General features: G+C 34.3%; 4 protein-coding genes and 1 pseudogene across 6 annotated transcripts; 2 read left to right on the forward strand and 3 right to left on the reverse strand.

Moving 5' to 3' along the window:
• The first annotated feature begins 3109 nt into the window (after window positions 1-3109).
• Window positions 3110-4600, forward strand: LOC18025595 (aquaporin TIP4-1). Its single transcript, XM_006408738.2, has 3 exons — window positions 3110-3298; window positions 3477-3715; window positions 4109-4600. Exons 1-3 carry the CDS (start codon window positions 3172-3174, stop codon window positions 4490-4492), a joined length of 750 nt encoding a protein of 249 aa, XP_006408801.1. The 5' UTR covers window positions 3110-3171; the 3' UTR covers window positions 4493-4600.
• A 33-nt stretch (window positions 4601-4633) lies between these two features.
• Window positions 4634-7011, reverse strand: LOC18025596 (putative pentatricopeptide repeat-containing protein At5g40405). Of its 3 annotated transcripts, none has more exons than XM_024160303.1 (3): window positions 6892-7011; window positions 6643-6752; window positions 4634-6536 (listed from the first exon to the last, which is right to left on the reverse strand). In XM_024160303.1, exon 3 carries the CDS (start codon window positions 6510-6512, stop codon window positions 4674-4676), a length of 1839 nt encoding a protein of 612 aa, XP_024016071.1. In that variant the 5' UTR covers window positions 6513-6536; window positions 6643-6752; window positions 6892-7011; the 3' UTR covers window positions 4634-4673. The 3 variants fall into 3 exon arrangements, with proteins under 3 accessions (XP_024016071.1, XP_024016072.1, XP_006408800.1); XM_024160304.1 differs by having other exon boundaries at window positions 6643-6676; window positions 6892-6987; XM_006408737.2 differs by lacking the exon at window positions 6643-6752 and having other exon boundaries at window positions 6892-7001.
• Window positions 7012-20253: 13242 nt separating this feature from the next.
• Window positions 20254-27234, reverse strand: LOC112089166 (annotated as a pseudogene).
• A 111-nt stretch (window positions 27235-27345) lies between these two features.
• LOC18025598 (replication factor A protein 1) lies at window positions 27346-29450 on the reverse strand. The gene is made up of 9 exons (XM_006408739.2): window positions 29316-29450; window positions 28920-29187; window positions 28735-28831; window positions 28425-28634; window positions 28211-28346; window positions 27936-28138; window positions 27733-27853; window positions 27477-27653; window positions 27346-27390 (listed from the first exon to the last, which is right to left on the reverse strand). Exons 1-9 carry the CDS (start codon window positions 29448-29450, stop codon window positions 27346-27348), a joined length of 1392 nt encoding a protein of 463 aa, XP_006408802.2.
• Window positions 29451-33054: 3604 nt separating this feature from the next.
• LOC18025597 (ubiquitin-conjugating enzyme E2 28) lies at window positions 33055-33555 on the forward strand. Its single transcript, XM_006408740.2, has one exon. It carries the CDS (start codon window positions 33055-33057, stop codon window positions 33553-33555), a length of 501 nt encoding a protein of 166 aa, XP_006408803.2.
• Window positions 33556-72089: the final 38534 nt, after the last annotated feature.

A 72089-nucleotide genomic window follows, 5' to 3' on the forward strand; every position in this document is an offset into this window, starting at 1 on the left:
TGTGTGTAAAATCCAACATCAAAAGTCCAATCATAATACCATATTTTGATTGATAAAATTTCTTCATGCTAATTCTCCGAACTTAAAATTTACTAGATTACCGTGGTTGAATAACTATGGACGACAAATTATAACTTAGCTAAATCTATTAGTTAGACAGGTCTATGATTTCCGAACAAAGCACAACTACTTAATTTAGATAAATGAAGTGATTATCATGAGATACTGCACAAAAGATGCATCATTCACTCACTTTGGAGTTTTGACTAATATCTAGTTAGATTTAGATGTCTTCCTTTCAGCAAAATATGACCATCCAATTAAACGAGTGTTGATAATTGTAGGCGACTATTTGAAGAATGCATAAAGCAGTGTACGTAGCATTCTCAAACTATTACCTAATCTAAAATGATAGGTTTTTTGTTTTTTGGTAAAAAAACTTATTATAAATAATACATCTCATATCCCATTAAAGAACGTGGAATCAGAAATTTTTTTATCCAAAAAAAATATTTAATGGAGATAGATATATTATTTAATGTGGAGGCAATTATTACTATTATTTTTAACAATTTACACTAATCATATTTTTTATTAGAGGAAACTAATCAGATTTGTTTATTGGGGGCAGCTGCCCCCATCACACATCGTTCACAATCTTTTAGTACTCTTTCTTAGTAGTTCTATTTATTATTATCGCTACAAACATAGCCAATATTCAGGAATAATACAATTAGGTAGAGAAAATCATTTTTTTTTAATTATCATTTTCATTCCATTCCATTAAAAGGTAGAGAAAACCGTTAAATAAGATGTGTTACAGACTTACAGCTCATTCTCTTCCCATAAAAACGAAATCTAGACAATCAACTCTCTCCAACTGACTGACACATCAGTATTTGAGAATTGATATGGGAATGATATGTGTCATTTTAAAGAAAATTAATTAATAAACTTTAAATGTTAAACCACTCAAAGAAAATGAAAAGTTTTTTAATTAATTCTTAAATAACATTTATGTAAATATTAAACAAGAATTTATGTTATAATTAATTTAAAATTGATGTTTTTAATAACTTCTTGATTTTTAATGATATTATATTTTTAATTAATTTATTTATAATAAAATATTAACAAATGATGATCATATTTTTTTAAAAAAAATACAAAAATATATAAATTTAAAATACTTGAAGAAAAAATCTATTTAAAATTACAGTTTTAAAAAAGAAAATTAATTAATAAATTTTAATTTTAAATTTTAAACTACTCAAAAAAATATCTATTAATTGATTTTTAAATAAAATTTATGTAAATATTAAACAAGTATGTTATAATTAATTAAATATATTGATAGATAATTAAACAAGAATTTATGTAAATATTAACTCTTGATTTTTAATGATATTGTATTTCAAATTGATTGATTTATAATAATATACTAACACATAACAAATAATGTTTATATTTTTTAAGAAAATACAAAAATATATAAATTTAAAATAGTTGAAGAAAAAAACCCGCACGTTACATGCGGGTATTCACCTAATTCAAATGTAATAAGTTTTTAATAAATCGCTGACTTTATCGATAACTCTCTATTCATAGATGATATAAACGTTAGTAACTAACGCATTGAAAATTCCTCAAATAATGAGACAAAAAATCATTATAAAAATAAATTACAATGACGAAGGCGAAAAATGAAATGCTTACGGCAATGGTCACGGAGGAGGAGATCCATAATGCTTTATTTATGATGAATCCAGAGAAGTCTCCAGGACCAGACGGAATGACAGCACTCTTTTACCAACGATCATGGCCAATTATTAAGGAGGATATTCTAAACTTAGTTAAAGGTTTTTTGAATACGGGGGTTTTTGATGAAAGGCTGAATATGACTAATATTTGTCTAATCCCCAAAACAGAAAGACCCACGAGGATGACGAAACTACGGCCTATCAGCCTATGCAATGTCGGCTATAAGATTATCTCTAAAGTACTATGCTAGAGATTGAAACGTTTGCTTCCCGACCTAATCTCGGAAACACAGTCCGCCTTTGTGGCGGGCCGATTGATCTAAGATAATATTCTGATAGCACAGGAAATGTTTCATGGACTACGGACAAATCAATCTTGCCAGAATAAATATATGGCAATCAAGACGGACATGAGTAAAGCTTATGACAGGGTCGAGTGGTCTTTTATCGAAAAATTACTACGACGATTTGGGTTTGCAGAGATATGGATAACATGGATGATGCGGTGTATTACTTCAGTAAAGTACAAAGTCCTACTAAACGGACAGCCACGAGGACAAATAAATCCCGCAAGGGGACTTCGTCAAGGAGACCCCTTGCCACCATATTTATTTATACTGTGTACGGAGGTTCTTATAGCGAATATAAAGAAAGCAGAAAGAGATAAACTATTGACAGGCTTGAGGGTCGCAACAGCAAGTCCACCAGTCTCGCACTTACTTTTTGCGGATGACAGTTTGTTCTTTTGCAAAGCAAACAAAGAGGAATGCCAGAAGATCTTGAGCATACTAAGACAGTATGAAGGCGTTTCGGGCCAGCGCATCAATTTTGTATTACCTAATCTCCAAAACGATATGTATTTTTTTTGTAACAAAACTTTTTTATAAATGATATGTTAAAGAAAATAATACATCTCATATCCCACTAAAGAACATGATACAAGTCAACTTTCATGGTCAAATCAATCATCTATCATAATATAATTTTATTCCATATGCAGCCTTACCATTTTCTTGTCATTTTTTCTTTAGTTTTTGTTTGACCAAAAAAAAAAAATTATTATAAGTAGCTTCGTTGTACTACGCGTAGCATCAACTAGAACCATCCAAAACGATATGTATTTTTTTTTAACAAAACTTTTTTATAAATGATATGTTAAAGAAAATAATACATCTCATATCCCACTAAAGAACATGATACAAGTCAACTTTCGTGGTCAAATCAATCATCTATCATAATATAATTTTATTCCATATGCAGCCTTACCATTTTCTTGTCATTTCTTTCTTTAGTTTTTGTTTGACCAAAAAAAAAATTATTATAAGTAGCTTCGTTGTACTACGCGTAGCATCAACTAGAACCATCCAAATTTATGTTTTTGGTTTAGCTTTAAAAAAAATATTCTACAGACATGAGGAAGATCAACTTAGGAAACCACGGCGAAGCGGCTCAGCCAGACTGCATCAAAGCCCTCATTGTCGAATTCATCACCACCTTTTTCTTTGTCTTCGCAGGCGTCGGATCTGCCATGGCCACCGGTAAAGTTTTTTCTTTTATTTTTATCGCATTCATTGTCTTTGTCACAGTTTGGTCCTACCAAGTTAGTTTTCGTTTCTGTACAACCAAACCATAACTAAGTCATTTCAAATTCAAATTAGTACCTGAAACCATGCTGCATTTGTTACACATGTTAAATATAATTTAGTCATAATATAGACAGTTTAGTCGGAAACACATTGGTGGGACTTTTTGCGGTGGCTGTGGCACATGCATTTGTGGTGGCAGTAATGATATCAGCCGGCCATATCTCTGGTGGCCACCTAAACCCCGCTGTTACTATCGGCCTACTTTTCGGCGGCCACATCACTGTCTTCCGCGCATTCCTCTATTGGATTGATCAGTTGTTAGCCTCATCCGCAGCCTGTTTCCTCCTCAGCTACCTCACCGGAGGAATGGTACATAATCTAATATAATATTACCAAATATGATTAATCGCTGATTAGTGTATTTTAACACTACTAAAAGACATGTTAGGATGGAAAAAATCATATAAAAATATGTTCCAGTAATTTATATTTTCACATGATTCTATAGTTTCCGTAATTTAGTAACTTTCTATTGACACTTAGAAACCGAAATAATTTAAAACTATTCTCTAAGTTTTTTGGAATATACTTTTACCTTTATCTCCATTCTAATTAAATTTATAAGATACTGAAAAACACAAGTTTACAAGAAAAATGTCATCATACTTCAAATTTGTTTAACTTTTATAGAAAAATTATGTATTTCCTACATGTTCGATTAATGACCTAGTTTGACATTATACAATTACGCTTTCTGATTAGGGAACTCCGGTTCACACGTTGGCAAGTGGAATAAGTTACACTCAAGGAATCATATGGGAGATCATCTTGACATTCTCACTTCTCTTCACTGTCTACGCTACTATTGTGGATCCAAAGAAAGGTTCTCTTGATGGGTTAGGCCCACTTCTTACCGGATTTGTCGTTGGCGCCAACATCCTTGCAGGTGGCGCCTTCTCCGGAGCCTCAATGAACCCGGCCCGGTCATTTGGACCCGCTTTGGTCTCCGGAAACTGGACTGACCATTGGGTATATTGGGTTGGACCATTGATCGGCGGTGGACTCGCCGGATTCATCTATGAGAACTTCCTCATCGATCGTCCACAAGTCCCAGTCACCGACGACGAGCAACCACTCTTAAATTAAATGGTTGAATCTGGCACGGTCACAAACCTATCAGCTCATCGTTAAATTATTGTTTGGTCTCATAAATCTTCTTTTTGGTACTTCAAGATGTATCTCCTGTCAGTTTAATCTACTAGTCCCAATTATCAAGAGTATCAAACATTTCAACTAATCTTGTAAATATATAAGATCAAAACTAGATTCACCAAAAGCCATTGCAAGAACAGTGACCGTCCTTGAAATGGTGGAACCGATTTCTGTCTCTCACAATGATCTCTCTATCAAAAATCTTGGAGATCATCATAGAAACCTGATGACAATCCCCACAAACCCGAAGGTTCTTCACGATCCTAACCGGGACATCTTCTTTCAAACTCATTATACCAAACGCAATTGCAGCCTTTTCGCTATGTAGACACAACGCATCCTCTTTCTCTTCTTCATCAATGTCGAACATAACCGGGCTTGTGTCCGCTTTATAACCAGCAAGTCTCAGCCTCATCGATATATCTTTCCACACTGCTTCAATTTCTGTATATCTTGGGTGAGATTTATCACCTACAAAGAATTCGTGGACTTCTCCATTAACCTCCATTACGCTGCACCCTGGTTCCTTTTTGACTCCTTTAGATTTCATCGACTGTCTAACATGACTAACATTGTCCCAGTCGTCTGAATCTGCATATATGTTTGATAAGAGGACATAAGCCCCGTGATTTCTGGTCTCTAGCTCGAGCATTTTTTTAGATGCAAGCACGCCAAGTTCAAGGTTCTTGTACATTCTAGATGCATGGAGCAAAGAACTCCAAACAGCAGCATGAGGCTTCATCGGCATTCGCTGGATGATACCCAATGCGTCTTTTAAGTGGCCTGCACGAGCATACAAATCAACTAAGCAGCCGTAGTGATCTAATTGAGGCTCTATCCCGAACTCATTCCTCATCGAATCAAAATGTCTTTGGCCTTCATCTACCAAACCAACCACACTGCAACCTCTGAGAACAGAAACAAATGTGACAGCATTTGGAGTAACACCATCTTGTTTCATACGAGAGAAAAGCTCGAGACATTTCTCACCTAACCCATTCATGGCAAACCCATTCAGGGCGCTACTCCATGTGTATACGTTCTTCTCTTCCAAACCCCAGAAAACTTCCATAGCTTTGTTCATGTCACCGCATTTTGCATACAAGTCGACCAACGTAGTACCAAGCCTCACAGTGATTTTGATTTTGTTTCTCTCTATGTAAGCATGAGCCCATCTCCCTTGGTCTAAAGCTCCCAATTGAGCGCAAGCCGATAAAACCGAAATCATAGAAACCGCATTGACTTTCACACCTTCTAACTGCATCAAATGAAACAGGTCTAGAGCTTTCCTTGATTCTCCAACTTGAGCATAGCCAGATATCATCGCGTTCCAAGCAATAGGATCTTTTTCCGGCATCTCCTCAAACAACTTCCTCGCAAAACCAACATCTCCGCATCTCGCACAGGCTGTGACCATCGCTGTCCGACACACAAAGTCCGGGGAAGAAACAGAATCAAACACCTTATGACAAGAATCAGGACACCCCAGCTCAGCATACAAGGAAATCAACCCGGTCTGGACATGCGGGTCGTTGTCAAAACCACGTCTTATGGTCGTACCATGAACTTGAAGCCCTGTCTCACGCATACCTATCCCAGTGCACGCCTGAACCAAGAAGTTGACAGTGTAATTATCCGGTTTAAAGTCGTTTCTCGAACAGAGTATCCTTCTATAAAAATCGAAGCTTTTTTCTGGAACAGGGCTCTTGCAATGTGCTCGGATCATAGAGTTGAGAGCAAACAATGTAGGCTTATCAGACCGATCCAGGATCTGTTCCGCATAATCTAAGTATTTCTGGTCGCTCAAAGCCACAGCCTTTACGAACTGACCCACGAAATGGTCATCGTTGAGTGTCCCGTCGATGACGAACTTGGCATGGATTTGTCGGACTTCTTTAAACGTGGTGCCGGCATCCAAAAGAGCGATCACCGGATGTTTCACGATTCTGCTCATGGCTATAACAACATCCTATCTAATCTGCAGCCAAACACATTTCTTATTTCACACCCAAAAAGAACACAATCAAGCAATTCGTAGAAGAGATTGTGTTTATCAAGGCTCTGTTGGGCATTATAGCAAACACCTGGTGTGCGTCACTTGGGCAGTATAGAAAAACTCTGAATCAAGATGAAATCGAAAACCCAATAGTTGGAGAAGTATGATTCAGTAACCATCTTCACTGGTAAATTTATTCTAAAGAATCCAAAAATTAATGCATAATCATTGAGCCGATAGATTCAATCAATACCCAATTGCAAATAAACATCACTATAATATGAATAAACATCAACAAAACGGCGGAAAAATCGAGTAAAAAAAATTGAAACTTTACCTGGAGCAATCTGCAGTTTGATCACCGAGATACAACTTCTGATTAATAACTCGACGAAGAAAGCGATAGTGAAAGATCAAAGAAGAAGAAGGTAGTGTGAACGCACAGTGAGGAAAAAAAAAGAGAGAGAAAAAAAAGAGAGAGAAAAAAAAATACTTGGGTGACTTCGGAACGACGTCGGTCCTTACTCAAGCAGTAGTAAACCTCCTTATAGGAACATTAGATTAAAGAAATAACTAGATAAGGAACATTAGATTAAAGAAATAACTAGATTTAGACCCGTGATGTGCACGAAAAGTTTTTTTTTTCTAAAATTTTAAGTTTAGAGAGTATATACAATTAAATTTTTTATTTGTGTGTATGTTAATAGTTAGGTTATAAAAACAATTTTATATATCTGTCGTATTACTTGAATGTATATTAACTTAGTATGGTTTTGGTTATTTATAATTCAAGATGATATTATTTAAATTTTCAATGTTGTCTACATAATATAAACATATATAGTATTAGACGAATATATATACATATATCTATCGTAATGAACAAACAGCTATAGAGAATAATGAAAGCAATCTATCTTATTAATAAATCCTGAATTTGACATAAGTTCATAGAATTCAAACGTTGACTACTTCACTTGGTCACCTTTGTAGCTAAACGACGTGAATAGTTGAACCTCCAACCATAATTAAGTACTATATCCTCAGTCTTTAACCTCAATGTCATTGTTCTCCGTCTTATTAGATTTGAAGTACCTAAATAGTTATATACAGATATGTTATATTAACAGACATTTAGTAAAATATCAAATATTTATATAGTACTTACTTATCTTTGAACTTGTGAACTTCAACAATATGGGGATCAAAAAGAAACCTTGACATCCCTCTTGCATCAGAAACAGTCAATGTCCCTAAAACATATATTTTAGGTATAGTTAATATTTGATCTAACCATAATAACTACTGTTATCATGATTAAATGTTAATAACTTAGTTAGAAACAAACCATTGTTGTAAGTTATACGCCAGTCTGTCAATACACATGTTTTATTAGAACCACAGGGAGACCACCATTGTGATTGGAAATCATCAGCCAAGTTACCATAAGCAACACAACTAATTTCAACATTCCTACAATTTATTAACAAAATATATTGTTATCTTAATAACATACAATTAAATGGGTAACGATTCAAATACTTACTTGAGATTTCTTAACGTAAATCGTAGTCGACTATAGTATCTACGAAAATCACAATCTAGTCAGTAATCCTTAATCCTTGTAAGTCGTCCAACGTGGACAACAACACCAAGTAGATCTAGTATCACATAAAGCATCAAAAGATGTTTAAAATATTTTAAATTGAAATTCAATGATAATTATTTAAGACAAATATGAAATACCAATAGGATACTTATGATCAATAGTCCCATCCAAAATATCCTCGAACTCTGAGAAAGACATAAATTGAGTATCAGTGGGGATTTCATATAGCCTTTTGACAGTAGTATTCTGAAGTAGAAAAATCCTCCATTTATGATGAGTTGTTTTCTGAAACCAAAATGAATCATTTACAACAAAATCATGTAGAGTATTCCACTGTCCTTCTTGCAAAGCTTGATCATAATACGAAACCAACACATGATTAGTCATCGAAGCTTGAATCTTGCATCCCTGTGATAATTTCAGTATCAATATATTAAGATGTTTATGAAAAATAATACTACTATGAAGTAAATAATAATAACTTACTTCTTCATCCACCAGAATAAATTCCACACCTTCAATTCCTTGTGGACCAAGAGTTTCCCATTTTTTTAAAACCAATATTTTGATTTTCCAGTCCGATCTCCATGAATGCAAATCAGAAACTCGGTGATAGAGTTCCATGATGAAAGGGTACGATGTGGTATCTAGGTTTTAGACAACTGCAAAATCCAATATATATAGGAGGCTTTAGGTTTATAGTAATACAGTAAGATTAATATGTCTAATAGAAACCGAATATCTCGCATGGATATTTTCTAAGATCAGGAAACTATATTTATAGTTTCAAATTTAGAAACTAAATATCCATTAATAAATTCATATATTATTTTTGATTATATCTAAGTGATTTTTTATTTATTGATGATACGATAATACTATTTATATAGAAGTACAATGATATATATAAACTGTGTAATATATCAGAAAAACTTGTTTAAGTTGGTTGCATGTTAAGGATTGTTAATACATGTCTATTTAAAATTTCTACTACTCATTAGCGAATAAAAAGACAAAATATATGACTAACAAATAATGCTAAAAATTAATAAACAAATAATACACTTTATTGAAATCAGATTAAATATGGTAGGAAGAGAAACAAATTGTTTATTAAAACAAACTTAAGAGAACACCACTCATAACAAAATTTAAAATAGAATATAAAATATAAGATAGCATAACATAAGTCCTAATCCTTTCTTCCTTGAGAACTTGAAGCACTCACGTACACTTCCGTTATCTTCTTTGCAAGCCTGAGAAGAATATTTTTCATGTAATTAGTCAGTAAAAAAAATCATAATCTAAAACTATTGAATGTTAATAACGTTTATTACTTGATCCCAAAGCTTTTGACTTCATCCAATGGCGGGGCAATAGCAAAACGTGAAAGCGATCCCTCCTTATAATTTTCAATTGTCATTTCATCTAATATATAAATAAGATAAGGTCATCAAGTTTTGAATGTGTATAAAGTTGTCTTATAAATATAAAAATCATATAAACGCACCAATGTTTTTCTTAACCAACCAATCAGTTAAGACACAAATAGCAAATGGACTCTTCCCTACAGGACCTTTGCATTTCCCTTCTATCTCGTAAGCCAAATCATCATGTGCAACACAGTTAAAATTACAATTCCTACACATTATAATTATTATGATTATATTATATCTCAAATAATGATATAAAAACATGAAACCATTATATTACTTACTCCAGATCTTTAATTCGGAATCTCAGTGTTGGAACACTTTTGTCATCGGGATAAACAACTGTTACCATATTTTCGACATGATCCAGAACACCAATCAAATCTGGATTAAAAAATATTGTTGTACAACAACTGATCAATATTACACAATCAATCATACAATACTATAATCGATAACACTAACATAGTTAAATACATAATTAATAAAGATAAATGTTAATACTTACCAACTGGGTAGAAGTGGCTGTAAGGCTTATTGTAAACACGGCTGAAATCAACAAAACGAAGGAAAGGATCTCGAGTCAAAGGTCGGATGGAACTGACCTTAGTTTCACCATCTAAAATTATTTGCTTAACGTGTCTTGTAGTCCGTTCTTCCCACTTAGAAGGAATTAGTTTAAATTTGGATAACTGCACCCAATTTCCTTCTTGCAAAACGTATTCGAAATATAATAGATTGAGGTTACCAACGTAGGCAGAAATTCTGCAACCCTATTAGGGTAATTGATATAAAACATTAGTAGCAAAACGATATGAAGTACAAATAATATAAAACATTGATAGAGATGAGTATCAAACTTACATTCTCATCAACCAATATGAAATTCATCACACGAAGACCGTCAGCATCAAAGGCCCCCCCCATCTCTTTAAAATCTTCACCTTAATTGTCCAACCATCCTCCCAAGATTGTAACTCATGCACCATTTGGTATTCAGGCATTTTGTTTGAGTTTCCGATTAAAGATGTATAAAATGGTTTGCAGCAAAGGTTTATATAGGAGTATGTTAGTAAATTAAGGATATGACGTCCCAAAATTATTTGCGTATATACGAAGCATTGTAAAAAATTTTGCAACAGTCAGTGATTTTAGGAATATGTATCTTGTTAGTTATATCTTAGATGGCATAAATAACGATTATCTATATTGTTTAAAAATATTTCCATAGTTTGGTTGAAGTTGTTACGATACATTTAACAGATTATAGAATTAAATATTAACGTATATTTTGTGCAACTTCAAATAAGTAATATGACAAATATATGGAAGTCGTATTCGTAATCTTTTTAAAAAATGATTTGTTACGTATATATTTATTATATGTGTTATCTCGCGTAACTAAGAAAAAATGATTATAGAATATGCAATCAAATATTAACAATGATTAATTTAATGAATGTTGAACCCTAAACTTAAAGTTTCTAATAATATTACTATCATATCTAAATTCTTCCGGAAATCTAGTCATTATATTTTCCAAATCCTGAAATATAAGGAGACAAAGAATTGGAGATATAGCAAGTAAGAACAAATAAGAACAAATATCTGCATTAATTATTTAGCAAAATAATTTAATATAAATCCATTATTAACTAACTTATTAATTATTTTTTTGTGGTTACATCGTTAGTACTAAAATTAAATTAAATTACCAAGTTGTTAATAAAGTAAATTTAAAAATGAACGATTGTATTCGATTTATAAGATCATTTAGTTCGCATAAATTGTAATCTTTTGCAAATTATAATAATCATGATAACATAAAATATATTTAATATAGTTAAACTAAAAAAGGTAATTGTTCAGAGTGTAACTTCAAAGAAATCCCAGAAATTAAACAGAAGTCTTAACATTCAACAAATAAGGAGGACATCACTCCTTTTGATTACTGACATGAAATTAAAGATAGTTAAAAAAGAGAAGTTCAGGATTTGATGAAATCAAATTACACATCTCTTGTTCCAGAAGATGAAGGACTGTGGGCTGAATCCCTTAGCTTTTGCCAAATTCTGAACAAATACATAAAATAAAAATAAGTAATAACTAAAATAAATTTAAAATTGAAAATGTGATTATTAAGGTAAGGAAAAATATTACTTGGCACGGAGATTGTTGACTTCATCAATTTCTGGATGAACCAAGAAACGTGAGAGATTTCCTTCTTCAAAATCAGTGATTATAATTTCATCTATATAAAAAAAGGAAATTATAAGGAATAAAACAATTTGATTAAAAAACAAATTATCAAAGCAAAAATAAATACATAATGGCTATTTACTCTCATTTTTCTTAACAACCCAATCAGTCAAAACACATATGGGATATGGTCCTTTAAGTAATTCGCAGTTTGATTTATCCTTGATATCATAAGCCAAATCACCATGTGCGACACAGTTCATTGTGTTACCCCTAGAGATAAAGAAAAATTCTTACTAAATAGAAATTTCTATAATTATAAAATCAAATAAAAAATAGTAGAAGGCATTACTCTATATCACTGATACGAAAATGTAGGGTTGGAACACTGTTCTCATCATTGAAATCGAATTCAACATTGCCAATCTCCTTATCAAAAATACCCATCAAATCTGAATAAAAACCCAATAATCAATGCATGTCTATATAACATAACTTTATTTTAATTTGTTGTGAATATATGATAAACAAAAAGAGACGTATGCATTTTATACAAAAACAGAATATTATTAAAAGGAAACATACCGATCGGGTAGTAGTGAGAAGGACGGTTGAAAACACTTGGAAAATCAACGATTTTGATGAAAAGATCCTGGCTTAAAGGTCTGATATAATTCACCTTTGAACTCTGATTGAGAATGATCTTGTAAGCATGATTTGTGGTTCTTTCAGTCCAACCGGAGTTAACCAAGCGAAACTGTGAAAGTCGAAGCCAAGAACCTTCTTGGATAACCCTCTTGTAGAAAGAGAGTTTGAAGTCGTTCACAATAGCAGCAACTCGAGATCCCTAGGAAATTTTAATATTTGGTTAAATAAGCAACAATTAACAACCACAAAATAATTGAATTCTGTGTACAATAACGAATCTTACCATTTCATCAACCAAGATGAAATACATTCCTTCATGGCCTTCTGAATCAACTGTATCCCATCTCTTGAGAACCTTCACTTTGATTGTCTGTTTGAACTCCTCCCATGGTGTGAGATCTTTAACCATTGAATAGTCGGCCATTTTTTATGCAGAGATATTGATGCTTTTTTTTTTAGGTTTTCTCTATGTTAAGGATGAAGTTATTATCCAACAGAGGTACGCTATATATATAGAAGATGTAGTAAATTTATTAAGTAAGGTCGCAATGGTTGGAATAATTTTAATTGCAATAAATACAAAAATGGAATATTTCTTTTGTTAAAAAAAGGAATAAGTTAACTGAATCTAGTTCAATCGGTGTAAGAGGTTGTCAGTAGATGTATCAGTTTATATTCAGAAAGAAGAAAAAGGAAGTTACATATGTAACGATACAAACATATTTTTATCAAATACAATTAATATTTATGCAAAGATACAGAGGCTATATTAATTCTCTTTATATAATTAAATTTCAATATTAATAAGTTGTGTAACATTTAATTTTCATAAAAATTTAGAAACTATATATACTTTCAAATCGAGATGAATATTTTATATATTACAAAATTAAATTGAGTATAAGTTGGTTTAGTAACCAAAATGTATATAAATCGAAGTGAATTTTATGGGACGTGAATCTATACATGCAAAAATATTTCCAACAAAAAAAGCAATAAATGAAAAGCTGAAATCAGATATCGATCAAATCAATTCAATATTGTCACCTTGCATGCAGATGTCCTAAAATTATGTATTCAACAATAATCCAACTACCAAACGATATGAAATTAATTGGTTACATTTACAATAAATTAAATACTTGACAAAAACATGCATTATTATATTATGAATACGATTTTGCCAAAGAACATAACCGTATTTTGACTTAAAACAAAATTTTATTATTGTTTAGAATGTTCTTTGGTGGAACATAACCTTAGCATTACAAAATTTTGTTATTGAGATTTGGTGGAACATAACCTTAGTATTTTTTTTTAAGTTCCTAATATGCCATAATTAAACGATTTTGGATAGTTTTTTAAAATTTAAAATTTTAAAAATTTTGTTTTTGATGCAAAAAATATATTATACAGATCACAGATTCCATATTATGAAAAAAAAATTTAAAAATCTAAAAGGTAATTTTTTAGGAAACAATAGATAATCAGATATTCAGGATGATGAATATAAGGAATTAGTTATCCAAATATCAATTTTTGCTATTAATATTATAATACTATCATATCCCAATTATATCGGCAAACTAATTATACTGTTTTCCAAAAATAGAATTATAAGAAGGCAAATGATTCGAAATGTAACACAACTTTCTGTATTTTTAAATAATCAAAAATTTAAACAAAATATCGAAAATAATTAAATTGATTAATATGTAACCAAATATTTACCTCATTATAGAATTAGGTATGTATACGAATTTTTAAAGATATATTCATTAGTACGAAATTTATTAATTTATTGTTTTAGTTAAATCGAAAGTATTCATATCAAAAATAAAATTCAAATTAGGTGATACTGATAAAATAACAATGTAAACATGATCCTAAGTTAATTAGTTTCATTTTTTTGGTATAATTTAAAATCTGATTAAACCATGCAACAATTATTTGAAAATAAAATAGATTTCAAAACATAAATTAAAAAGATAACAGCAAATATTTAAAATTAAACGAAATCCGAAATAAATTAAAGTCTTAACATGCAATAACATAGGAGGACATCACTCTTTTAGATTAAAGTCTTAAAAAAAAAGATAGATATTAAGATAAGATAGAGATGGGCCGAACTAAGCATTCCTTGATCCAGAAGATGAAGCATTGTGGGCCGAATCCCTCACCTTTACCCACATCCTAAAAAAAAAAGATAAATAAAACATAACTAAGTATAAGTATATGAATCAAACGTTTTATACATGTAATAAGTAAACAAATTAAATTATTACTTGGCCCGTAGAGTGTAAACTTCATCGAGTGGTGGATGAACCAAGAAACGTGATAGCTTTCCTCCTTCGTAATCATTAATAGTAATTTCATCTATATAAACAAAAATTCATCATATTACAATTATATCCAATCCATTATAATATATGGTACAAAAACAACGCTAACTATATGATATTACTTACTGAAGCTTTTCTTCACCATCCAATCAGTCAATGCACATATGGGAGTTGGTCCATTCAGTATCTCACCGTTAGATTTTTCCTTTATATAATAGGCCAAATCACCATGTGCAACACACTTAAGTGTATTACCCCTAAAAATGGGAAAAAATTAATATTAAAAGACATATAAATAATATAAAAAAAATTTAACTTAAGAATGTCATTAGTCGATATCAGTGATACGAAAATGCAGAGTTGAAACCGTTTTCCCATCGTTACCAATATCTTCTACAATATCTCCGATATTCTTGTCAAAAACACCAAGCAAATCTGTATTTTAAACAGATAAATTATTGCATATCCATTTTTACTTAACATAAACCTTTTTATGCATACATGCAAACCACTATGAAAATATTGTATTTTACAAAAATTACAAATAATAGTAAAAGAGAACTAACCGATCGGATAATAGTGAGAATAAGGACGGTTGTGAACACTCGCAAAATCAACGAAACTGATGAAAGGATCGTCCGTTAATGGTCTGATAGAATTCACTTTTGTTTTCTGAGAGAGGATGATTTTGTAAGCATGTTTAGTGGATCTATCATTCCACCCGGAATTAGCCAAGCCAAACTGGGAAATCTGAACCCAAACTTCTTCTTGAAAGACATGTTGAAAATATGAGAGTTGTGTTTCATCAACGGTAGCAGCAACTCGAGATCCCTACGGTAAACAAATAAAAATTAAAAAATACACAACAAAGAGACTTTACAAAAATAGATTACTTATTTTTGAAAACACAAAACTTACACTTTCATCAACCAGGATGAAATACATCCCATCCTTTCCGTTTGAACCAACAGTCTCCCAACGCTTGAGAACTTTCACTTTGATGGTTTGCTTGTATTCCTCCCATGGTGTTAAATCACTAACCATTTGATATTCGGCCATCTTTTTTTAGTCAGAGATATTGATGTTAATTTTCTAGGTTTTCTCTTTGTGAAGGATGAAGTTAGGGAAGAACAAAGTTCCTTTTATATATAGAAGACATAGACGGTTAACTACTCTAAAGTCGCGATTGTTTGTAAACATTTAAGTGTAGTAAATACAAAAATGGTTCATTTAATTTGTTAAAAAAGGAATAAGTTCACCGAATATATTTCAATCGGTGTAAGATGTCAGTAGATGTCTCTATTTATATTCCGGGTGCATAAAAAGGAAGTTACAGATGTAAATATATAAGTATACTTCTATCAAATCACATGAATATTTATGCAAACTTTCAACTACTATATTTATTCATGTTTGTACACTTCATAAACTATATGTTGCGAATCCAAGGGATATAACATTATAAATGTGGCAAATATTTTTATTTCCTACAATACTTATAATCCATATACTATAGTATTAGTAATTAAGATATTATATATTTTAAAGGAAGATGTCATTAGTGTATAAAATATACATAGATATGAACTTTGAAAAGTGATATTTATGTTTGTAAAGTTTCCTCAATCTAAATATATACATGCAAAAATATATATTTATGAAAATAACACTTAATAAAAGCTGCAATCAGATATCAATCAAATCAATTCAATATCTTCACTTTGCATGCACAGGTCATAAATTTAAGTATTCAGCAACAAACCAACTACCAAACGATATTAAAGTAGTTGTTACTAAATTTTTAACATAGAAACTTTGACTTAAAATTTTCTATGCGTGATTTTGCGTTCTTGATTTTTCCAAACTTAATTATAATACGAATGCATATGCAATTACGACTCTCTAGTTAGTTTAACTGAACGTTAAACCAGTTAAACCAGTATATTTAAGATTCAATATCATATTTGAAAACATGTAGTAATAAAAATTCACACATTTTAAACATAATAGATAAATTATGGTTACTACATATTTATTAGTAAATTCATAAAAAGTAAGAATCTCCAATATTTAAAACATCACATAATATTCATTGTAGATAATAACATAGAAACCAATACCATAATTCAAAAGTATAGAATTATACAATGATAATAAATTTTAAATTCAATCAGTCTCTACTCTTCACGGAAGATGGACTTGCCTCATCATCATTACTACCCAAATCAATGACATTGGTATGTTTATTTTGGTTATTCCAAAACCTGCAGATAAATAAATTCATGTAAGCAGTTATTCAAAAAGCTACATATTTTATTACATTAGAATGTGACTGTCTATAACAATTTACCTTCTAACCAAAGTTTTGGCTTTTGAACAGTCAGGATGAAACTCGATTTTAGAAATCCCTCCTCTAGACCGAAGATAGTATCCATCTAGGAAAATAATAGAATTGTTATTTTCATATACAAAGCTATACAACATTAAATAATTAATCAATATTATTGGTGTACAAAAACTAACTTTCTCCTTGTTTAACAGACCAGTCGGTTAACATAACATCAAATGGTAATTGTTCCTCACTGAAAATTTTGTCATTAAAATCAAGTGCAAGTGGTCCTAATGCAACACACGATAACAATAACCCCCTACATATAAATTTCAAATTTTAATATTAACAAATAAACAGAATATTTAATCATATAGAGAAAATGGTAAAAATGAAAAAAAAATAGAGCTTACTTGTAATCCTTCAATGTGAATGATATACTGGTAGTCTTCTTATCATGTCTCTCAGGGTAGGAATCATCATTAACAGTGACCAGAGGATCAATACTGATAACAAAACCGTGAATATCTGAAGAAGAAAATATTCAAAGTGCAAACAACACATTCCAATCAATTGAACTTTATAAATAAATGAAACTTTAGTCTAAAATAAGATTACTAAGTAAGGGCATAAATATAACGATAGGAAGACCAGGCTCTGTTTTATCACCATGCACATCAGAAAATGAAACAAAATCTTGTACAATTTCAAAATCGATAGGCTCTATGTCTTATACTTCTGTGTTATTTAGAAACCTGATACAACTACCAATAGGAGAATTTGGTTCGTCCGATGTATCATCAAAGACCACGAATTCAGAAAAACATTTCCATTCACCCTCTTCAATTGTCTTGTCGAATGATTTGATTAAATCGGTAATATAGAGATAAGCTTGAATAGTTTCACCCTGTATGTATTAGTAATTTATATAATACAAAAAACTGGTTAAATATAGTATAACAAAAAGTTTAAAAGATAAGAGAATAATAACAAACTAAATACCTCTTCATCCATCAACAGAAACTGTAACGATGGACGTTCTCTTGGATATTTTACATGCCATTTCTTCAAAACTTTGTATCTTATAGTCGAATTTGTTTGGTCACAATGAAGATCTGATATTAGGTCATAGTCTTCCATTGAAGGATATGCGAGAGAGCTTTTTTGGTTCTAGAAAATAGTAACTGAAAGTTTGAAAAAATGGGTAATGAGATCTCTCTTATCTAGGAAACAATAATGTCTTCAGATTGCTTTTCAAATTTATGATATATTATTTTATTCAAAATATCCAAATATGTCATCGATTTAAACAGTATATTTTATCATATCGAAAAAAGGAACTTACACAGCCACTCAATATATGTATTGAAAACATAAAAGGAAAACAGTTTTATGTCATTGTGTTTTCTAATCAATTATAAAGCAGAAGAGAATATTTGATATTGTTCAAATATGTACATAAGTGTTACAATGTTACGAAAGGAAAATGCATCACCGATTATATACAGAATATATATCACGCTTGAATGATGTAAATCTGATTATCGAAATGTCTCTATTTTGGTAATTGCATAGTTTGGAGATTATTATAAAAACATGCGTAACATTAAAAATAGAAAAGTTACTTATGTCAAACAAAAATTAATTTATTATCCTCCTCACAAATTGGAAATTTAATAAAGAACAATATAATAGTCTAAAAAATTTAAAACTGCTTATGGGAAATAATAGGTTGATTTGTGCTTGTGCTCGAATATAACCACTTGCAGTTATTCTAAATGCTGTCAAATGAAAAAAAAAATAGTGAGTAATCAAAAAATTATTGAGTTTGAAAAAATATAAAATTTCTATTCTAATAACTGAATACATACAATACCTACTATCATTACTAATGGTAGATACATCTAATTCCTTGGAGACTGGTTTTACAAACTGCATCAATAGAGTTCTGATATTTCATTAACATGCATGGTATGAAAAAATAGTATTAAATAAATATAATTTAAATACCTTCGACATATCTGATAGGAGTGATAGTTGTAGAAATTATGAACTGAATATTGAAAAGGGATGTTGTGTTAATGTATTCAGCATTAACGGGAATAAGAGTGAACTCTTCAATTACAAACCATGAGTTTTCTACAATACTATTCTCAAAGAATTGTATGTATTTTCTGTAAACTGTAGCACAAATTGTATGACCCTGTAAAATGAAGAAAAGTACAGGTTTTTGAAAGTATTCATTATGCAAAAACCTGAAAATGAATGTAATGAATTCTACACTTTACCTCTTCGTCATATAGTTTCATATTAAGAGTAGTTCCTCGATGTGGAGTATATTGTTTCCACTTCTTAGTAATTTTAACCCTAATTTTCCAATCAGTAGTAGACGGATTTAAATCAGATATAGAATCGTAAGTAGAAATCATGACGGTATTATATATCAAAGTTCTTGCAAATGGCTGACAAATTTTACACAACAGAATATTTATATAAGGGATAACTTCTTTGATATGGTATTCAAGTAAATAATATCTAATATGTATAAGGAAACTAACTAATAGAGATATATTCGAGATATACATAGTCGATATCTTCGTGCAATATATATTGAAATCTAAAATAACCATAAATATATTTCAAAAATGTTTTTAATAATTCATATTAATTAATTCACATAATATTAATCGTTTTAATTAATGTTTAAATAATGTACTTGACAAACTTTGATTAATTAATGTTTGTTTACATATGAGGCTGATATGAAGTGATCAGGATATTAGTCTGTCAAAAACTCAATTACATATAACGAAAATAAGTAAGCTACGACTATATAAACAAATTATACGTCGATATATATCAAAGTAACATATGAGCTGTGTGAAAAAAATCATATATCCAAATTGAGTAACCAATACAACGTAAGTGAATGTATTAGGGGGAATAATATATAAATATCAAATAATAGACCAAATTGCTGACAACAGAACATATCAGGATCATTTGCACCAACACGACATCAATAGCTTTCCTTGCAACTTCCTGAATACATTACAAATCCATCATACACATTAATTAAAAAATCATACTAAGCAAATGTAGATATTGTTCAAGTTATAACTTACCAGTAATGTTGAAACTATATCTTCAGGAACACTTCTTTGAATACAACGTTCACTGTTTGTTTCTGAGGTTTACCATCTTTGTCAATAATAAGCACCTTTAACCCATCCTTTGATTTTACTCTAGATAGAGCAACATATAACTGGCCATGAGAGAAAACAGGCTTTGGCAGATAGAGACCGACGCTTGAAAGTGTCTGACCCTGACTTTTATTTATGGTCATAGCAAAGGCAACAGCCAAAGGAAGTTGTCTTCTTCGCATTCTGAATGGAAATTTTCCTTCAGGAGGTGCGACATTCAACCTTGGAATGTAAACTTTCTGACCATGAGTGTCACCAGTTAAAACAGTAGCTTCGATGATATGATCAGCTAATTGGGTGATTTGTAGCCTTGTCCCATTGCACAAACCAGCCTTTGGATCTATATTCCTTAATAGCATAACTGGTGTTCCTACTCTTAATCTCAAAGAATGATTAGGAAGACCAGACAACTTTATATTATTCAAGAAATCAGGAGTATATACTCTGCTATCCTGGTTAGATGTATCAGATGGATCTATAGAATCAGAACTTAGATAAGTTTTCTCCTCACCTTGATAATAAAAAATTTATAGATATATCAGTATAGTATATCAATATGATAAAAAAACGTAAAAACTAAATGAATTAAACGATAAACAATGGTAATTGTGTTTACCTGTCAACATAGAAAGCATGTAATCGTTGATGAGGCAAACATCGTCATTAGTTGGACACAAAATAGCCCTTTCCTGGTAAAAGTGAGGATCGGATTGCTCTTCAAAACTTAAACCATAAACTTCCTGGACAATAGAATTAATGGGATCATCACATTCTTTTATTAGAAGCTCATCAGGAATGTCGATCATAACTTCTCCGGTGTTTGGTAGATTAATTTTACCATCGCCAACTTTAAGAATCCATTGTGAAAATGATTTGATTTCCTCTGCTACGCTTTCATCAAGATTAGCCAAAAGCCTCATGTTTTTTGTAAGCTTGAGCACCTTACAATCATCCCATAAATATGACGAATTAATAAAAGCCATAACAATATCTTCCCTTCCTCCACCACTGATACCTGGCAAAATTTGTCTAAAATCACCACCAAACACAACAACTTTTCCTCCAAATGGTTTATCCTTATGACGCTTAATAATGTCACGCATAGTATGATCCAAACTTTCAAAACAATATCTACTCATCATAGGTGCCTCGGCCCATATGATAAGAGATGACTCAGCAACCAAATTTCCTAAGTCTGTTCCAGGTTGAATATTGCAAGTAGTGTCATCATCTGGGTTTATTGGTATACCGAAACGGGAATGTGCGGTTCTACCACCAGGCAATAACAAAGATGCTATTCCACTACTTGCAACATTCAAAACGAGTTCACCTCTAGCACGAACAGCAGCAGATAGTAGTTTCCATAAATGAGTTTTTCCAGTACCACCAAACCCATATAAGAAAAATACTCTTCCTTTATCTTCTGTGACAGCTTCCATGATCTCTTTGTAGACATTCATCTGCTCGTCAGTTAAACCAGGAACCATTCTTTCTACGATAGCATTCATTTCTTCTCTATCATAGTTTCTTTCATCGTATATTAACCTATTGATACCAGCTGTGTTGTAATCACCCTCCGGCAAAGGCATTCTATCATAATTTGAAAGAGAACAACCATTGCTTCGCAGTATAGTCTCAATTGCATCCAATGTGTAATTTTTGAGCTAGTCATCAGAGAGGTCCAGTTCTGCGAAATGATCACATCATATGTATTGAAATCCAATACTTCATATTCACATAAAGTATTATGGTATACATAACATATATAGTTATAGACAGTTTTTTAATAATAAAAGAAATACCTGGATTGTTTTCAAATAATCTTCTTCTGTAAAGAATATCATCAGATAGCAAATTCCAAGTTTCTTCCCAAACTCCAAATGGATTAATTAGGCTATCAGTCAATAGCATAACGCAGAACAGCTTTCGAAGGAAGTCACCAGAACCCCACATGCTTGCTTCATTAATCCCATCTATATATTCTCTATCATCATCTAGTAAACCCAATGCATAACATGCATCTTTGTATGTAGGATGTAAAACACCATCAACTGTCTTCAAATCATCAAACCCCTTAGGACATTTGTGTCAGTTGAGTAGAACACGAAGATAGTACAATTGGCCACATTTCAGAGGTACATAGGTTATTCTACCAACAGCTAACCTATTTTTCTGTTGCCTTGGTTTCCATTCAATATTTGTACGATCATAAACAAACATTGTAGGAAACTCAGCATATGTTAGGTTTTCAGCTTCTGGATACTTATTGCAAGCTTAAAAAAAAGCTAATAACATTGAGCTCTGTACTAACCTGCGATTTAGAACAGTTTCAACTGGATCATCATCATCAAAAAGTACTGATTGCTCGTTTTCTAGATGAAAATAGAGTTTCTCCACTGGAGTTGTCCTAAAATGGATTAGAAATGCTAGCAAACGCCATGTAGCTTCGCATGCAGAAACATATCTACATAACAATAAATCAGTAGAGATTTAGTATGTAATCAAAACTAATGCAGCTTATAAAACATGCCTACAATCTCTATCCAATTAAATACTACCTGCAATCGAAGAACTCCTTAATTTCATCTGTAGTATCCTCGCCGTTTTCATCTACATTGGTGCATGCTACAGAATCTGCGCCTTGATTTAAATCATTTTCAATAGTAGCTAGAACACGATCAGGTCTTTTGTTGATATATTTGAAAAGGTATTTGATTGACCTTGCCTGAGTACACCATTCCACATTGATGTGAGCTCTATTTCGCAATGATAGCTCTATATTATAAGGCACAACAAAACTGTTGTCAATTTTTAGACCATTCTTCTCAACAAATGCGCCAGTCTTCCTTCTCATATAATGTGGAAAGCCTCTGTTGTCAATGGTAGTTCTTTCACATTATTTCTTTGGAAACTGCTTAGAACATTTCCCATTGAACATACATGGACTACTTTTGTTAATCACTCCGCAAGGTCCATGTATCATGTTTTGCTTCACTACTTCATACAAAGAAGGATCAGTATCTTTGTCAGGAATCTCAGCAGAAATAACCTTATCAATAGATTCAGCAGTAGACAATTTGCTTTTTTCAGCCATCCATAGTAGGATATGTGCATATGGAAGACCTCTTTTTTGGAATTCAATAGTATACATACCTGTTAATATAAAACAAACCTATCAGAATTACCATAACAATATGAATCAAAGTATAATTACAAAGATTAGAAATATAAATTTAACATACCACAAACACTTTTTCCGAAAATGTTCTTTTCAGTGAGATCACTCATGAGGCTGTCTAGCTTAATTTTGAATATCCTACAGAAGATATCTGGTCTATCTTCAAGATTCAACTTTCGCTTCTTTGTATATCTAATAATCTCCCGGAATCAATGCTGCAACTTCTGTGGAAGTTGGCATGTTATGTGTTCTAGCATCTTTATTCCTGTTAGCAATGAGAACTAACTTGACGTTGTCTTCTGGTTGTTGAATATTGTATCTGTCTTTGTAGGAACGAAAAGCTTTCACCATTGGATTACAAAAGTTTAACATCTTCATGAGACATTCAATTAATGCCGGCCTTAACTTGGTCGAGCTAGAGACATTCTTGCTGAAATAGTAGAAAATGCATAAATAAATGTAATGTATGATAAACATATTAACCATCAGTAAAAAATAATGTTAATGGATATTAAAATAGTACGTACATTGTATACCTGATTGATTTCTCTCTGTTGGTTATCTCATTAGCTGTATCATGGATATACAACTGACAGAACTTTGGTTTCTCTTTCCTCTTAGGAATCAAAGAACCAATTAAGTGATAATTTTCACCATGTAGTTGGAATACGGGTGGACCACGATCCTTGTTTATATCGTAATTTATCTTTCCACCAATAGATGTAAATGAAAACATCATGTTGTAAGCTCTGATATTCTCACGAAAATGGCGACAAATTTCATCATCACTCGAGAAGAGATATATCAAAAATGGAGGAGGTTGGTTAAGTAAGGGTAGCTTCACTTTCCCCTGCAAACAACATATAGTAATTTTATATGTTGCACTCTTCTTCTTTTTCTGAATTCGTTCATTAAACCACATCTTTGCTTTGCAGTGTATGCATTCATACATCGGATCTCCATCATCATAATATCGTGAGGTAGTACAACATTCAACATAATTAAACATTTAGTCCTGATAAGAATATAACTGAAAAAGTATTGATAGAAGTGTAATGTTAGAGACATAACCATTTTCCAATATAACAGGTTTACGTTCATGATCATAATCATCTGCTTTAGTATCAGTTCCATTAGGCCTTTCGTTAAACTTAATCCCTTTCATTAAATGTGTCCTGTTATGTCTAGCCTTCCGCTGTGTCTCGAACAAAGATTTAGATAGTTGATTATTTCTTTGTGTATCAATGATTTTATCAACAGAAGAGTTTCACCACATAATGACTTAGATTGAGAGTTAAGATAACACTAATATGAATTCAACGATAAGAAAAATTAAAACTAAGGGAAAAAACTTATAATTTGAATAGGATAAGGATACATGACTTCTCTATTCCTTCAACAGTGTGTGAGCTTGCTGCATTCCTGTTTGTATTTTCTGGTGAAAACATATAACAATAAATATTAAATTTAAAGAAATGTTATATTTTAATTAAGATACATAATTTAGATATTAATACAAATCAGAAATCTTACTGGGACCGATATGTACTGGTTTTGTAAGATCAGAATGAAGCGGTTGTGAAGCAGGATTTGTTCGAGATTTACTAACAACAGATGGTGGCGTCGCATACGTTTGATTCGAGGTTGTCAATTCAGATATATTACTAACAATTGATGTAAGGATCCTATCTGATAATACAATTCAAAAACAAACAATAAGTTAATAATTTAAATAGATTAAATGTTATAAATTCATTATACTATTAATAAATGAAATTATTCTTACTTGGCTGTAAAGGTACAGATTTAGGAATACCAGAATCTAGCCTCCGTGAATTAGGAATTCTTCGAGCTTTGCTAACAACAGATGGGGGTGTCGCATAGGTAATATTAGAGGTAGTGGTTTCTTGTCTATTAGTATCACTTGATGATTGGATACCAGTACCATGAATATCATTGCTTGCTAGGTTTATATCAGGAATTGTTGTATTACGTTTTGCAATTTTAGGCCGTGAAAATTGAGTTTCAGATAAAATTCTACCAAACCTAAGGCCTGAAAAACAAATATATATGTTAACATTTAATGTGTAAACAAATTTGCTTAATATATGTAAAAGCAAGAAATAAAAAATGGTAGTTGAGATATAGGTAACCCGTTTCTTCAGAAGATGGTGAGCATTGCAAAGGTCTCTTTACAGGTGGCCTGTTTTCTTTTTCTAAACTTGGTAATGCTACATGAAGGAAAAAATGAAGAACACACATAAAATATATAAGATAATTCATAAAACGATTTGTAAAATAAAACATAGTTCACATACACTGTTGATTTTTAGGTGTGTTTGACCGTATAGATAAACAACCAGGGTTGCTGACATCTCTAAGAATTTTATCTATGTAAATAAACAAATAAAACAACACAATTTTAAAATAATGTGAAGTATAAAAATTTTGATTAAAGCAAATAATAAATAAAAACTCACTTGAAGTAGATATGTGTGATGTAATCCGAGTTGAACTCCTCACAAAATCATTTGAATTGCTTAAATCTCTAAAAATCATATCAAATGCACCAGAAATAGGCTTTGTTGATTGTGTTTGGCTGGTAGATGCGGTCTTCTATTTTTTTTTTTAGTTTGGTTCTCATCATTTTCGTATCCATGCCGATTTTTCTTTGAACTGTGCATTGCATAAGAAAATGAACATACATGCAAATAGAGGTAAACATGAACACAAAGAACGTTATGAAGCGGAAAAGTTTATTTATATGAAATAATAGTTGTTTGTTATAAAATTCAAATTAAAGGTGATCCCTTATGAATAGGAAAACAAATATTCTACATTTAAATTCATATATCTAAATCCACAAATATAGATAATAAATATAGAGAAAGAATCAATTTATATGAATTAATAGTTGTTTGTTATAACATTCAAACTAAATGTGATCCCTTATGATTAGGAGAACAAATATTCTACATTTAAATTCATATATCTAAATCCACAAATATAGATAATAAATATAGAGAAAGAATCAATTTAGTTACAAATTGCCAAACTTAAAAGGATAAATATAGTTAAGTAAAGTAAGTAATACTGTTAAAAGATATAAGTTATAATACATTATCCATATACGTGATTATTGAGGACTTTGTTTTCGGTTAGTAGTTATACGTATTTTTGGATGTATAGATTCGTATAAGTATATATAATTTGTTACAAATTTAGGAAATTTCCATTTAGAAATAAATAATATAGAATACATAAAAATTTAATTATAATCTAATTATGTTTGTATACTATTTAATATATAAGTGATATCATTTGAATGATGATCATACGATGTTTAAAGAAAAATTATAAAATTACTAAAACGATTTCATACATAAACAAAATACTATCAGTAATGAACGAAATCAAAATATTAATAAATAATAACCATCCGATTACAAAATTTTAATCAAGAAGCAAAGTTAAATAAAAAATAACGATAAAAGAAACAATCATTCAGACGGATAAACGCATAACAAAGTAGTTCCAATAACTGATTTCGGTTCTTAAATCATGGCTTCTCTGTTTTCACGGTCTTAAGGGGTAGAGTACTTGGATTAGTCTGAACAGTTTTCTCATCCTTACACTTCTTCTTTGCAGCTGAATACTCATCAGTATCCTTAATCACTTCCAACTTTTCATTGCTTTTGCGTTTAGAAGTAGGTGTAATTTCAGCATCATCATCATCCATAATCATTAATTAGAGGAACCTATAACATATTAATTAATCTGTAAGAATGAAAGCATTATATAATAGTAAACATGAATGTAAGAAATCAGAATAAATAAATATATCTTTTCATCAAGAGCATTGTGAGCTTTTTCCTCTATCTTGATACTTGGAGTGCTTTACAAAAAGTGAAAGTAATGTATGGTAAGCAATTAAGAATTAGTTTATACAGAATAAATGATATCAAAATGATATAAATGTACCTGAGGAGTAGAGATTTCAGAAAACTCCTTAACCACATCACTTTGTGTAATTATACTGATGACCTTGTATGTGTCACTATTGAAAACAACATTTGAGCTTGCAATTGCAATCTTGAATAGAAACGTTTTACCACAAATATTGCTCAAAGCTAATGGCAAGACATCAGGATCCTGAATCTAAACAAAGAGGAATTTAATAAATTTTAAATAGATCAAATAAAATACTGTCATGGACAAATGCATTATAAATATGAACCTCATTAACAGACTGAGTTAACTGAGCAGCAGTTTGGTTTACAACTTCTTTTGCCTCTTGATCAAATAAGTGGAATTTAGTTTCACCAGTATTATCTATGACACGGAAAGTCAACATAAACCTATCATAATTTGAAATAGTATAAGTTAAAATTAATAAAAGGTCAAAACTTTACTATAACACAAATACAATAACAGACTTACGATGGATAAACATTCTCAACATCCTCATTGCATTTTTTGCACTGCCACAATTGTTTCTTAAATGTTTTCCCAGGATACAGTTCTTTTAAGTAATCCATATCATGAGGGAGAACCTTTTTAGAACAGGCTCCACATGACATGTAATACCAACCAAACTCAGTGTCAATAGACATAATTGTGGCCATGGTAACACATTTGACAACCTTTGAAAGTTAATAATGATATTAGAATCAAATATATGTTATAAAAATTGAACTGACATAATATATAATTACCTCAGAAGCAGCAATAATCTCGCTAATAGTCCTTCGAGGACTATGCAAGAAGAAATCGTCCCTTACCGATACAGAATTGACAATAGTTAACTGATTTGGATGGGTATAGGTCGGGGTTAAACCATCATTTGGCAATCTGTAGAGATTAGATTACATAGTTATTAGAATATTAAACTTGAAAAGTAAATAAAATTATGGATATAATTAGTTTTACCTCTCTTTAAAAGCCAAACTCTCTGGAAAGACTGGATCACTAATGACCATTGAACAGTTGTAGCAATTGCCAACACTCCAAACACCTTGATAAAGTTTTAACTTTCCAAACCGCAAAACAGCAACGATCACAGCATCATTTGCATGTTGAGCCACACTTTCAAGATTTTCAGCGAATTGACCCCAAAGAACACAATTAAGTCGAACATTTCTACATTGAAAATGATAAAGGAAATTGAGGAAAAAGGATACTATACACAAATAGTAAATATATAGAGCATTAGTGATAGATTAGTAATGTAAATGCTAACTCTGTATCACAGATCTCCATAGAAAGCCTCTTTGTCTGTCTCTTCCCAACATTCAAGATCTCCACATCCCCAATGCTCACAATTTGTCCAATAGCATCTAAGGTAAAAGAAATCATGTTAGTACTTTATAATTACGCAAACAAACTATATATCCAATAAATAATTTAGTAATTAAACAAACTTGCCTATTAAGAAATCTGGATTCATTTTTCCTTCATGAATATCACTAAACTTGACGAACTTGAAACCTAAGATTCTTGGATCCATTTCTTCTGCCGGTTTGACAGATGTAGTTGATGCGAAAAGGATTTTGTAAACGTTAGGGCTGGTCCTGAACTTACCACCTTTATGAGCCACTTGAAAATTTGTGATAATTCTAGAGGCACCTTCCTCTAACAGATTTTCATTTTTCTTGATGAACTCCTTCTTCAAAGTTACATGCATGGTTTGATTCTGTGTATATATAAAAGAATATGCATGCTTAAAAGATACATAGGTTTGAATGAAAATGAAAATAAATGAAGACAGTCGTGAAATATATAGATTAGTACAAAATCTTAAAAGTAACATAGATAGTATACCTTCTCATCAACAACAACCATTTCCAACGTCTCTACACCATTCAAATATTGTTTCCACACCTTCAATATCTTCACGTAAACTCTCCATTGAGTTTTGAAGGGCTTCACGGAATATAGATCGGTGAAAGAAGACATAATAGCAAGATGAAATTTGATATTTAGAAATGTATTGAAAGGTGAGGGAGGATGAACTATTGGAGAAACGTACACCTATATATATACGGTATTGAGAGAACATGGTAGAGCTAGGTTAAATATTTCAAATTTAGAACTTTCTTCTCGTTAATATAATCCAAGGATCTCGGTTATTTTCGTTTAGGAATAAATATATATCTTCCGCATTTTGAGTAACCAATATGGATGTTTATTAGTTGTTTTAAAAATTTCAAAAGGTTTAGTTTGAGGTTTAAAAATATAGAAATGCGTAAATATAGATACTTACTTAATCCGTTGGAAGTTTAAATTATTGTTAAAGGTAGTTTAGAAAAATGATGTAGGAAAATATATACGTTTCGAAAATATAGGAACCAAAAAATTCAATGTAGAATATGACAAAATATAGATACTTACTTAATCCGTTTGAAGTTTAAAGTATTGTTATTAGTTGTTTAGGAAATTCCTCTAAGAAAATATTCATCTTTCGAAATTATAGGAACGAAGAAATTTAATGTAGAATATGCGAAAATATTTGAAAAATTTATTGCAGTTAAACGTGTTTTATGAAATAACGGTCTGTTTGGCAATAGAGATAGTAGGAGAATTAAAATTAGACGAATTAATAATGTAGCTAAATACCAACTTTAATCCTAGAGCTGCCAAGTGTCCAAATAGTGCCTCCACTTTAATATATTGGAGATGTTTTTTTTTTTTTAAGTTTGGAAAGAACTTTGGTTATTTTTGGGGTTCCATTAGTGAATCCAGTAATCGTTCGAATGAAACCCTCATATACTAGTTGACCAAGCAATTTATTCTCATATACCAGCGCTATAAGAATTAATTTATTTTAAAATTATTTTTAAATTGGAAAAGCGAGAAAATACTCAGTCACCCTTAGAACATCATAATATCTACTGATCCAACCAGTCATGGATCAAATATCCACACCCAGTTAGCTATACCAGATCCAATTTCGGGTCTAAATTTGAATAACCCTAAATTCAAATGTAAATCATTTCTGGGAAATTCGTTCCATTAGATACAACTACGAGGATACTACGAAGAGTCTTCGATTTTCTAAACTGGTCACAATCATTCATCAAATTCACATCAGATTTGTTCTTCGTTCTTCTTCGTTTTTGCCGTTTTACTGTAGCTTATCTTAGGCAGAAGGCTTACGAATGAATCTGTAGTGTCTGATACCTGGGTTTAAGAACGAGGAACTGAAATTAGTATTACCTGCAAAATTTGAGTTCAGTTCACTTTGATTGATGTGTGGATCCCGGTGATAATTAGATGTGTCTTAACTTCGTAAAAAATACTGAAATGACATCATTCGGAGGAGATAGTGAGTCGCTTCAATTACGGTGTGGGAGCCATTACGCTTTCGTAGTGAGGTTGAGGAGCAAACACGTAATGAGCAAACGCGTAATGATGAGGAAAACCAGCCGCCAATGCAACCGCTGAGTATGTATTTTAGTGCAAATCAGTACAACAAGGCAATAAAGTTAGGTACTCGGTGTTGGATCCACAAAGCAGTGGAGAATCTGGAGTCGCCATCACTTGGACTGAGACCCGAGGAGCTAAGATGGTTTAGCGAGCATCCTCAATTCAAGCACTTCTGGCATATGCACAAAGCCATGTATTTGGATACAACCCATAAGACTCAGGGGTTGTGGATGCTCCTTCTACGCACAGCAAAGACAAACAAGAGGAGAGAGTGTTGGTTTGTTGTTAATGGAGTTCCAATTCGGTATTCGCTTAAGGAACATGCACTCATATCTGGATTAGACTGCCATGATTATCCAAAAAATTATGAGAAGATGGGCAGTAGTGATTTTAAGGAGAAGTATTTTAAGAAAGGAACTGTCCCTACACTTGCTGTTGTTAAAGAGAAGCTTGAAAAGATGCGTGGTGGTCCTGATCGCTTAAGAATGTGTGTTTTGTACTTTCTAGCAAGCGTGTTAGGTGGTAAGGCTAAGACTGGGAAGGGAGCTCCCTCGGTAGACCCTTTATTCTTGAGGATGGTAGAAGATCTCGATGCGTGTAGAACATTTCCTTGGGGGAGGTATTCATTTGATGCGAATCTAAAAGAAATTGAACATACATTGAGGCACTTCAATGGGGTCGTCGAAACCGATTCTTGGACATTTCCTGGATTTGTTACTCCCTTGGAGTTGCTACCTTTTGAAGCAATACCTTGTCTGAAGGACACATACAGAGAAGAAGCTAAAGGAGCAGACATAGAGTGTCCTCGGATGTGTAAGACAAAGTTCAGACCATTCACTCTCAAAGGATTTCCTCTTTCGGACCTCTACGAAACACTCGGTAATACCAAAGATATCCAGAGTATCTTGGAACCATCTGCTGATGAGGAAGATATGTTAGCTGGTATCATGGAAAGGTATGAAGACCCAGATAACAGTGATACAATTCCTGATAGTTGGACGAGTCGTATAATTGATTATGGGAAGCAGATATTCTAGAAGGATATGAGCTTGGACGATGAAAAAAACCGAGTTGAACCAGCGAAGAATGCCTCCTCTAAATCTCCAGCGCCGAGTGGGATTGTGGACCAGATTCAAGGGTTGAAAAAGAGTATGGATGAGCAGTTCCAACTAATGAGACCACATCAATGGCATGGATATTAGATTGAAGTCCGTTGAATCTTATGTGAAAGAGGCAATTCGAAGTGAATGTCTTGGAGAAGAGAAGGAAGGAGAAGAACAAGGTGATGAAGGAGAAGAACAAGGTGATGAAGGAGAAGAACAAGGTGATGAAGGAGAAGAGGGTGAAGAAGGGAAAAAAGGAGAAGAAGAGAATGAAGAAAGAGTTGAAGAGAATGAAGAAGTGGGAGGTGAGGTGGCAAAGAAGGAAAAGAATAAGACAAAGACGAAGGCAGTGGTTGTCAGAAAGTATTTGACCAGACAACGGACTGGAATTCAGGTATTATTTGGTACTTATAGGTATTATTTGGTAGTAATAGGTATTAGTTGATACTAATAGGTAGAACTATAGTATAAACCACATATGTTTTTTACCATGTAGGAACAATCTGGTGTTTCAGTCGAGGAAGGGGAGGTGCAGCATGAGAAGAAGAAGAAGAAGAGTAGGAATTAACAGTCCCAGATGTTCACTCTATCATGCTGTCGATTTGAATTTATGGTTTTTTTAAGAACTAAATTGTGGGATCGTGTTGTTTGCAAAATTTAAATTTATTTTGAGGATATTGTTTTGTTATTGTTATAAGAATCGGTTTATATTTAATTAGAGGATTTCGGTTTGGTATTACTCGGTTTAAAATATTGTTGCTCTTTGGTTGTCGGGTAACTGTCTTGTCGTTATTAAATTATGTTTTCTAAAACGACGCGTGTGGGAATAGAGAAAGGCAGCATTTGTATAGTGAGAGAAATCCCATAGTGAGACGACGCCATTAATGCATGCCACCGCTTAACTTCTTCTTCTATAAATACCACACCCTCGCCTTCTCATAACACCATCGCAGAGGAAGAAACATTCCCTAAACGTCAAAAAAATAAATCTTATCTTTCCCTTTGCTAACTCAAAACCCTAATTTCCCCAAATGGCCCACTTTGCTCACAACATTCGTCCAGCGTCATCAACACGTCCCGAGTACTGGATGCGTCGATACCTGCTTGACCTCCAGCGAAACCCGTCGCCCATATACTCCGCCGGGGTGGAGGCGGAGGACGTGTATGTGTGGGCGTCGACCATCACTGGTCCGCCGGGAACTCCCTACGAAGGGGGTGTCTTCTTTCTCCGCATCATCTTCCCTCCGGATTTCCCCTGGAAGCCACCGAAGGTGCACTTCCGGACCCCCATCTTCCACCCCAATGTGAGCTATCGTGGCAACATCTTTCATCCGATGCTCATGCCTGATACATGGTGCATCGCGACATCTGTGGCCCAGATGCTGATGAGTCTGGCCCAGATGCTATTGCATCCGCTGGTGGCGGAAGGCGACGTCGTGAGGGAGGAGGTGGCGGTGATGTACCGGGAAGACAGGGCAAGCTACGAGGAACTCGCACGTAGCTTCACCAAGATCCACGCCATGGATGGTTAACATAACATCCATGGCGGAAAAGACTCTAAATAATTGTGTTTTTTATGTTTTTTTTTTAAGTTTTCGTTGACCTTATTATTATGTTTTCTGTATGTTTATATTATGCTTATATTTGGTTATTAATATTATTATGTTTTTTGTTAAAATGGAAATATTTCACAAATTTTTTAATAACCTACATTCAACCCTAACTTCTGATAAGACTTGGTAGTTGGACCAGTTTTACATCGAGAATCCGCACTCATTTATAGCCCCATTTATACTGGTTACGCGTGAAGACGTCATCAAGCAGACGCCTTTTTTTTATTCATAATGGATAAGCATAAATCACAGGAATTTATTATCATATTTAAAGTAATTATTCTTTAAAAATATCTTTTAAAAATAACTGAGGTTAAACCAAAAATTACAAACGAAGATATCCAAAATTCTAAAATCAAAAACTGAAAACCTAAACCCAAATGTGAAAAACAGAATACGAAAACCTACATCGTCTTTGCATCCTACAAAGCCTAATTTTGTTCAGGAAAAAAAAAACAAGATTACAAGTATAAGCATGAGCAATCAACGCCAATCAACGCTTTATACTTGTAATCATGTTTTTCTTGCCTGAAAAAAGGTTAAACCTTGTATTTCCCAGTCTGCAACATCAGGTGACCAAACTCGCTGACCAAACTCTGACTCGCTGATCTGACTCTTCATCAAGTGAAATACCCTTCCTTCTTGCTTTTATGGTGTAAGTACGATGGGTATTTCATCTCATGAAGAGTCTGAGATCAGCGAGTAAGAGATTGATGATTATTTTCAGGTTTATGTGTTTTTGAAGGACGACATTTCTCCAGGGTAAGATCTGACTCGCTGATCTGACTCTTCATCAGATGAAATACCCATCCTTCTTGCTTTTAAGGTGTACGATGGGTATTTCATCTGATGAAGAGTCTGAGATCAGCGAGTAAGATATTGATGATTATTTTAGGGTTTATGTGTTTTTGAAGACGACGTTTCTCCAGGGTAAGATCAGGAATATATATATAGTCAAGGAGAGGATGAGTAAAGCAAGCAGTTAGATACAATGAATAAATTGTTTTTCGAGTAGTCGTGTTTCAACGAATTTTATAATCCCATTTTAAATAGATTAATGTTAATAACCAACGCCTAAATTTTCCTTTTATACCCCACTACTCATTTCATTTCTTTCATTTCATTTAATTCATTGTAACATCTATTTATTCTCGACTTGTCAGAAACCCTAATTTTAAATAACTGTCTGTTCATCAAGTTAACTCTCTCAAAATGGCAGGAATACCTTTTCTTGAGATATGTTTTTGTTTTCTTATTTTGTACTTTTTTTTTTATTTATTTTGATATTTTCACTTAATTTGTATTTGCAATGATATCTCTGTTATTCAATTTTCCCACAATAATTATTATTTGGAATAGAATTTTTTATTTTATTTTCAATACATTAATGATAATAAATGATATTTTTTTACGAGGCTTGATAGTTGTACCAGTCTTACATTATAATTGTAACGCGTACATGCATCACCAACCACCGCCCACTTATCCTTAAATACCCTAGTCTCATTCTCATTTCATTACCCCAACCTTTCATTTCCTTTTAGAAAAAACCACTTACTTATCCTTCTCGATATGAAACCCTAAGATCGTACAGAAAGTGGTTGATGAGAAGATGAGCAACTTAGGATACTGAGCGAATAGTTTGGAGGAAAAATCCAAACACCAGCCTCCTAAGTTGTTTATCTTTTTCATCCACCACTTCCTGCACTATCTTAGTAAGGATCCACTCAGATCGCCTTGTAATTCAGGTAAGTATTACGAATCTAATTCTTTAATATGTGAAATAACCGTACTAATTGGTATAATTCAGCCCAACTACGTGTAACTTTGAGAACCCTTAAAATCTGGTATTATTTGGTATAATTCGGCCCAACTACGTGTAACTTTGGGAACCCTAAAAATCTGGTACTAATTGGTATAATTCGGCACAACTACGTGTAACTTTGGGAATCCTTAAAATCTGGTACTATTTGGTATAATTCAGCCCAACTACGTGTAACTTTGAGAACCCTTAAAATCTGGTATTATTTGGTATAATTCGGCCCAACTACGTGTAACTTTGGGAACCCTAAAAATCTGGTACTAATTGGTATAATTCGGCCCAACTACGTGTAACTTTGGGAATACTAAAAATCTGGTACTAATTGGTATAATTCGGCCCAACTACGTGTAACTTTGGGAATCCTAAAAATCTGGTACTAATTGGTATAATTCGGCCCAACTACGTGTAACTTTGGGAACCCATAAAATCTGGTACTAGTTGGTATAATTCGCCCCAACTACGTGTAACTTTGGGAACCCATAAAATCTGGTACTAATTGGTATAATTCGGCCCAACTACGTGAAAATTCTTGAAATTAAATTATCAGAAATTAAGGATAAGAAAAGTTCATAGTCTGCGAATGAAACAATCTGGGAATTAAACAAGGATTCATTAAACAACGGGATTGTTAAAGAACTGTATCAGTTCTACACACTAAACCCTAAATCCGCAAATACACCTTTCAGCTTTGCAATCTCTTCAGCATTGTTGTTCAGTTCCATGCGCATTTGCTTGATTTGAAATTCATGGTTTGACATTTTCGCAATCCTCGAGCGCAGGTCCTTAATCTCACATTTTAGCCTAGAAATCTCATCATCGACAGCGTGATCCCATTTTACCCTAAAGTCGTAGCTGTCGTTCTACACAACAATTCATAAACTTAAACCTTATACACTCAACCCAGGAATTTTAAATCAATCTAAATCCAGAAAATTAAAGTAATTCAATGCAGGTGTAATATCTCTTTCCTGGATCTTTAGAACTCTCCTGGATGATTCCTCCACCACATGGACAAACTGTTGGAATCCCAAATTTGAAGAGAGAGAGAGGAATATCCCAAGAGAGAGAAACAGAATAAAAATATGTGAAATGAAATTCAAAATGGGGGGAAGTGGGGGGAAGTTCGAGTTTTGCTGAAGTTTGACTTTGATACTCAAAGAGTCGTGCTTCCAAAGGTAGATGATGAAGTTTTCTATCCTCTTAAGCCTCATATTCTTGGGTTTTGTGGAGTTGTTATTGAGGAAGTTCATGAGTTTAAAGACTATGAAATGAAGTACGTGGGGAGCATTGGAACTATAGAAGAAGCTCAACTCCTTGCAGCTGTGGAGAAGAAGAAAGAACCCCAAATAAGACCTGATCTTGAATTTGAAGGGGATTTCTTCAGTGATGATGAAGATTGCTTGGAATCTTTGCCTCCTACACAGAGTGAGGAAAAAAACTAGCAACAACAAAGGAAATGGTTCAGGGTTCAAAGACAAGAGTCTAAAAAGCACCAAACCATTCACCCTTGGATATTCTTCTCAAGTCTTAACTCTTACTCCATGGAAGTTTGATGGTGGAGCTGTGGACTACAAATTTAAAGGCAATGGAAGATCAGGACCATTTGCCAAAGTCAGAGCAATCCTCACACCAGAGTTCAAGAACAAGGGATCAGATGGTGTTTAGAGCTGATGAACAAAGTCCTTAAGCTTGAATTGGTGGACAAGACAAGGAGCATCAATGCTCTTCCTCTCACTCACTAAAAAGAGTATGAAAAGTCAAACTTAGTGACTTAAAACAAGTGCAATTGGGAGACAATCCCATGTTTATCCTTGTAAATAATCTTTGGATGCTTTCTTTTTATGTTTTTAGAATGTTTCGATGTGTTTTGTGTACTGTACTCAGATTACAGGTGATCTTGGTGCTATCTAGCTTCAAGAAATGGTGAACAAGGTGCAAAGAAGTGAAAAAATCAGCTAAGTACACAGCCTGCCACAGCAAGAGGCCATGGCAAATATATGGTGTGGCATGAGGCTTTTCCTTGGCCAAAATCATTCGCAGATGGCCATGGCATAGAAGCCACGGGTGATTCTTGGCGTGGCAAGCTTTATTTCACAAGAAAAAAATATTTCAGAGCATGTCATGGCATGAAGGCCACACCATGATTCTTGTTGTGGTTATGTGTTTCAAGAGGTCACGAGTGATGTGCTATGGGTTAAATGAGGAGTGGCATGTGAAAATGCTTGAGCATAAGCCCAGAAATTGTTTCCACGGCATGGTGTCACGCCAAGATGTAAGCCGTGGCAAAGAGAACCTCAAAACTCAACTCATTCGCAAGAGAGCACACCATAGGTGCCACGGGAAATTTGAGGCGTGTCAAGGTATTTTTTGAGCATCAGATTTTGCTTGATGAAGGCCAAGCCATAGTGCCACGGTATGGTGTAAGGCGTTGCAGGTTAGGAAGCAAAGCCACCAATCTTTCGCAGGTGGCCACGGCATGAATGCCATGGTAAGATGCCTGGCGTGGCACCTTGGGAAAAATGGGTAAAAACCCAGATTTTGGTGCCACGGTATCGAGGCCATGGGTTGTTTTAGTCGTGGCAGAGGTGTATTGACGTGTTGACCAGTCAAGGTGGATCTAATACCCAGCGATGCAAGCCACACCAACCCTTTCTTCCCCATAAACCCGAGTTTGCTCTCTAAACACCATTCTTGCACTTGTTTCAACCATATCTCTCTCATTACTTGGCCAAATTGCTTGATTCAAAGTGCACTGAGCTTGTTTTCCTGCTGTTAATCTCATTCTTTAACCGCATTTTCCCCATAGCATCTTAATAACAAGGTATTTCATCTGTCGAAATTCATATTTTTCCGTGGCTTTTATGGTGATCCTTGAACTTGAAATGTATGGAATCGATTTTGATAGGAAGTTAGATACCTCGGGATTCATTTTTAGGTGCTAAATGGTTAGATTAAACAGAAATATTGAATTATTGCTTGGAAAAAGATGTGTCTTGAGCATTTGCCCTTTTAGAACAAAATTTGACAAAAATTGACTTTTCAAAGAAGTTTCTTGTGTCTTGATGAATTTGTGCTAGGCATTTATGTGTTTTGCATTGATTTGAACTGGTTTAATGATTCATAACTCAAGAACCCAAGTAACTTTATCATCTGAGAAAATCGATTTTTGATACTTGGCATTGTTCAAGTTCATCTTGTACTCACTTGATTTAGAGTGTCGTAAGATGACTACAGGAACTTCATCTAGTGCTCCACCAGCCCAAGAAGGAGAAGATGATGCCTCTGATGATGACAGCAGACCCATGGGTGTCTCCATCCCCATCTTCAAAACATTTAAGGTAACACTCCAAGCCTTGTACATAGCATTTTTATTTCTCTCTTTGTATTTTTGTTTTTCCTCTTTTTCATGCTTTCATTACACAAGGGGCTGTGTTATTTAAGTGTGGGGGAGGGGTTTAGTGTTATCTAACTTTTTTCTCTATGTTCTTATTATCTCTTTTGCACTTTTGAGTCTTATTCATATCATGCATTCTCATCTATATGCATAGAAAAACCAAAAAATTTGAAAATTTGAAAAATTTCCACAAAAAGAAATCATTTAGATGCATTTTCATGATTAGGATTGAGTCTAGATTGCATTTCATATAGGTTTGAATCATGCATTGGTAGTTATGATTAGTTGTTCAAGCATAAGCATAACTATAGACTCTAGACTCATAGTAGGCGATTCAAACTTTTCCAGTTTACTCTAATCGATGTCAAAGCATTTTCAATTAGGTTCTGGGCGATTTATCTTCATATATTTTATGGGATCTGCATGGAACTGGAATAGACATGTGTATGATTAACCAACTCTCGCCATCTTAATCAACTAATCACTAAATCTGACAATTAACTCACGCTCTCATGCCAGGAATAAGATCATGCATTAACTATTGAATTTGTTTGCTCACATCTTCTCTACAGGTAGCTCTCGACTCCTGTAGCGACTATGTTCTTCTGAAGCTACGTATAGATGATCTGATACAACACTCTCGTGGCTCTGATCGATCATAGGCTCAGAGAATAGGTAATTAATCTACTCTCATGCAATATGAACAACTTAGAAGAGATGAGATCCAGAATATAGTTTAGAAACTTAGAAATTCTAATCGAACATGTATGCCTATCGATGACTCTTTAGAAACTTGACTCTCTACATGATGCAAGGAATGATAAAAGACATGAAAGAATGCATAAGATGAAACAAAAAGTTAACTAGATAAAAAGGAGAAAAAACAATGGATCCAGGGAAAAATCCCCTTCTCCATCGCCTAACCCTAGAAAAACAAAGTTTGGTGGATCAAAATCTTATTACAAGAGCATACACCCGTTTAGGGCTGCTAAGAAATGTATTTATAGGTCCTAAGGTCTTCCAGGTCTCATTTAGGGCTTCTCTGAAGAGGAATGGCAAAATGGGCTTTGATGTTGGGCCTTGTGGCTCGGCATAAGTCCACCAAGGGTGAGAGTCTTCCGGGGCAGGTGAATTGCTTGTTTACCGTGGGTGAGAGTCTTCCGAGACTTGTGAATTTTGTCAACATGTTCGCCATGTATCGTTTGATTGCACCGTTGGATCTTCCTGATGTAAAGTGATATGGAAATCTGGTTGTCTCCTCTTGAATGTCTCCAAATTTAAGCTGGATCAGACGGTGAGAAAGTCTTCATTTGAGGCTGAACTTCCGACGATCTGACTCTGAGCTACAAATGTGGATTTATTCCATTTTGCCATCTTTTTCCCTAAGTTTTATGAAAAGAGCCTTGAAACTACAAATATACAGATATTATAATAAAAGTTCATAAAACTGATTAAAACCTTTGAAGCATTTGAAATAAATGGTAAAAATGGGTACAAATATGGTGTTATCAACTCCCCCACACTTAGACTTTTTTTGTCCTCAAACAAAACAAGAGCCAATCTGGAAAAATATCATCAACAGAAATGATAAGGAACTCAAAAATATCAGAAACCATACTTCTAGACCTTAATTATGGGCAATGAATGCATCAATCAGATCAAGTCTAGAGAATTCTCACCAAAATACAAACATCACTAATTCATTAATCCGTCATGCGAAAATCCACACACTTAGAACTAACTTCCAATCAACTAGCTCTTAACATTCATTAAAGGTTTCAGTGATTCTCATCAAAATGATATTAAACAAGGCATTCAAGGCTAGGTATCAAAAGGCATTTTAGTGGTGAGGCTTGATGTGTTTAGGGTTACTTTTTTCTGAAGAGACAAGATATTATGCAAAACAGCAAGAGAGGATGGAGCTTTTGATATCCAAAGTTTCCAGTCACATTCTTCTTGTTTTAAGATTTCTGATCTCCTTTCTTCAGGTTCTCCTTATAACTCCCCCCAGACTTAGATTTTTGTCCAGGTTGTGAATCCATAACTCCTTTGATGAATACCTATGACCTTGGATCAAATGATTTTGGCTTCTAAGACTCTTTAGGCTTTTGGTTTCCTTTCCTTTCTTCCTTTTTCTATCTTTTTTTTTTGGGAAGGGGAAACCGTCTTTTGACTTAGAGTCTTAGGGAGCACGAAAATTACCTTTAAGAATGAGCTTTTTGAGACATCATGAGGCTTGATGAGATTGCATGGTACAATTCCTTCCCGGTTTCATTCAGTCCTTCTCTTGAATGACTGAAAACTATTTTGTTCCTCCCTCTTCGGCGTTTTTGCACATATCTGTCAACATAAACTTAAGAGAGAATGCATGAGGTTTGAACCTAAAGGTTTGGGTTAAGGGTAAGGTACCAGCTAAAAATGAACTGGCCATCTAGGACAAGAAATAGTGGTAACAATAAGGTAAAGATGTCCTAGATGTATATCATGATGCCTTCCTAAAACCATTGATGAGAAAATTAGATGTCAAGATTAGATCCAAGTAAAATGAGCTAGTATATCCTATCAGAAAAGATCTCCATGAATAGAAGTCCTCTGGTGCGATTTTGTAGTGTAGGTACTTTAGCTACTGCGTAGTCTAGTACCAAACCTTGAAAGACCTTTTTATGAACTGATGGTGTAGAAGCAGACAGGTTGGTTATCATCATTGATTTTGTTATTATTCCCTCAAAACGTATTTGACCTTTGAAAACACTTTTTAAAATTCAAAATGCTTTTGAAGAGTTTTAAGAAAACCGAAAAAATGAAAAACTTTAAAAGAAAATGCAGAATGCAAGGGCTCATGCAAGAAAATGTGGTCAGTAAGGGATGGAATCCTCCCCGAGACTTAAATCACACTGCCTACAGTGTGAAATAAATCAGGTAATGATGAGAAACAGAGTATGTGAAAATTTAAAAGATTAAGGAAAAGAAAACTTACCTGGTGTTGGAGATGGATTGTGAGGTGGTTGTGGAGGTTGAAGGATAGTGAATGATGAATGGTGTTTGAGAAAATTTGGACTGATTTGAATCAAGGTAGAGGTGGAAGTGGCCAAGGATAGCTGAACTGAGCCTGGCCATGGGCCAAGGTGTTGCAGCCGCAGCAAAACGCTTCCTGGCCGCGGCAAAACACTTCCTGGCAGCGGTAAAACGCTTCTTGGCCGTGGCAAAACGCTTCCTGGCCGCGGCTTAACCTCTTTCGGCTGCGGTCAGCTCCTTTTTCCTTCTTTTTCTTTTTTGAATATGCATACTAAGGCCTGTAATAGAACAAAAACAAAACTTCAATAGAAAAAGAAAGTTGAACTGAAATAAATAAGTACCTAAATGGGTTGCCTCCCATCAAGCGCTTTGGTTTATAATCCTTAGCTAGACTTTGCAAAGACAAAGACTTAGTTCAAATAAAATCTTGTCTAAGACAAGTCTTTTTTCGAAATCCTTTTTCTCTCTCTAGAAGGTTCTTCATCACTCCAGAGTTCGCCTGGTTCAAATGCCTGAGCTTTATGCTTTCCTCCTTTGCTCTTAAATGGTGTAGCTTCATAGAAGATGTCCTTGTGATGTGTGTGTCGTGAGGGTGTCAAGTTTTACCCTAAATGAAATCAATAGCCGCAAGTGCACAGCTGATCGATTGTAGTACTTAGGGATCGAATCAACAGGGAAGGAGGATCTTTCTTGCAAAAGCCTTCGAAAAAAATATAAAGTAAGGAATTCTAGAACCAAACGGTTTTGTGGGGGTTTTGGTGGTGAGTTTAAAATGTAAAAATGAATCCTAAAGAGACAATACGAGAATTAAAATGACCTAATAACTAAACTTAACGAAAACAGGTAAAAATGGGAAAAACGACTAATCTAATTGCTTAAATGAAAATCGATTAAAAAGGAATGAGAATATTGAACTAAAGCTTGAAATAAAAACGGTGTGAATCTATAAGGAAGAAAGCGTTGGGGTTCAGGGAAGTTTTCTCAGGGGTACGAACGATTCAAAACATTGCTAGAGAGTAATTTTGATAAGATCTTAGCTTAAACTTTTCGAACTGGAGTCACGGACGTATGAATACGCCACTGTCGTGATCATAGACAACTATCTCTCTCAACCCTGACCAGTAGGTTTCCACTCTGGCCCTGGAAAAGAAGAGATGCATTATGTTTAAGACTCGTCAGCATTCACAAATCGCCCATAGGTAGGTTTCCACTCCTATGTTTGTTTTGCTCTCCCAAACTAGATCTGACACCGGATGAACACTTTCGTGTCACCAAGCATCTGGATCAGATTGTAGTTCATGACGCTACTCTCATGCAGTAAAAACGAATTCAGAAGAAAAAGTTCTAAGATTCGGCTCAAAAGCTCATGGAATCCTCATCGAACATATAAATCCCCATCGAAAATCCCTTAATCCCAACAATAAAACTACTCAGACATGATGAACGAAATCAAAAACATAGTATTAAAAAGTAGAATAGAAACCGAAATTGAAAAAGAAAGAACAAGGGTTCAAGAGACAAATCACTTTCTCTCTCCCTAAAACCTAAAACTTAAAAAGTATTCTAAAACGATAAGAACATATGAAGGCATGATAGATTCTCGATTAGAGTTCCTAAAACATGTATTTATAATGCTCAAGACATCTCTGGGCGTCACTTAGGGTTTCTCCAAATGAGGGAATCATTTTGGGCTTCAGAAATGGGCCTTCGGGCTTGGAGTTAGCTGGCCGCGGTCGGGATGAGTGCGACCGCGGGGAATGGGTGGCTGGCCGCGGTCGCGGCGGTTGTGACTGCGGGAAATGCTCTGTTGGCCGCGGGTGGAAACGCTTGCAGGCTGGTTTACGGGACATCTTGCTCTTCGCGTATCTTTTGATTGAACCGTTGGATTGCCAAGCTGTAAAGTGTGCTAGAAAGCTGATACTTCCATCTTTAAGATATCCAAAATTTAGCTGGATCAGACGGTGAGAAGGCCTTCAATCAGGGGTGAACTTCTGACGGTTTGACTCTGAGCTGAAATCTGGTTTTCTTCCCATTTTGTTAAGTTTTTCCCTAAATTACCTGAAAAGAGTCTTGGAACTATAAATACTAGAAAAACGTAATAAAAATACTTAAAAGCAATTAAAAACATAGAAAAAGTATTTCAAAACGATCCATAAAAGTGGTCAAAATACGGTATTATCACCTTGTCGATATTTGCAAAAGAAACTCTTTGGTTGGGCCAATCCATGATGGCTCCAGCAGTTGCTAAGACAGGCCATCCAAGGATAACTGGATATGAGTCATCTTTGGTCTTCACTATGTTTAGATCGACAGGTGCAATGCAATCTTCAATCTTTGGAGGAATGTCTCGGGCTATCCCTCTGGGATTGCACTTGAATCACATGCTAAGATAATCTTTGTCCTGGTACTTGAAATGTGCTTAATGCCAAGTTTCAAAGCAGTAGCTTTGGACATCATGTTAATGCAAGCTCCAGAATCACAAAGAATATTGAGAAATCTTTCACCTCTAATGTCACAAGAGATAAGAAATTGACCATTGTCTTGAACTTTGTGCAGAGTTCGAACTGGTCTTTCCTGTGGATGGTCTGTTGCTTCAAATGCAGAGTAAGAGTCATCATAGAACTTTGCTGCATCGAAACAGATGATTGAATCTATGTAAGGCATTTCAATCTTCTTAAGTGATTCTTCTTCCCCATCTATGACACCTGGTTCACTTTTTGCGATCATCATGCATGGAATGTAAGGGTTATGGTCTTCTAGATCTTCAGACTTAGTGTCGCAAACTTAGGAGAAAAGGGCGGTTCTCCGCGGGTGAAGGTGTTGCACCCGTGATGGAGGTAGGTCTGGCCGCGGGTGAAGTCCTCGTGGCCGCGGGTGAAGTCCTCGTGGCTGCGGTGGGATACTCCGAGGGCCGCTTAGCTGCCTCCCCTCCTTGCTCGTCCAAGATGTCTTCAGAGGTTATTGGAGTGTCCGCCGTGGGCTCTTCTCCTTCCTTGTGGTTATGAAAAGGGGGATCCTTCTTATGATTCTGAAAGATCTTCTTCACCACAAGATTTGTATCTCTTTGGCACTTGGAGAGGTACTTTATGACAGAGCTTGTTTTCTTGCTCTTATGCTACGGCTTGCTTAGGCAAAACTCAATTTCTTGAACTCATTGGCTTCCTTGATCTCTTGATTGGCAGCTTTGGCATCGATGGACCCTTGAAGGATATCATACTTCTGTCTTGGTTGCTCTTCCTCAAAAGCTTCTATCTTCTCTTTTACAGAAATATCCTTAGAGTGCAACTCTTCCAGCGATTTGACACGATTGGTGAGATCATCTATCCTCTTGTACAAGGTTGCTTCAGTAACAACTTGGAATCAAGGTATTGATTCAGCATAGCCTCTAATCGATTCATCTGGAGCCTAAATCGATCAGTCTCATTGCTTTGGTGCAGTTCACCAGGTTTGGCAAATAAGGTTCATCTTGGTGGTTTGGAGTTCACGAGCCTCCAAGGTGGTGGTTCGGATGAGGGATCCGATCCAGATGGTCGGAATCACGACTGAATGGTGATTCACATGCGCAGGAGCTTCACACAGGTTGCAAAACTTTCGCTCGGGATTAGAGTTTCTTCTTGGGTGATCCATGCTTCAATGATTCTGAAACTAGGGCAAGCAGAAGAAAGAATAAGCAGAAAAAGAAAAAGTTAGGGTGTTTATGAGCTTGGTTTACTTCCTCTGGCGTTCTGGCAGAAACTCGACATATATATAGTCTTCTGTGGCTTCAACCTTCTTGGTTTAGACCTTCAGCGACTAATATCTTCCCCGGAAACAGCGCCAAAAACTTTGATGGGCCTCAGGGTTGCTCGTCTTTTGCAAGCCCATTCGTCTGGAGTTTTAAATTTATAAAACCCTAATGTCTGAAAGTGCACATATGTATGTTGTAGGACTTAGGGTGTCGATCCAGAGGGACGATGTCTAATCTGCAAGGAAACACCAAACTGGGAGAGTAAGGAAAGTCATAAACTCATAGGGGTTTGGGATTTCCGTTATGGGATCCTAAACTAAACCCAATCTAATATTTATGGTTATGGGAAATAAGATGCAATACAAATGAATTGCTAAAAGAATATCTCAAAGGTGTTCGACTCAAACTATAGACCCTATACTCATAGTTGGCGATTTAGACTTCTCTGGTTTACTCTAATCGATGTCAAAGCATTTTCAATTTGCTTTCGGGCGATTTATCTTCATCTATCTTCTGGGATCTGCATGGAATGGAATAGACATGTGTATGATTAACCAACTCTCGCCATCTTAATCAGCTAATCACTAAATCTGACAATTAACTCTCGCTCTCATGCCAGGAATAAGATCATGCATTAACTATGGAATTTGTTTGCTCACATCTTCTCTACAGGTAGCTCTCGACTCCTGAGCGACTATGTTCTTCTGAAGCTAGGTATAGATGATCTGATACAACACTCTCGTGGCTCTGATCAATCCTAGGCTCAGAGAATAGGTCATCAATCTACTCTCATGCAATATGAACAACTTAGAAGAGATGAGATCCATAATATGGTTTAGAAACTTATATATCCTAATTGAACATGTATGCCTATCGATGACTCTTTAGAAACTTGATTCTCTAGGACAAATCTACATGATGCAATGAATGATAGAAGACATGAAAGAATGCATAAGATGAACAGAAAAGTTAATTAGATAAAAAGGAGAAAGAACAATGGATCCAGGGAAGAATCCCCTTCTCCATCGCCTAACCCTAGAAACACAAAGTTTGGTGGCTCAAAATATTATTACAGGAGCACACACCACACCCGTTTAGGACTGCTAACAAATGTATTTATAGGTCCTAAGGTCTTCCAGGTCTCATTTATGGCTTCTCTGAAGAGGAATGGTGAAATGGGCTTTGATGTTGGGCCTTGTGGCTCGGCATAGGTCCACCGGGGCTGAGAGTCTTCTGGGGCTGGTGAATTTGGTCAACTTGTTCTCTATATATATTTTGATTGCACCGTTGAATCTTCCTGATGTAAAGTGCTACGAAAAGCTGGTTTTCTTCTCTTATATGTATCCAAATTTGAGCTGGATCAGACGGTGAGAAAGTCTTCATTTGAGGCTGAAATTCTGACGGTCTGACTCTGAGCTAAAAATGTATATTTCTTCCATTTTGCCATCTTTTTTCCTAAGTTTACTGAAAAGAACCTTGAAACTACAAATATAGAGGAATCATAATAAAAGTTCGTAAAATTGATTAAAACTTTTGAAAAATCATTTGGAATCAATGGTGAAAATGGGTACAAATACGGTGTTATCAATTCCTAAAGTGTGGATGTCTCCATTAGCTTTGTTGATGTTGTTTTCATTCTTCCCTACTCTTCCTTCCATGTTGTCTATTCTTCCTTGGATTGTTGCAGCAACTTTAAGTGCTTGTTGTTCAATGAATTTGACTTGGGCAGAGAGGTCTTCAAACTTCTTGTTGAAGAGATTTGATGTGCCATCAATTCTCTCATGAAGGGCGGCCTTAATTTGAGATGACTTGAGCATCGATGAACTCCTTGATTGTGGCTTCAAGCTGCTCCTAATAGTTACTGATCTGCACGTTCTTATATTACTGGCACATGATCTGATGAGGGAGACGTTGAAGATATGTTGACCATAGGAGATGTAAAAGGATCATTTTGGTACATAGGAGGCTCACGGCGTCCATACAGCTGCTGGTTCGGGATTGATTTCCAATCCGTTGAGAGAAGATCACGCATGTCCTGCTCTTCTCTATATCAAGTGGCTTGAGGAGTGTTGTAGAAACCTTCCTCGTAGTAGATATTTTGGTCCATAGGGTTCAACTAAATCCGTTGAGAGAAGATCACGCATGTACTGCTCGTCTCCATATGCAACTCTAGACTCAATCCTAAAATGTGGATGCAACTAAATGAACATTTTTTGTGAATTTGTTTTTCATATTTTTCAATTATTTTTTGTTTTTCTATGCATTTAGATGCTAATGCATGATCAATAAGACTCAAGACTCAAAAATAACAAATAAGATCCAAGAAAACATGGTAAGTAGACACTAAACCCCTCCCCCACACTTAAATAACGCAGTCCCTTGTGTTATAAAAATATGAAAGATGAGTGAAAAGCAAAAGCAAGAAAAATGTAAATCTGTAGCTGAACTAAACAGAATGTCTTACCCAGCCAAGGATTTGAGGTAACGTACAACACGTAAAGCAACCTCTCAATGACCCTCGCACGATGTTTGCATAAACTGAGAAAGAATATGCACCAAATATGCAAGATCTGGACGTGTGATGAGCACATATATATGAGGACAAACAAGACGTGTATAACGCGATGGATCAGTAAGAAAAAGGCTTGTATCCAGTGCTAAATGTTGGTTTTCCTCCATGGGAAATTGAGCTGGTTTTGCCCCGAGCAAACTTGTTTCAACTATAATCTCTAAAGAATGTTTGCGTTGTGACAAGACAATACCCTCTTAATTACGAGATACCTCCAAATCCAGAAAATAGCACTATCTAGCCTCTTTTCTTTTCTCTTCAAATAGTTGAGCCTTTTTGGCCTCTTTTCTTTCTTTCTTCTCACTTAGAGGCTAAACTTTTCTTTTTTAAACACAACAGCTTTCTTAATTTAACACCAGACCCCAATCCGATTCCTTTTCTTTTCCATTTCCTGGCTCTCATCTCAATCTCTTTCTTTTCCACTCAATGATTCCCAAGATCCCTTCCTAACCTACTCTAGTCTCATGATGCAGAACTAGATCTACATGAAAGCCTACTCTTGTTGTTCTAAATCCAACACTTTCTGTCAAGTTTATCCAAAACAAGGCCTCACATCGATCACTAGAGTGTTTAGGCTTCAAAGATGGCTTAGTTAAGGGCAGGGAAAACTTTCTCAATGATGGATATCAGCTACTTGGATTAAAAAGAGTGGTAAAAAGGAAAAGGATAACCCAAGTATTTATATGTATCCACAAGTTCATCGAAACAAACATCACATGATAATTCAAAGTCAGGTTAAAAGTTCCACTTGCTAAGGCTGAATTCAATTCAAAGCTTGCTTCAATCAAGGTATAAACATTGTCACACATTTCATCTCTTGCAAGCATCAAAGAACTAATAACTAGGGCAATGAACTAAACTCTTAAGATGATGTTCTCTCAAAGAAACCTATCATTACTCCCATGAAAATGATGCAAACCTATATGATTATGCAACTCTAGACTCAATCCTAAAATGTGAATGCAACTAAATGAACATTTTTTTGAATTTTTTTCTTCATATTTTTCAATTTGTTTTTGGTTTTTCTATGCATTTAGATGCTAATTGATAACACCATATTTTGACCACTTTTATGGATTGATTTTAAATGCTTTTCAATAATTTTTATTTCTTTTAAGTGTTTTAAGTATTGTTTTCTATTATTTGTAGTTCCAAGACTCTTTTCAGGTAATTAAGGCAAAAGGTGTACATTTTGGAGCAAAAGATCATTTTGGATAAATTCGGGCCGTCAGAAGTTTCACATCCGATGAAGACTTTCTCACCGTCTGAGCATCCCCAAAATTGGACATAATATAAAGGAGACAACTAGATTTCAAATGCAATTGGTTTGGAGGCAATCCAATGGTTAGATCTCCGGATATCCTTGATGCATTGAAGACATGTTCTGCAGTCTCGCGAAGCAAGCAAGCACAGAATGAAGATTCAACCTCAAAGACCAATCCCCGCGGGTCCAGGAGCCACGACCGCGGAGAACACACCCTGGACCGCGGTTACGACTCTCTGGCCGCGGCCGAACCCCAATTCACAGCGGTCAGAAGCCTTGCGACCAGTGCCGACTAAAAAGCTGGCCCATGACCCTGTTTCAAGCCCAATTCGTCTTCTCTTCATAGAAAACCCTAAGGACGACTGGAGAGAGTTGGAGACCTATAAATATGTATCTTTGGAGACCTATTTTCGTGTGCCTCAGAAGAATCCCTTTTGGGAGCCACCAAATTTAGTTTTTTTAGGGTTTTTATGTTCTTATGTTCTTAGTTCTTAGTTTAGGGAGATAGAGATTTCTCTTGAACCCTCTTTATGTTCTACCTTTATTTTAATTCGGTTTTTACTCTTATGCATCTTTCAATTTCGTTTTTATCTTCTTCATATTAGATTAGTTGTTTAAAGTATTTGAAGAGAAGTTCTTCTCCGAGCCCAGCTCTTAAAATCGAGATGCTTCTTCTTCTTCTCTTTGTCTGTTTTTCTCTACTTCTTTCTTCTTATTAATCTATGCACGTCTCTTCTATTTAGTTTATGCACCTTTTTGAATGATGAGGTATGAGTTTAAAGGCTCGATCGAAGGTAATCGACTCTGTTTGATAGGGATCTTCACGAGATAAACCAAAGCCGAATTCTAAAAATATTTCTTCTGAATTTATACTTAAAGCATGGATCTAGCGTCGCGAACTAGAGACTGATCCAGGTCCTTGGTGATGCGAAAGTATTCATCCGGGGCCAGATCTAGTTTGGGAGAGCAAAACAAACATAGGAGTGGAAACCTACCTATGGGCGATTTGTGAATGCTGACGAGTCTTAAACATAATGCATCTTTTCTCTTCAAGGACCAGAGTGGAAACCTACTGGTCAGGGTTACGAAAGATAGTTGGTTATGATCACGACAGTGGTGTAGTCATACGTCTGTGACTCGAGTTCTAAGAAATTACTAGGATCAATATTAAGAGCTTTGTTCATCCTTTAGATTTATTATCGATTTATTCACTTCTAGTTTTCAAAACCCTTTTTAAAACCCTTTTTAAAACCCTTTTTAAAACTCTTTTCAAAACTTTTTCAAATCCCTTTTTAAAATACATATATAGAAATCGCACAACCTATCCAAAACCCATTTTTCGTCTTAGACTTTGTTTACTAATTCTGGTCCTAAGGTTCTGCAGGTAAAGCGTGGATTCTTTGTGGATCGACACCCTAAGTACTACAACGCACTACTGTGCACTTGCAGATATCTAGGGTTATAAATTTAAAACATGAAGCCGCGAAGTCAACCCTAGCAGCATCACTAATGCATGATCAATAAGACTCAAGACTCAAAAATAGCAAACAAGATCAACGAAAACATGGTTAGTAGACACTAAACCCCTCCCCCACACTTAAATAACGCAGTCCTTTGTGTTATAAAAATATGAAAGAGGAGTGAAAAGCAAAAGCAAGAAAAATGTAAATCTGTAGCTGAACTAAACAGAATGTCTTACCCAGCCAAGGATTTGAGGTAACGTACAACACGTAAAGCAACCTCTCAATGACCCTCGCACGGTGTTTGCATAAACTGAGAAAGAATATGCACCAAATATGCAAGATCTGGACGCGTGATGAGCACATATATATGAGGACAAACAAGACGTGTATAACGCGATGGATCAGTAAGAAAAAGGCTTGTATCCAGTGCTAAATGTTGGTTTTCCTCCATGGGAAAATGAGCTGGTTTTGCCCCGAGCAAACTTGTTTCAACTATAATCTCTAAAGAATGTTTGCGTTGTGACAAGACAATACCCTCTTAATTACAAGATACCTCCAAATCCAGAAAATATTTGAGGTTTCCAAGATCCTTCATCTTGAAACAATATCCCCAATAGTCTTTAGACTTCGTCAAAGCAACCAATTTATTTCCGCAAATTAGCAAATCATCAACATAGATAAGGACCCGAATCTCAACACCATCACGAGAGTATGTGAAAAGTGAATAGTCAGAATATGATTGGATAAAAGTAGCCTCTTTCAAAGCGACATTTAGTTTAGCAAACCAACAATATGGTGCATGTTTGAGACCGTAGAGAGATTTCCTCAAGCGACACACTTTCTCTGGATCTGAGTGACAAAAACCCAATGGAAGTTTCATGTAGACTTCTTCCTCAAGATCACCATAAAGAAGCATTATGTACATATATCTAATGTGCTTCCCAATTGTTCGCAGCAGCAAGTTTTAAAAGACCATGAATAGGTGTCATTTTTGACACGAGAGCGAATGTCTCTGTGAAATCTTCACGTTCAATTTTATGAATACCAAGAACCACTTAATGAGCCTTGTAACACTCGATCGAACCTTTAGACTTATACTTTATTTTGAACACCCATTGGTTTCCAAGCGCCTCCTTGCTATCAGGTAAGTCAAAAACGTCCTATGTCCGAGCAATCTTGCAAGTGCCAAAAAACATAAGACACGTATTTCAAAACGATCCATAAAAGTGGTCAAAATACGGTGTTATCAGTGATCACTTCCCTGTTCAGTTTCCCCCAAAACACTTGGATCTGAGGGATCTCCCGGTTCTTCAGCTTCCTCAACCGCCTTTCTTCAATCCTCAAAGACCCTTTCGGATAAGTCAAATCCAGTTGCAGATCCCGAATTGGCTCTTGCGCTATAGCATTCAGATCTGGCACATGCTTCCGAAGCATTGAGAGATGAAAGACTGGGTGTATGATGCAAAAAGATATTTGAAAATATTCTAAATATCTTAATTATTTATTTAATGATTTAGACAATTTCCTTCTATTGTTTTAGGATTTTTCTAGTGCTTTAGATTTGTTATATATAAAAAAATAAAATTTCTTATTTAATAACCAACCAAATTATTTGAAATTTTTATTTAGGTTTTAAGTGGATTGCTTCAACGAGATTGAAAGAGAAATGACGTTGGAAGGAAGTTCTTACTGTATGAAAGCCACAAGGGAAAAGGTAACCAGTCAAACTCGTGCTTGTAAATATTCAAGATGCAACCATGCGCCTCACAATATGCTTACACATAATATTGATACATAATAATTATTAAAAATATTTGTTGATTAAAAGATTTGATATTAAAATCATAATCAAATTTTAAAAATAATTATAATTTTTTTCTAAATAGTCAAATTTTGTTACATAATATTGATTAAAAGTATATAGATATATATATTATAAACTTTACGAAATTTTAAAGATTTGTTCATCATTTTTTTAAATCATAATAATTGCATGATTTATTTCATCTACTTAGTTTTTTATCAAACACTAAAAATTAAATCAGTTTTTTACATAATGACAGTTATGAGTAGTCCTGAGCATTCGGATACCCAATCGAATTCGGGTTGGGTTATTTGGCTGTTCGATTTATCAGGTTTAGGATTTAATATTTATTTTTATATTTTGTAAATTTCAGATCGGTTTTTGGGGTGTGGATTTGTTTGAGTATTAAAATCGATATCTGATTTTTATTCCAAAAAAATTCAGATTCAGATTTCTTCAGTTACATAACAACTAAATATAACCAAAACTTATTTTTTGTAAAGTCCAAACATGAGAATTATTTTATTTTCTTAAAATCTTGTAAATATTTATAGTTTGTGTTGTTGTTTTCTAGACTATTATAATTTTTTTTTTAAAAAACATATTTTACCCTTAAAAATCCAATAATCTTCTGAACAAACATTGCATAATTTTGTATATATCCTTAAATAATTTAAAATACTGTAAATATCTTTTGTATTTTTTTACCAGATTATTTCATTACACATAAATTCCTAATAAACTTTTTTAATATTCTAATAACTAAAAATTAAATATTTTAAATAACACAAATTACATTTTAAATAAAAATGAAATTAAATAAAAAGTAATGGATAATCGGTAACATGTTTTACAGAAATAACTCTTTTACTTTTACAGAAATAAAATAACTCTTATATTAGACAAACATCTGTCTAATACCAAAAACAGAAAGACCAACGAGGATGATGGAATTAAGACCTCTAAGTTTTTGTAATGTGGGATATAAAATTATTTCAAAAGTTATTTCCCTGCGGTTAAAGCGATTATTACCAAATCTAATATCTGAAACGCAGTCAGCCTTTCTCTCAGGAAGACTCATCTCGGATAATATTCTAATAGCTCAGAAAATGTTCCATGGGTTACGAACGAACAACTCATGCAAAGGAAAATTTATTGCAATCAAGACGCCTATTAGCAAAGCGTATGACAGAGTAGAATGGTCTTTTGTCGAAAAACTCTTGAGATAGTTTGGTTTTGTGGAAAGATGGATCACATGGATGATGTAGTGTATTACGTCGGTTCAAATAAAGTCCTTTTCAATGAGGGGTCTTGGTCAGGGTGACCCACTATTATCCTATCTATTTATACTATGTACTGAGGTCTTAATTGCAAACATAAAAAGCAGAAAGGAATAAATCACTAATAGGCCTCAAGATTGCAATAGCGAGTCTGTCGGTATCTCATCTGTTATTTGCCGATGATAGTCTATTTTTTTGTAAAGCTACTAAAGAGGAATGCCAGATGATACTTCATATAATCAGTTAGTATGTAAAGTATCTGAAAAAAGATAAATTATGATAAGTCGTCGGTACAATTTGGTCATAAGAGCCCTGATACAGTACAAAATGAACTAAAACATTTCATAGGAATAACAAATATTAGAGGCATGGGGTACTATTTAGGACTCTCGGAGAGCCTTGGAGGGGCAAAGAGTAAAATTTTTTAATTATGTGGTAGAAAGATAACAAGATAAGATAAATGGATGGACCTCGAGTTTTTATCAAAAGGGGATAAGGAGGTTTAAATTAAATCAGTGGCATCGGCGATGCCCACCTTTGTTATCTCATGTTTTCGTCTACCCAAAGCGGTACCATCAAAACTATCTAGTACAGTGTCACGATACTGGTGGTCTTCAAATGGGAACCAAAAAGGAATGCACTGGCTGGCATTGCAAAAAAGGTGTAGAAGCAAATCAGAGAGAGGAATGGGTTTTCATAATTTGGTTCATGCTAATACGGCATTATTGGCAAAACAGAAGTGGCGATTAATAGACAAACCACAGTCTTTGTTTGCAAGGGTTTTTAAGGATGGTATTTCCAAAAATCGGATCCTCTTGATCCTATCATGTACCGTATTTACTATCATATGGATGGCATATCATTATCTCAGCAAGATCTCTAGTTATCAAAGGGCTAATCAAAATAGTCGGTTCCGAGACTTTTATCTCGGTATGAAATGACCCCTAGATAGCTTCTTCTCGCGCGAGGTCTGCCATTGTAAGGGTTATAACTATTACCCGAATTTAAAGGTTAATCACTGGATTTACCCAGCGAAAAATATATGGAATCTTGGATTAATTAACACAACTATTGATCCAGCAGATGTGGAAATAATTTGGAGTATGCCTATAAGTAGTATGTACAAACCAGATACTATCAGCTGGTTTTACTAAAAGACCGGATGCTATACAGTAAAATCTGGTTATCAAGTAGAGAATCAATATGCACAAACTGAACATGAGGTGTTTTATGGACCAGACATTAAAAAGTTACAAGCACAAGCATGGCACTTGAAATGTACACCTAAACTAAGACATTTCATTTGGAAAGCTATATCGGGATGTTTGCCAATGGCTATGAATATCAATTATCGGGGAATTTAATGTGATACCCAATGCTTTCGGTGCGGAGCAGAAGAGGAAACAATAAATCATGCCCGCTTTGAATGCCCACCAGCCCTACAAGTATGGGCTCTATCTCGGATACCCTCTCCTGCAGGAGGCTTCCCAATGTCATTGGCTTTTGCAAATTTTGATCATATTTTTTGGAGACATCCAAAAGAGAATCAAAACACAATTCTCATGGATAGTATGGTATATCTAGAAAGCAAAGAATGAAAAGTTGTACTCAAATATAGATAATGACCCGCAAATTAACAATAAGGATTGCGGGAACGGAAGAAGCACTTTGGGAAGAAGTACAACGGAGTGAGTCGGTATCAACTTTTCAAATTGCAACAAATCCTACTACCACCTTCCACTACAGGGGATGGTGGTGCTATATAGATGGGTCTTGGAAGGAAACAGACAAAGCAACCGGTCTAGGATAGTACTATTTTAAGGATGGATCAGAATGCCAAATTCTGGGAGCAAGGAATGTAAAAAGAAGCTTATCACCACTACATGCCAAATTATAAGCACTTAACTGGGTTTTGCTCTGCATGAGTGCAAACCAGAAGATGGATGTATTCTTTGCAATGGACTGTTCTGAATTGGCGAAGATGGTGTCGACAGCGGAGGAATGGCCGGCATTTGACTTACATTTGGAGGAGTTTTTGAAGAGTAAGGAGACATTCACCATTTTTTCAATATCACATATTCTACGCGCAAAAAATATGAAAGCAGACAACTTAGCACGAAGTGTACCACAGGTTTGGATTTTTGAATCGTTCTATGTATTTTGGCAGTTGACAAAAACAGAAAAAAATTGTATCACTTTTTAATATTTCTAATCTTAATAAGAATACCTTTTAAAAAAAAAACATTATCTTTTAGGTCAATTTTTGGTTTAACTCTTCTTTACATTCCATTTAGGATTTCAAGCTCTTGTTTATTTATTTATTTTTTATTTCAAACAGAAATACTTATTTTTGGTAAATAATATACTTGTTAATAAAAACAATGTCATCAAATATTTTCAACTAATTTTTCGTAAAAAAATATACTTTATTCAATATAAACAAAACTTTAAAATTCTTAATTATTTCTAATAACAAAAATTGAGCTTAACTTATTTATAACTCTTTACACATATTGGTTGCAGTTCAATATATTGGTCAAAGCCAACCGAGATCTTTCCAAATATGCACGAACGGGTGTCATGCTTAGTTTTGAGGAATACTTGGAAGTTAGTGTGCTCGAGATTTCCATATTTCCATCATTGGCAGGTTCTTTGATGTATGTGGAACATACTGCTATGAAGGAAGCTTATGAGTGGCTCAAGTCCCGACCAAAACTCATAACAACACTAGCTATGAAAGGGCGTCTGATGCATGATATTACTGGCTTTGAGGTAAAAAGACATGAATACTTCTTTGTATAAATACTAGATAAGTATCTGCATATATGTAGATTTATAATTTAATATTTTATAACTTGAAAAAATAAAAACAAAAAACAAAATAAGATCATCCCTGAAAATATGTAATATATAAATCTAGAAATAAAGTTATCAACAATCTACAATTTTTACCAACGCTTTTGGTCAATGCTTAGGAAGGATATTGTGACTTTAGTCAACAATTTTCTTGTAACAGGGGTATTCGATGAACGACTGAACATAACAAATATCTGTCTAATACCAAAAACGGAAAGACTTACAAGAATGACAGAACTCCGACCTATTAGCCTTTGCAATGTCGTTTATAAGATTATCTCAAAGGTGTTATGTCAACGATTAAAGCGACTGCTACCCGACCTTATTTCGGAAACACAATATGCCTTTGTGGCTGGGAGATTGATTTTGGATAACATTCTGATAGCCCAGGAGATGTTTCACGGATTACGGACCAATAAATCACGCAAGAACAAATATATGGCAATTAAGACGGATATGAGCAAAGCTTATGACAGAGTGGAATAGCCTTTTATCAAGAAGATATTAAGACGGTTTGGTTTTTGCAGATAAATGGGTAACATGGGTGATGCAATGTATTACTTCAGTTAAATATAGAGTTCTTTAAGGGGACAAATTATCCCGGGGAGGGGACTCAGTCAAGGAGATCCACTATCACCATATTTGTTCATATTATGTACGGAAGTACTAGTAGCGAACATAAGGAAAACAGAAAATGAAAAATTACTGACGGATCTTAAAATTGCAAGAGCAAGTCCAGCAGTTTCACACTTACTCTTTGCGGATGACAGTCTATTTTTTTTGCAAGGCAACTAAGGAGGAATGCCTTGCAATATTCTGCGCATATTGAGAATGTACGAGAGCATTTCGGGCAAACAAATCAATTTTCAGAAATCCTCAGTTCAATTTGGACACACAGTCCCTGAGGCCATGCAAAACGAAGTGAAACAAATTTTAGGAATTACGAGAGGGGGGGGGGGATGGGTTTTTACCTTGGCATCCCGTAAAGCATGGGTGGCGCCAAATCTAAGATTTTTAATTTTGTCGCAGACAAACAGCAAGATCGAATTAACAGTTGAACTTCACGATTGTTATCAATAGGGGGCAAAGAAACCTTAATTAAATCGGTAGCGTCAGTGATGCCTACTTTTGTTATGTCGTGCTTTCGGTTACCTAAAGCTACTACGGAAAAATTAACTAGTGCAGCGGCACGGTATTGGTGGAGCTCAGATGGTCATCAACGAGGTATGCATTGGCTAGCATGGACAAAGATGTGTAGAGATAAGACAGAAGGGGGAATTGGGTTCCGAGACGTGGAAGATTTTAATACGGCATTGTTGGCAAAACAATTATGGCGGCTGATAGATAAACCTAAGTCTTTGTTTGCTCGGGTTTTCAAAGGACGATATTATCGGAACACAAGTCCTTTGGAATCTATATGTTCTTACTCGCCTTCCTATGGATGGCGTAGTATAATATCGGCTAGATCTCTGGGTGATAAAGGTATAATCAAAAGAGTTGGTTCAGGATGTTCAATCTCAGTATGGAATGATCCTTGGATACATTCTTCTCGCCCGAGATCAGCTATCTGTAAGGGTTTTAACTACTACCTGAATCTTATGGTCAATCATCTGATTGACCCAGTGACGAATACATGGAACTTGGGTTTAATAACAGCGATTATTGAACCAGCTGATGTAGAAATTATTAGGGGTATCCCTATTAGCACAACCTATAAGCCGGATCAATTGGGTTGGCATTTCACAAAAACTGGTATATACACGGTAAAATAAGGGTACAAAACTGAACAACAATTCACTAGGTTCCCAGAGGATCTCTATAGAAGGTGAAATGCTCACCCAAATTAAGACATTTCTTATGGCAAGCAATATCGGGATGCCTCTCTGTATCGGCTAGACTTCGCATGCGCATAATACAATGTGACACACAATGTGTATGGTGTGGAGCGGAGGATGAGACAATTAACCATGCTCTTTTTGAATGTCCTCCAGCTTTACCAACTTGGGCATTATCTCAGATACCAACACCTCCGGGTATTTTTCCAATGAGTTTGGTGTATTCAAACTTTGATCATCTATTTTGGAGGTTGTCAAAGGATATAAAAGACACACAATTTCCATGGATCGTTTGGTATATTTGGAAGACACGGAATGAGAAAGTTTACTCAAATCTTGATATTGATCCACAAATTACCCTTCAAATAGCAGAAATCGAAGCGGCATTATGGGAGGAGGCTTAAAGGTTGGATCATGAGTCAGGGAACTCAATCCACACAATTAATGACAGTCCTATGGACACACCCCTACCCATGCCTTACGAGGGATGGTGGTGTTATATTGATGGCTCTTGGAAAGAAACAGAGTTAGTGGCAGGATTAGGATGATATTATTTTAAAGACGGTGCAAGAGACAATTTTATGGGTGCACAAAATGTAAGCGAAGCTTAACGCCTCTACATGCGGAGATGGAAGCTCTTATCTGGGCTATGCATTGCATGTTAGAGAATCAGAAGACGACAGTAGCCTTTGCAACAGACTGTTCGGAGTTGGTGAAGTTGGTGTCTACACCTGAAGAATGGCCAGCATTTGCTCTACACTTGAAGGAGTTTGTGAAGATGAAGGAGGGATTCAGCTTTTTCATGTTATCACATATCCCACGCGCGAAAAACTCAAAGACCGATAACCTAGCAAGAAGTGCTCGTGTCTACCCTCAAGAAGTTATTTATATAAACTCGGTGCCATCGATTTGGTTAACCAAACCGTTCTAGGTACTTAGGCTGATGACAAACAAAAAAGTTATCAACAATCATAAAACTATGTAAACACAAAATAATAGAATTACAATAATTAAAACATTACTATTCTACATGACTATACTAATGTAACAATAACTAACTAACATAACTTTAGTAACATGACATAAAAATTATATATGACTGATAAAATAAAAAGATTAGGAAAAGATTTTATGGTTGTGAGAAGATTTGGAAAAGATTTGTAATTTATTGTTTCATTTCTATATGCTAAACTGAAATTTAATTTTTTTTTTCATTTTTTCAAATAAATTCATTAGTCTAAACATAATTTTTTTTCGTTGACAAAAAAAGAAACATAATTTTTGTTCTCTTTACTTTTTAAGATTTAGAATCAATTATAAAATTTCTTTTTAGATAATATTTGTTAAAATATAGTTAAAAATTAATTAATATCAAAATTTAATCGTTTAAATTGATATGTCGATCAGGTAACTTACTAACTTCAAATAATTTTCCTTTACTAACTTTAAATCATTTTCCTTTTTATATATATATATGTTTGATAAAGTGTGATGAATCTTACAGCGTTCCACAATATAAATATCTGATTTCTTACAAAAATTATCATCAGATAACAGAGGTAGATGAACGTGTAAGTATTAAAAAGTAAAAGTATATACTGTTTTTCAAACTGATTATCTAACTTGTTTATATATTTTGGATCAAAAATTATCATCAGATAACAGAGGTAGATAGAATCGTAGCAACGATCCCTAATAGTTTAATGGATCGGTACAATGATCAATTTTCCGAAGGGAACTTGTATTTCATTCGTAATTTAAGCATCATGCTTGAACAAAAATCATCAAGTGCGATTTTCAACAGACATCACGTATGTATCAACGAACATACTCGCATCCAAGTAATATCATCAAATTCTAAAGACCATGTCCATTCATTCATATCATTTAGTGAAATACTCAACATTTCACCTATGTGCCCCAGGATTAATATGTTTGGTATATAAATTGATTATGTTGTTTTAGACTTGTTTAGTATTTTGATTTAATCATTGATATAAGTTTAATTTTGTTAGTTGACTTGATCGGAAGAATTATCAAAGTTCGTAAATTAAGCGAGCATGCCGTGACGAAATATGGAAGATTCGGGGTCGATTCAGAAATATGCATCAAATTTACTCTCAGAAATTTTGAGGAAGTAACCATATTAAGTTTTACTCCTTTAAAAGAAAAACATTCTTAATTTATTCAACCGGGGAATAATGATTGAATTCAATAAGTCATCATTTGGTTATGTTTTTAAGAGTGTCGATATCAAATGTGCGGCATTTGGCAAAGATGTTATTGATTTTGAAGCACTCTGGCTAAATATTCCTATAGGGAAAGTCGTATTTTGTGTTTTGAGATTTTGGGAAGTGGCTCCTTATGGAAGTAAGTTTTTACTTTGTCACTTGGTAATAATGACAATTTTACAACCTAACTCTGTTTACTAATTATTTTTTTTACAATATAGCTTTATTTATTAACGAAATACATCAAATTTTGTTTCAGATGGAATATGCGTTTATCCTAGTGGTGAATTCTCAGAAATCAGATTTGACCCTCCAATACCAGAAGTCGAAAATGCCCGCTTCATGTAATAAAAACTATTATTAATCAATTCTTTTTATATTTGATTTCTGAAAACGAAAATACCCAATTTTTAAGTCGTTATCTTTCTTCATTCGAATCAGATTAGATTATACAGACGACTTCAACCACATAGAAGATGGATACAGGGGATGCTACATGCCATTTTATGCAAATCATCGATTAGGATGAACAATATTTTAGCATCAAATTATTCTACAACCTTTATTAGTCTATCATATTATTTGTAATAATGATTTCATTTATTTCTTTTGTTTGAATATTTAATTTGATGGGAAACCATTTTTTTGTGTAGTTTTATTAGTTGGTAATATCATATATTTTTATAAATTATCCAGTCACAATTTTATATAATTATTTTCTAAAATCTAATTTATTAGATTAAGTGTATTATATTTTTAGGCAGTACATAACCCCATGATATAGAAAAAAATTGTTTATAAATAATTGTAAAATCGTTTCGTAAATAAGGAAAAACGTGAAAATACTATTTCTAACATAAACCAGTATAATTCAATACTGAAATTGAGTCGGTATACTAGGTCCAGTCCATTAGACATCATCTGTATCCAGCCCAATTAACCTGTTCCTAATCCTGAAATTTGAATTATAAACACACACACATATATATATATATATATATATATTCAATGGAAAGAATAAATCTTCCTGATGAATGGGTTCTTGAAGGAGTCGTCCAACCAAAACCTACAAAACCTAATGAACCTTTAGAGCCAAATACACGTTTAAAACATATTGAACAATTTCATGATGGAAAGGTAAAACTTTCTTTCATACAAAATCATCATGAAAACATAGATGATTACACATGTGAATCTTCTTCTCTTCCAGAAACTATTGATCTAGGAAGAGTTTCCCAATTAGCACAAGATTTTTCCAGAATGGAAAATTGTCCAAAATTCCAACCACGGTTTTCAACTTCTGATATTCCAAATTCTGTTTTAAGCAATGTTGATTTTGAACACAAATCCCAAAACCTTTTACAAAGCAGAAAGTAGTTTTCAACATAATGACTTTTCTCCAAAATCGGAGCCAACAAATTCTACTTTCTCAGCTGTTACAGATAATATGATAAATGAGTTAAATGTTTTTGAAAAAGATTTTCAAATCGATAAAGAGTTTTTACATGATGAATTTTACTCTAAAAATAACACCCAAAAAAGACTTTGGTTTTTCAAAAACTTTTTAAAGAATAGAAATATAATCCAAGAAGAGTTTTAGAAATACCTCTACGAACATAAAGTACAAATTTTATTTTTCAATTGGTTTGAATACTATGCATTCAAAAGTAGTATCAATTTTCCTTTTTCTAATACTGCGAATCCTATCATCACTCGCAATAAAACCCCTGAATGGGAAACCCTTGCCAATGGAAAAATTATCCGTTCCAATCACCCCCCTCAACAGGGAATCAAGCTTGAATTATTGGGAACACCAATTGAAGCGATTCCTTTAAACGTCCCCAAGATGATGATAAGACTAATATCAAAAATATCATCGTCCAAAATAATTTTTTAAATACGAATCTTGGAACAATAGGCAAACAGCTTGATAGAATCGAAAAATCGATTCAAAATCAACCTATCACTCCAATAGATTCTACCACTGAAAAGAAAACAAAAAAGCCATATTCAAACCTTTCCAAATTTCAAGCTCTAGTGTCAAAACTTACCAAGAGACGAATAAAGAATTCATTCATGCTCTTCAAAGCCAACTAAGTAAGATAGACATAGGAGAAAATAGCACGCCTCAGGAATCCGGTATTCCGGATACTCCTACTTCTAAAGCCCAAATAAATACTCTAGCAAATGAATCCTATTCTAGTGAATCCTCTGAGCAAAATTCAACCCCTGAGATTAACCGTCTTGGTCGGAAAAACCATCAAGATCATCAAATAATCTCTGCCCCTGACTTAGGTCAAATCCAGACAATAGAACAATCTAGGTTCAATTCATCTTCAGTTTATGACTGGAATATCGATGGAATATCTGAGTACAATTTCTTAAATTTCCTACAAAAGATGACTATGGCCGCAAACGCCTACAGAACTCAAGTAGGAAATGAAGATAGAACCGCAGCTGAGCTCCTAATAGCTGGTTTTTCAGGCCGACTTAAAGGATGGTGGGATAACTACCTAAATAATCAGCAACGCTCAGAAATTCTAGATTCCGTCAAAACGGATGAGGATAACGTGCCCATACTAGATAATTTTGGAAATCCCCAGTAAGATGCTATAGCCACCTTAGTAATAGCCATAACCTTGCATTTTATAGGAGATCCCTCAGTACTTAGGGATAAGAACGCTGAACTCCTTTCAAACCTTAAATGCAAAAGGCTTAGTGATTTCCAATGGTACAAAAACACTTTCCTTACTAGGGTTCTACTCCGCCAAGATTCAAACTAACCTTTTTGGAAAGAAAAATTCCTCGCAGGACTTCCAACCCTTCTAGGAGAAAAAATTAGAAATAAAATTAGAGATTTCACGGGAACCCAAATAATTGATTATGATGATTTCACTTATGGAGAATTGATCATTATTGTTAAACAAGAAGGTCTCAAGATCTGTGAAGATCTAAAACTCCAGAAACATCTTAAATGGGAACTCAAAAGAACAAAAGTAGAATTAGGCTCATTTTATAGACAATTCGAAATTGATCCCAGCAAAAATAGTAAGTCCTACATAGGAGATTGCAGTAATTCTTACTACTCTAAAATTAAGCCTAGAAAATACTCTAAAACCTATAGAAATCATAAATCTCACAAAAATTCCTGGCAAAAACCTCGTAAGAGATTTACTCCAAAAGAAATAACAAACTCTAAGCCATTCTACAACAATCTCACTTGCTTCAAATGTAATGATTATGATTCATCATTATCTTCTGAAAAAGCCTACAAGTTGATGAGCTAAAACACTCATCATCCGGCTCTGAATCCGATGAAAATAAAATAAACGTACTTACAAAAGATCAAGAATTTCAGATTGAAATCTTGAATTCCATTTCAAATCCTCAGACCAAACAAAAATATTTAGAAACAACCCTTTCTTCCCTTAACGAAAAAGAAATAAAAATCTCTGAAAACAAATCAAAGCCTCATAATCCAACATCTTCAAAATCATCTTATGACCTAACCACAATCCTTAACAAAAGACAGAAAGATGGTTCTAAAACAACAATTCAAGATCTTAGGATGGAAATAAAAGAGGTAAAAAATGATCTCAAAACTCTTAGAGAAAAACAAAAAAGGGATTCCGAGTATTTTCACTCAATTATATCTTCTATCAAAGGGAATCATGATTCTAGTTCTGATGAACAAGACAATGATAACCTAGATAACATAGAAGATGATATCAATCTCAAAGAACAAATACAGTCTCTTGACTCTGCTCCTAAAGATTTCCTATGTGTTTTAAGAGAAATCACTTCCCGAAAATATAAAGTAAAAAATCACACTTGTTTTTTTCTGAAAATTACAAAATTGATACGATCGCTCTGTTTGATACAGGCGCTTATCTTAATTTCATCAAGTCTGGGCTTGTTTCAAAATGTTTTCATCTAGAAACATGAGAAAAATTATCTGCTGCTAATTCCAAACTCCGCATAACATCTAAAGCAGAAGCTTCAGTTTTAAAAGATAATATATTCATCAAAACTGCATTCATCTAAACAGAAGATATATATCAGAATGTTATATTAGGAACTCCCTTATAAATTTAATCACACCATACAAAGTTATGGATGACTCAATTTCCTTCAAAACCCAAAACAAAAAACTGTCTTTCCAATTTCTTGAATCACCTAAAAAGCGAAGTCTAAATTTAATAAAAGCTTGCTCAATACAAGAGAATTTCTTAAATTCTTTAATATATAGTAAAATATTCCATTTGGAAAATTTAAAATCTGAATTTTTACTACAAAAAACAAAGAAGGCTTTGGATACGAAAGAAGTAAAAGACAAAATTTTAAATCTTGAAAAACATTTTGAAAAGGAAATTTGTTCAAAATTACCAACAGCCTTTTGGAAACGCAAACAACACATTGTTGATTTGCCATACGAGGGAAATTTCAATGAAAAAGAAATTCCCACTAAGGCTCGTCCTATACAAATGAACTCTGGATTAAAAAAATATTGTAGGAAAGAAATTTCTGACCTTTTAAACCAAAGTCTAATTTCAAAATCAAGATCTCCTTGGTCATGTGCTGCTTTTTATGTGAATAAAAATTCTGAAATTGAGAGAGGCACTCCTAGGTTAGTAATTAATTACAAACCTTTAAATACCGCATTAAAATGGATTAGATATCCATTACCAAATAAAAAGATTTCTTCAAAAGCTTTATTCTGCCCACATATTTTCAAAGTTTGATCTTAAATTAGAATTTTGGCAAATTCAAATCTCTGAAACCGATCGTTATATAACAGCATTTACAGTTCCTTTTGGTCAATACCAGTGGAATGTAATGCCATTTGGTTTAAAAAATGCACCTTCGGAATTTCAAAGAATCATGAATGACATATTTTCTGAATATTCAAAATTTTGTATCGTTTACATGATATTTTAATATTTTCAAATTCTTTTGATGAGCATTTTAAACATTTGAAGACATTTTATTTATGTTGCAAGAAAAAATGGTCGTGTTGTTTCAAAAACAAAAATGTCTTTATTCCAAACTAAGATCAGATTTCTAGGGCATTATATATTGCAAGGCATGATAACACCGATAGAAAGATCTTTAGAATTTGCAAACAAATTCCCAGATAAAATTTTAGATAAAACCCAATTACATAGGATAGCAAAACCATTACATAGTCGTCTAAAGAAAAACCCAGTTCCTTGGATAAAAGAGCATATTGCACTAGTACAAAAAATTAAAAAGCAGGTTTTTGAAATCCCTTGTCTGCACATAGCGGATCCAGATTTAGAAAAGATTCTAGAAACAGATGCATCAGATGTAGGATATGGTGGTATTCTTAAACAAAAGAACATAGATGGTCGAGAAAGTATAATACAATTTACATCTTCGGATCGGAATGATACCCCAAGAAACTATTCTACTATTAAAAAGATATGAAATTATGGAATGAACTATTTGTTAATGGTAGAGCCGGTGAAAGCGTTGATCCTTTCGTTAGAGTAATAACGTAATCATGTCTGCCTATTCTATCTAAAACAATAATCTTGTTCTAAAATCTAAAACATTCTAAAAACTTGTTTATTTGAACACCCTCCATATATATACGATAACAGAAAAATTTTCCTTTCACAATTATGATTAATAATATTATAACGTTAGAGAGTTATTATCATGAGTTTTTTTTCCTAGAAAATGAAAATTCAACTAAACAAAATGTATTATCATAAACAATATTATATCCAAAACAATTTTATAAAATTAAATAACCAAGCAAAGAATATCCATAGATTTAAAATAACTTCTTAATAATTATTTTTAACGATCAATAGAACATAAGAAGACTAACAGCAAAAAATAAAACACAAGTACGAAAATAGAAGTTATACATATCTAAGACTTGTTTCCATGAATTTCGTTCTGTATCTTCACACAAGCTCTAAAATAATATTCGAAAAATAGTAATTAAACAATGTAATTTTGTTAAAACCAAGCAAATCAAAAGATTAAGATCTAGACTTTAGTAAGTAACTTACTTTGCCCGAAATTCAGAAACTTCATCCTTTGTAGGAGCAGTCATGAAACGCGAAAGACCTTCTGTCTAGTGATCTTGGATAGTCATTCTTCTAAAAAAACATTTACTCAGTTCGTATGAAGGCACACTTAAATCCAAACTATTTCAAAAATGTGTCAATTTTTAGTATATAGTTCCAGTATTCGTAACACACCAATCAGTTAAGACACACACTGAAAATTGACCATCGAATCCTATGCTTTTTCTTTTATCTCAGTTGTTAATGTACTATGTGCGATACAGTCCAATGTATTGTCCCTGCAAAATACACAACACAATGATCATATTAGTAACCAATTATAACTATATATAACCAAAAAAGAAAGGGCTTACTCATTATCCCTAAGACGAAAATGAAGTGTCAAGACACTTTTCCCATCTGACTATGTAATTGTTATGAGTTCCCTTAGAATGGCTACTACACCAATCAGATCTACGTAGACCAAAAAGTAAATTATTTAGAAATATGAAGATCGCAAATAACAAACAAAAAGTATATAATATGTCTCACCGATTGGGTATCATGAGTGTACCGATTACGTGTAATCAATGGGAATTGTACGAATTTGATAAATGGCTTATTACTTAAAGGTATGACTCATGAAACCCTTGTGTCGTCGGCCAGAACAATCACGTAATCGTGTATTGCTATCTTCTTGTTGTGGTTCCTGTTTAATCGGTTGAGATGAAATTCAGACAACATAACCCAATGATCTTCCGGACAAACTCGCTCGAAATATTTGAGCATCTGGTTGTGAACTTTGGCATGGATTCTGCTGTGAACTTTGGCATGGATTCTGCATCCCTTAGTTACAAAACAACAAATTCAGTGAGAAAAAGATCTCTACAACGAAATAATTTTATTATCATAAAGATTAATTGGTAATGAACTTACATTTTCATCTGTCATAAGAAATCCAAGTCCTGGTAAGCTTTGGGGATCAAGCATATCCCACCTCTTCAAAGCTTTAGCACAATCTTCCAATCATCTCTCCATCCATTCATCTCATGAACCAAATCATAAGTTGCCATTTTTCTCCAAGATATTACAGAGAGATAACTGTCATAAAATAGTTATGTTTTTTTTTCTATAAGTCTACAGGATAGATGATTCAACCGGCTCAAACTTTGGTGAAGAATCCAACTCCATCTGAGGTCGGCAAGGCTTTCCGGTAAGCTGATCTTTAAGGCGCATGGCACTGGTCCGGATTGGCTTCTAGACCTGTGCTTTCTCCGTTTGCGTTATCTCGAAGCTCACAGCTCTAAATCTCTTCAATCCAAGCGTTCTGGAAACTAGAGTCAATGTTCTCAAACTTTCATGAAGACCCCGGAAGCTGGATCGGTCGGGAAGGCTTTCCGGTAATAGCGTTTTTGAGGCGTATCAGATTGGTCTGGAATGAATGCGAGACATGTTTGTCTTCCGCTGGCCATATCGTTCAGTTCACAAGCTTAACCAGACTTAACCGAGCCGCAACTACAAGATGTGGAAGTACCAATCATTCATTAAGAGCCAATAACAAGACAAAGAGCAAATGTCCTTCAACACAAGTACAACCAAAGCATGTTACAAGCCATAACTCAAGTGGATCAAACAAGGCCGCAAGAAGACCAAGAAAATGAGCCGCATAATGAAGCCCATCAACAACAAGCTTGGACTGGATTACTTGAAGAATGCCAAGAGCTAGCAAACGGCCCAGCTTCAAATAATCAAGATGTCTGGCCCCTTTTGCCAAATCAAGCCCAAGTCTTCATGTTGACCATCTCGCCAGTGCACCAAGACACTTAGGAGGGAAGATTCACACTCGGTCAAAGCTACACATGTCTCGGCCACCAAATAAGGTAAGTGTTCAATCAAATTTCAATTCTTTGACTAATGAGTTTCTCTTGTCTTTGGTCTTATGCAGAGGCAATTTAGTTAGTCTTTTATTTCCCTTTTTGTCCTTTAATTTAGCATTTTAATTTACAAGTCCTGTTGTTTTGAGTCTTTACTTTTAAAAGTCTTGTTGTTTTGAGTCTTTTATTTCTTTGAGTCTAAGCTTCTAGGACCATTATATAAGGTCCCATAACAGCCTTGTAATTTTTCACCTTTGATATTAATAAAACGAGAATTTTTTTTCATTGAGTTTTCTGTGTAAAACTAGTTCTTCTTCTCTCTAGTTGAGACCAGTACCTCCTAGAGCCGAGAATCTGTGTTGTATCACAAGTCTTTCACAACTTGTGTGGTGCACTTCGATCCATTTCACATCCTTCACTTCCACCATCCGATTAAATTGTCTAGAGTTGCTCATTCACTTGAATCACCCCTTGGCCATCGATCAACAGCTTTGCTTCCGAGATAACACAAGTCCTTGACAGCTTGGAGCTTGTATCACCTTGACTCAATTATCTTTATCTTTTCGGGAGACCCTGGAAGCTGAATCTGACAGGAAGACCTTCCGGTAACTCGATCTTTGGAGCGTATCGACACAGGAGATTTTTGGCCGAGGATTATGCACGCGGTACATGTTTTGGCCGAGTTTTCCTTCCTGCGGTACAGTTTTTGGCCGGGAAAACACTGCCTGCGGTACATGGGTTCGCCAAGAGACTCCAAAATACCCATTTCACCATTTGTGCACCTTTTTCATCATTGCTTCACCTGGTTCCATCTTTTCCACTCCCAATGAACTCTAAAGCACCTGTTTGACACTCCAAACATGCAAGACTCACTTGGACCTAATGCAAAGTCCTAAAACTCTAAAACAAAGGTAAAACACAATGAATCTATCTTAAATGCATGCATGAGACTCTATTCTTGAACCAAAAATTCATCTTAAACATGCGAAGATATGAATATATCAACTCCCCCATACTTATCCTTTGCTTGCCGTCAAGCAAACTAGAACAAATGAGAGAGAGAGGTTGAATGTTTGGGAGTTCACATTTCTTTAAAGAGAGAGAGTTGATCATAAAAATTCAAGCTTATGGTCCTAGTTAGTAGTTCTGAGATGCAATACAATGAATACTTTGGATGAAACAAGTTCAAACCCTGACCTACACAAGCATTCTTATCCTTCAGCCTTTTAACATTCATTAAGTTGAAATCATGTGGATCAAAGTGATGCTTATTCAAATGAACTTGTTTGGCTAAGGGATGAGGTTATGAGACAAAGATGGTCTCATTCAATGCTCAGGTGGGTTTAATGCAGCTTAAAGGATCACTCTATGAAGGAATAAACTTTAACAGAATGCTAAGGGTAAAAAGCAACTGATGCATACAAGAATAGACTCTCATTGCCCCTAATTGATATTTCACCTTAACTCTAAACCCATTAAGAACACACATAAGCTACCCTTTTTACAAGGCTTTCATTGCCTTCTCAGCTCACCTCTCACTTCACTCTCATTCTTTTTCTCACCAGGGGATTCAACTTTCATTCTCAAACTCTGGTTTTGGGGTCTAAATTTACACTTAGCTCTTTCTCTCTTGCACTATCTAGCCTCTTTTTTCATCTCTTTAGAGAATTGAGCCTTTTTGGCTTCTTTTCTTTCTTTCTTTTCACTTAGAGGCTAGACTTTTCTTTTTAAACACAAGAGCTTTCTTTCTTTGAACACAAGACTCCAAACCGATTTCTTTTCTTTTCCATCCCCTGGCTCTCTTCTCAATCTCTCTCTCCCTTTTCCACTCAATTATTCCCAAGATCACTTCCTAACCTACTATAGTCTCATGATGCAGAGCTAGATCTACATAAAAGCCTACTCTTGTTGCTCTAAACCCAACATATCGCTCACTAGAGTGTTTAGCCTTCAAAGATGGCTTAGTTAAGGGCAGGGAAAACTGTCTCAATGATGGAGATCAGGTACTTGGATTAACATGAGAGGTAAAAAGGAAAAAGATAACCCAAGTATGGATATGTATCCACAAGTTCCTCTAAGGAAGCATCACATGATAATTCAAAGTCAGGTTAAGAGTCCACTTGCTAAGGCTGAATTCAATTTAAAGCTTGCTTCAATCAAGGTCTAAACAATGTCACATATTTCATCACTTGCAAGCATCAAATAATTAATAACTAGGGCCATGAACTAAACGATTAAAATAATGCTCTCTTCAAAGAAATCTATCAGTACTCCCATGCAAATGATGCAAACCTATATGATTATGCTACTTTAGACTCAATCCTAACATGTAAATGCAGCTACATGAACATTTTTTGTGAGAAAATTTTCAAAAATTTCAAATTTTTTTGTGATTTTATATGCATGTAGATGAATGCATGAATGTATGAGACTCAAGCCAAAAAAAAAATTGAAAAATAAGAGCACAATAAACAATGTCAGATGGCAGACACTCTCCCCCACACTTAATCACACAGTCCCTGTGTGATAAAAGAATGAGAGAGAGAATAAAAATGCATGAATGAAAGCAAGAAAAAGAATGCAAAACATATGTACAAGTTGTGGAGTGTTACCTTTTAGGGACTTGAAGAGGGGGATGGAGACTCAATCATCCCCATAGACTAGCTGATGACGTCCTTGGTCTCTGTCCAACACGTCTCAACCCTAAGACCATCAAATAACCTTGCACACACTTAACAAAAAGATCAAAAGGCTCCCAAAACATAGAATTAAAACTAGAAATCAAATAAAACGAGTATATACAATGATAGGCATGGGAATATCTCCCAAGTGCACTTTGTTTGAAGTCACTAAGTTACACTTTCCATACCTTTTGCTTAGTGAGAGAGAGAAAGAGTAAAGGAACTCCCTGGATTTTCTTTGAATTCAAGCCTCACCACTTTCGCCACTTTCACCACTTTCCTCATGAGCTCCTCAATACCATCTTCACCTTTGTCCTTCAGCTCTTGAGTGAGAACTGCTCTGACCTTTGCAAATGGCTTAGACCCTCCTCTACACTTGACCTTATACTCAATCACTCCATCTTGATGAGTCAATGGAATGAGAGTGATAATGGAGGATTTGTCTAGCAAAGTTTCTTCCTCTTTGTCCTTGCTTGGTTTCTTCTTGGCAATGGTAAGAGAGTCAGCTTCTTTAGGTTTCTTCTTCTTAGACTTAGGACTTTCACCTTTCTCTTGAAACACTTTGCAAGACACTGCTTTCCTCATTGGTGTACAAGA

The sequence above is a fragment of the Eutrema salsugineum genome, unplaced genomic scaffold, assembly GCF_000478725.1.
Source record: "Eutrema salsugineum unplaced genomic scaffold, Eutsalg1_0 scaffold_12, whole genome shotgun sequence".
NCBI classification, from domain to species: domain Eukaryota; kingdom Viridiplantae; phylum Streptophyta; class Magnoliopsida; order Brassicales; family Brassicaceae; genus Eutrema; species Eutrema salsugineum.

Excerpts from the sequence above, each read along its gene's own strand:
- LOC18025598 (XM_006408739.2), bottom strand. The coding sequence starts at position 29,450 with ATGTCTTCTTTCACCGATCTATATTCCGTGAAGCCCTTCAAAACTCAA. Across the intron at positions 29,188-29,315 it reads TGGTTGTTGTTGATGAGAAG|AATCAAACCATGCATGTAAC; the intron begins GTATACTATCTA and ends ATATATACACAG. Across the intron at positions 27,654-27,732 it reads TAACTCAGTCTGTTAATGAG|ATTCAGGATCCTGATGTCTT; the intron begins GTTCATATTTAT and ends CTCTTTGTTTAG.
- LOC18025596 (XM_024160303.1), bottom strand. The coding sequence starts at position 6,512 with ATGAGCAGAATCGTGAAACATCCGGTGATCGCTCTTTTGGATGCCGGC.
- LOC18025595 (XM_006408738.2), top strand. The coding sequence starts at position 3,172 with ATGAGGAAGATCAACTTAGGAAACCACGGCGAAGCGGCTCAGCCAGAC. Across the intron at positions 3,299-3,476 it reads CGGATCTGCCATGGCCACCG|ACAGTTTAGTCGGAAACACA; the intron begins GTAAAGTTTTTT and ends GTCATAATATAG. Across the intron at positions 3,716-4,108 it reads GCTACCTCACCGGAGGAATG|GGAACTCCGGTTCACACGTT; the intron begins GTACATAATCTA and ends CTTTCTGATTAG.
- LOC18025597 (XM_006408740.2), top strand. The coding sequence starts at position 33,055 with ATGGCCCACTTTGCTCACAACATTCGTCCAGCGTCATCAACACGTCCC.